This window comes from Peromyscus eremicus, chromosome 17, assembly GCF_949786415.1.
Source record: "Peromyscus eremicus chromosome 17, PerEre_H2_v1, whole genome shotgun sequence".
NCBI lineage: Eukaryota > Metazoa > Chordata > Mammalia > Rodentia > Cricetidae > Peromyscus > Peromyscus eremicus.
In genome coordinates this window covers 30,624,291-30,696,379 of record NC_081433.1, presented here as the reverse complement: position 1 = coordinate 30,696,379, position 72,089 = coordinate 30,624,291, and the positions used below count along the sequence as shown (strand labels likewise).

General features: G+C 37.0%; 1 protein-coding gene across 1 annotated transcript; it reads left to right on the top strand.

The window, feature by feature from the left end:
- The first annotated feature begins 11,816 nt into the window (after positions 1-11,816).
- On the top strand, positions 11,817-69,007 carry Msr1 (macrophage scavenger receptor 1). The gene is made up of 10 exons (XM_059245014.1): positions 11,817-11,920; positions 21,191-21,296; positions 23,313-23,426; positions 30,096-30,505; positions 32,464-32,650; positions 36,175-36,246; positions 40,136-40,225; positions 44,355-44,408; positions 64,484-64,672; positions 68,973-69,007. Exons 1-10 carry the CDS (start codon positions 11,822-11,824, stop codon positions 69,005-69,007), a joined length of 1,356 nt encoding a protein of 451 aa, XP_059100997.1. The 5' UTR covers positions 11,817-11,821.
- Positions 69,008-72,089: the final 3,082 nt, after the last annotated feature.

The window sequence follows — 72,089 nt, the reverse complement described above, 5'->3', positions numbered from 1 at the left end:
GCCTCCGAATCCCACATGCCCTCCTCCAAAAGGGTAAGGCCTCCCACGGGGAGTCAGCAAAGCCTGGTATACATTCGGTTGAGGCAGGACCAAGCCCCTCCTGCATCAAGGGTGAACAAGGTGTCCCACCATATTTAATGGGCTCCAGAAAGCCAGCTCATGTACCAGGGATAGATCTGGATCCCACTGCCAAGGGCCCCTCAAACAGACCAAGCTACACAACTGTCTACCACATGCAGAGGGCCTAGTTAGGTCCTATGCAGGTTCCACAGCTGTTAATCTAAAGTCTGCTGCGAGCTTGGTTCAGTTGTCTCTGTAGATTTTTCCCATCTTAATTTTGCTCCATCCCCCGCCCCACACACACTCTCATATAATCCCTCTCTTCGACTGGACTCCCAGAGCTTGGTCTGGCACTTGGCTGTGGATCTCTGCATTTTCTTCCATCAGTTACTGGATGAAGGCTCCATAATGACAGTTAGGGTATTCATCTATTACTGGATTACTGGGGTAAACCAGTTCAGGCACCCTCTCCACTATTGCTAGTAATCTAATCTGGGGTCATCCTTGTGGATTTCTGAGAATTTCCCTAGAACCAGGTTTCTCCCTTACCCCATTATGTCTCTTTCTATCAAGATATCTCTTTCATTGCTCTCCTGCAACCTAGATGCCCCTCAATCGAAGAATGGACAAAGAAAATGTGGTACATATACACAATGGAGTACTACTCAGCTGTAAAAAAAACAATGACATCATGAAATTTTCAGGCAAATGGATGGAACTAGAAAACATCATCCTGAGTGAGGTAACCCAGACTCAGAAGGACAAACATGGTATGTACTCACTTGTAAGTGGATACTAGATGTAAAGCAAAGGATAATCAGACTACAATTCACAGCTCCAGAGAAGCTAGGTAACAAGGAGGACCCTAAGAGGGATGCATGGATCACCTTGGGAAGGGGAAACAGAGGAGTTCTCCATGAGTAAACTGGGAAGCCTCAGTGTGTGTTCTATTGTTGACATATTGGAAACTCATTTTGGACCTGGACCGGATCAGTTCTGTTTAGAAAAAAAAATGTGCAAATTTCTCTATCAGCCCAAAATCAATTTTCTCTCTGCTGAATGGCTACTTCGTGTGTATGATGACTGAAGTTCAACCCCAGGAGGAAAGCGCCATAAGGTACACTATCAAGTATTTCTTGTCCTCACATGGTGAGTTTGATAGAATGTCTTGTTTATGAAACTCTAAATGGACAATAGCACAAATTATTTATTTTCTTTATACATGTCCACTAGAGGGCACTCTCCCACACCCCAAGGATTCAGTTGACAGCCTCAGAACAAGAAATACTTCATTGCCTACCCTGTTACTTACCTTTCTGTAGAAGCAGCACAGAATGATAATTGTCTTTTATCCTGTGCTCTGCCTAGAGAAAGCATTTCTTCAGTGACTTCCACTTGGCTCCACAACCAGAAGGATTGTCACCTCCGCAGACCAATGTGGGTTCTGCCAACTGAGAATAGCTCTTCTTTCACTCATGTTGATTTTGTGCTTAAGGAAAACAATCCCAGGGTAGGTCCACAGTTTCCTCAGACATAGATATGGGTGAAAACTTGGCACACACAATTATGTGAGTTCTGAGATCTCAATGTCATTGCTAACTTTTAAAATATATTTAAAGTTTATTTATGTATTACTTGAAAAGCTCATACAACATATTTTGTTCACACTCTCCCCCCCCCAACTCTCCCAGATCTACTCTACCTCCCTTCCCTTTCACCTTCCTGTCTTTATCTCTCTTAAAAATAAAACAACCAAAATAAAACAAAACAAAACGGCACAATGAAAACATGGGGTCCAGTTTGTGTTGTGCAACTACTTCTGAGCATGGGGCTTGCCTTGGAGTGCAGTTGATATACCCAGGGACACTCAGTCAAAGAGACTAGTTTTTCATCTTCCAGCAGCAATTATTTGCAAATAGCTTCTTGGTTAATATGGGATTTATGACCCCTTTCCCTTCTCTGGCTTGAACATGCTCAGGTCTTATGTACGCTGCCACATTCTCTGTAGGTTCATATGTGCACTAGCCATGATGTGTTTGGAAAATTGATTTTTTTTCTAGATCACACAAGTATTCTGCATCTTCTTCCACATAGATATCTGAACCCTGAGGTGAAGGGTATGGTAAACACACCCAGTTTATGGCTGAGTATCCCAATGTCTTTTAACTTATTTTTATTTTATGTGTTTGAGTGTTTTACCTGCATGTACATAGATGTACATGTGTGTCTGGATCCTGCACAGGGTATCAGACTTCCCTCTTCTGTGAGTCACCACCCACGTTGGTGCTGGGAACCAAGCCAAGCTTCTCTGCAAGAACAAGTGCTCTTAAACACTGAGCCAACCTTCCAGCCTCTTGCATGTGTTCTTACTGGACAAATGGTCACAGTTACCTTATTAGCATGTACCTCATGTATGAGACAAGACCCACCTTTAAAGTAGGAACTAAACCAAATAGATCTTAATCCTATCTGACCAATGTCCTTAAAAACAGAGGAAATTTGGTTAACACACACATGTACTACACATAAATATTCACTAAGCTCATACATACATAGAATAATAATATATGAAAACACAGAAAAAAATTGGTGGAAAACCAAAGCAGAGACTTTGAGTGAAACCAAACCTCTTGAGGCATTGACCTGCCTTTACCTCTAGACTAGTGAAGTACACACCTCTGTTTTTAAGCCCCCCTGGCTTGTGTTTTGTTATTACACTCAAGCAAACCAGTAAAACTCTTATTTGTCTTCTACTGCTGCTGGGACGTGTCTACACAATCAGTGGCTTAAACAAGTAAGAATTTCCTCTTCTATCAATTTATAGATTAGATGTTCAAATCTAGGCTCCCTGAGATAAAATCACGCTGCTGATGTGATTGCATTTCTTTCTGAATGCTTGAGAGAAAAATAAAATCTGTGTACACTCTTACTCTTTCCCAGTTTAGGTACCACTTATAATTTTTAGCAAGTGGCCTTCATTCTCCAGCATCAAAGCCAATGATTTTGCATCTCTCAGGCTATTCGTTCAGATTGTATTTCCTTCAACTCGCCTACATTTTATTTGTTTTCAGTTTTTACTTACAACTGTGATTCCACTGGATTCACTCAGGAAATACAGGACAATCTCTCTTTTTTTTCTTTTTTGTTTTTTTTTTTTCTTTTTTGTTTTTGTTTTTGTTTTCTTTTCTTTCTTTTTTTTTTTTTTTTTGGTTTTTCGAGACAGGGTTTCTCTGTGTAGCTTTGCGCCTCTCCTGGAACTCACTTGGTAGCCCAGGCTGGCCTCGAACTCACAGAGATTCGCCTGGCTCTGCCTCCCGAGTGCTGGGATTAAAGGCGTGCGCCACCACCGCCCGGCTTTGTTTTTGTTTTTTTGAGACAGGGTTTCTCTGTGTAGCTTTGGTGCCTGTCCTGGATCTTGCTCTGTAGACCAGGCTGGCCTGGAACTCACAGAGATCTGCCTGATTCTGCCTCCCAAGTGCTGGGATTAAAGGCATGCACCACCACCACCAAGCTAAATTTACTTATTTTTTAAAATTTTTATATATATATTGGTGTTTTGCCTGCATGTATGTCTGTAAGGGTGTCAGAGCGCCTGGAACAGGAGTTACAGACAATTATGAGCTGCCATGTAGGTGCTGGGAATTGAACCTGGTCCTCTGGAAGAGCAGCCAGTGCTCTTAACCAATGAGCCATCTCTGCAGCCTAATACAGAATAATCTTGTTGTCATGTCAACTGAGTGAGTTCAATATCAAGGTAATTCCACATATGAATATGGTTTCTCCTTAACTCTGAAATGGGGCACTTCCTTTTTGAGAATTAGGATGTGGACATCTTCAAAGTGAGGGAGTTAACAGACATTTTTTTCTGCCTCCCATAGCCCCTCTTGCTTTTTTTTTTTCTGGACCTTTCCTCAAATTCTCCACCCCTTGAATTATAGTGGAGGTTGAACTTGGGTAACTCTAGAACTAAAATATTTTGGATCCTCAAAAACAATAGCAGGTGACAAATACTGTGTAAATATAAGAGATATTATTGTCAAAAAATTCACTCAACAGATCTAAACATTTTTTGTTTGCTTGTAGTGTCAATTAATTCCTTAAAACACATTCTAAGCGTTCTAAGACTATACTCATTTAATTTCATTTTTGAGTGCTTAATGTGGAGGTTCAGACGGAGATGAACTCTTCTTCCTTCTGGGAATCTGCTGCTAAACTTCCCCTTGACACAATGTAGTCAGCAGCTGGAGGTCAAGCAACCACTTGACTCTGACTAATGTGTCGGCCTTCTGGGGAAAAGCAGAAGGCTGGGGCAAGGTGAGAAGTGCATCGGAAGTAACCAAGGAGAGAAGTTCTGTTTTCACTGACAACATGAAGCAACATCCTTCCCGAATGAACAAAATGGCTTTCAAGCCCTTCAGAAAGCACTTCAAAGAAAAAAAAAACTTATCTGATCTTTAATGTGTATTTTCTCAAATCCACATTAACTGTAACTGTGAGAATAAACTATGATTCCACTACTTATCCTATAAGCTGTAAACATAATATTTGTATAATATTTATTCTTTCTTCAATTGATTTTATCCACATTCGGTCATTTAACAATTAGATACTTGCCAGTGTTTGCTAGCCTGTTTTATAAATACATAAAAGGCACAAGTAAGAGATTCAAGATTTTAAGTCCCGTGTAGTGAATACTGTAGGAAAAGAAAAAAAGGAAAGACGAAAGAAGTATCAAGGCCTGTTGTCAAGTGTGAGCTAGAAAAAAACTGAATCTGGATGACATACCTTAGCTTTCTATGAAGAGAGTCAGGAGAGCACGACATTTTCCCAGGAGCAAGGTTTTAGTCAGCTGGGAGCCAGGCAAAGGTTGGCTATTCTTAGTTTAGGAGCTTGAGTGTCAAGCAAGCGTTTCTGTGATTCTCATCACCCTCCCCACATGGTTTCTCTTTAAAATTTGCCAGTAAATCATGCTAAGAGATGTGGGGAACACGAAGAGTCAACTTCTATTGTCCAATTGTAGGCAGATCAAGGCACAAAAGAAGGTCTGTAGCTTTAGAGAAACTACTGAAAATAACGAGCAATAAATTCTAGAGGAATTAAGGTGGGAAAAGATGCATAGAAGATGCCGCTGTGTATGATGATGACCCCGTGACTCAGTGGGAAAAAAAAACTTCAAAGAATATATATACATATATGTATATATATTCTGATAGCATGCTCTTTAATTGACCAGGTAACCCTAGAGAATATATGAACGTGCTGTTAAATTTTCTGATTTCAAAATAGAGACAAATAAAATGGAAGGCATGAAGTGTTTATAGAATAAATAGGATCTAATCTACTACAATCCACTTGCCCAAGGTCTAGTTTGTCTATTCTCTCTCTACATGTTCCTCTGTCTCTCTTTCTCTCTGTTTATGTGTGTATGCATGTGTGTGTCTGTGTCTGTGTGTGTGTATGGCTGGGTATGTGTGCTCACATGTGTGAACATGCATGAGTGTGCATCTGTATGGAAACTAGAGGTCTGCATCAGTATCTTCCTTAATCACTCTCCACTTCTTTGTTTCTGCTGCTCTGTTTAGAGGACAGGTAATCTTACCAGCTTATCCCAATGGGCTAGACTGGCTGGACAAAGAGCCCCAGGGTCTCATGCGTTTCTTCAGCATGTGAATTACAGGCTCTCACTGCTGTGATCAGCTTTGAAGTGGGTGCTGTGTATTAAACTCTGATCCTTAGATCTTTTACAAAGTGAGACATCTCTGCAGATCCTGATTTTCTTTGTGAAATTCCTAGGTTGACATCCCAAGAGTTCAGAGTTTCTGGTAAAGCATTTGCTTGGTGCTGTTTGCTGAGATTTTACTTAATGGACATTTTCACAACTCTTAAACTTACTTAAACTGAACCGTGCCTTCCTTAGGATTCTGAAGCCATACTTGCCTAAATGCAGAACAATGTATATTCATGTGTCTCCAATAGTACCCCAAATGGATTCATATACACTTTCTTTCTTACATTTCTGGTTCTTTTTAGTAAGAACATAAGACATAATCATAAGGAAATGGGAGACTGTGGATTTTGGTTGCTGTAAATAGCTGACCTTGCAAGGAAATCCGTTGCTATCATTTTGTAGATGCTTATTTTATATTTCCCTAATTGTTAAAGAACTGTGTGACTTGTGGTGTTTAGGATACACTTATTGGATGTTACTTTAGTGAGGTGTTGGGTTGTGCTTAATGTTTCCTGTAGATAAAGCCCTCAGAAGCTGAAACTTCCTCTAGTATACCTTTGTTTTGTTTTCTCTTTTGGTTTTGACTTTCTCTATATACTTCCTTTTAGATAATACCTCAAATATGCATAAAAGTAATATTATATGGGCTTGGTATGTTACATTTAGAGATTCATATGTATATAAAACAAATATACATGCAATAAAAATTAATAAAAAATAGATCATGAATTTGAAGGAGGGGATTGGTATGTGGGAGGGCTTGGCAAGAGAAAAGGGGAAGGAAAAAGTACTGTCATTAAACTACAATCTCAAAAATAGACAACAAAAATGACGCAGCAGCTCTTTGTCCTACAATCTTTGGTCGGTCTTCTCCTGCAGCTTTGGTAAGTTATGGGCTAGGAGAGCATTCTATAATTTATGATTGTGTTCTTTACATAACCCTTTGTCTCTGGTCAGTAGCTTCACATGCCTTCCATAGCTTGGATATTTTCCCTCTGTTAAGCTTAGCTAGAGTCATGTGGTGGTCCAGTTGGCCCCATGGGTAATATAAGGCTCTGTTGAGTTTTCCCCAATGAAAGGTAGGTCTTGGTTTTGGAGAACATCCGGCGCATATGATAAATTGTTAATCCTATCCCTGCATTGTCAGATATTTTCCATGTCTCTGCAGTCTGAAAACCTCAACGGAATTATTTATTTATTTATTTATTTATTTATTTATTTATTTATTTATTCATTTGTTTGTTTATAATGTATGGCTATTTTGCCAGGATGTATGTCTGTGAACCACTTGCAATCCCGAATCTGCAGAGGCCAGAGAAGGATGTTGGATCCACTGAAATTGGTGTTCCAGAGGGTTGTATGCTGCCATATAGGTGCTGAAAACTGAACCTGGCTCCTCTGAAAGAGTATCCCATGGTCTTAACCACTGAGCCATCTCTCCTGAGAACCCCTGGTACACACAGTCATAGTTTTGTTTTGCTTGTTTGTTTGTTTTGTAAAAGCAGGATTGTTTAGGGGCTCCAAAGATATTCTAGGAATATCTCATTTTGCTTATCAGCTTTCTGGTGCTTGTGAAAATTAATGTGTACGCATACTTGTTATAAAACAAATGCTGGGTCCACCGGCCTCAATGCTAGGATTCACCAGAGACCCAAAGTGAGCCACTCTGTTGTATTGGTGATGTTTGTTATTTATGTGACAAAATAATTGACCAAGAGCAAGGAAGGTTTCATTTGGGCTATGATTTCAGAAGAGATGAAGTCTACCGTGGGGAGGAAGGTGTGGCAATGGGAGCATGAAACATCTGATCACACTGAGGCCAGAAGCCCCAATCAGCTCAAAGGCTGGCTGTCCATAGTTAGGATGGCTCTTCCTCCCTCAGTGAAATCTCTCTGGAAACACTCTCACAGACATTTGCAGAGGCATTTTGTGAGTTGACAGTGAAGATTAACCATCACGCCGCCCTAATAATCTGCCAACTAAACAACTAAAGAAAGAAGTAATATAGTAGTTTAAATCAGAGTAGAGATGCACTCAGTGGGCCTCAGTAGGGGAAACAAAAGTCTCCAGGGGTTCTAAATTGGTCTTTGGAGAACTAGCATTAGCTTTAGACTTAAACCTCAGAAAACCAAGATTAAGGAGTGAAAACCAGGTACGAAGGAGTCCTGGTCAAGGTGTGGACTAGGTGATCATCACCTCAGCTCTCCTTCAGGAAATTGGCTCTTAGAGGTCAATCATTCCGGAGGATAGCTCTCCGGTTTCCCTAAGATGATTATTACTAGTCCAATAGAGTGCTTTGCCTTTGATGTTAGCCTTTGTAGGTGTTCGCCTGAACTTGAGGGGTGATCTGTCCTGTGACACAATTCATTGGAAACTGTTTTTGTCCTTTGTCATAAATGTAGTTATGGACTGGTATTGCTCCTGGAATTCAACGTGAATTCAGATTTAGGTTCCTCCTGTGGTCTGAAATAGAACGGCGTAAAGGCTGACAATAAAATGTCTAAAAGAGACAAAAACAAAACGTGGGCTTTGGGGCTCAAGTGAGGAGTCCATGGTTTCTTTTTCAAAAGCAGTTTCTATGTGTCTGTTATACTCCTACAAGTTTGAGCCTCCAGTGGATTCTGCCTGAGGTAAACCAATCTCTGCTCAGGTTCTCTGTATTTGCCTACATTTTGCGTTGTTTTGATAATTCTATACAGTTAAAACATTCACTTGGAAATAATATGCTCATTCCACCATTCTCAAACTCTCTATATAAGTCAGAACTCATTTGCTTGATTTCAGAACACACAAATATTAACTGAGAACTATTACATATTTACGTCAAAACATAAAATGTTTTATTTTATTATTTTTTATTATTGGTGTGCATGTGTGTGTGAGTGTGTGTGTGTGTGTGTGTGTGTGTATGTGTGTGTGTGTGTGTGTGTGTGTGTGTGTGTGCATTAGATCCCATGATCTGGAATTACACATGGTTGTGTGTCACTGAAATGGATGCTGAGGATCAAACTTGGATCCTATGGAAAAGCAGTGTATACTCCTGATTGCTGAGCCATCTCTCCAGACCCTGTATGTCATATCTTATCTCTTATGATTAATGACCAGTTGCAATTTTAGACATACAAGTAACTCTTAGAGAATATAAAATATTAGGTTCTCTGTTAAGCTCTGGATGCTATGAACCCTAAAGCATTCAACTCAGCTTTTCCAATCCATTTCCCTAATTGATTACAAACTTTTACTGAATACTAGGCAAATCTTCTGCAGCTTTCACTGTATATACATGTTTAAAGGTAGAAGAGATAAAGGGACTAGACACATTTCATGTATCCCAAGACTGATCATAAGTGACCATCCAAAAGGTCTGAAGTACGCTTAAGTGTGTGATTTATTTCCCACACAATGCTTCTGATGAAGAATGCACACATCTCTCGATGGTACATATGCTGACCCAAGATAAAGAAATAATATATTCCAACACAGTCGGAAATGTGCACCCTTATCCTCTGAGCCATCTCCTTGTCCCACCACACTTTCTTGATCAGGCCTGGCAGAATGGCTGGAATTAAATGAAACAATAAAGCCCCAGCTCCTTAGACATTCCTCATTCCTTCCATGATGTCAATTAGCCTTTGGTCTGAGTTTAGTCTTTTTTCCCTGATTCCCTGGTAAGGAGTTTGCATTCACCATATTATATGATATCTAATAGATAATGTAATATACTATAATGCATTATAGAATGTATATATAAATATAATTATATACAAACAAAATGTGTGGATAGTGCATATTTTTGGAGGTAGAAGAAATACAATTTTTTTACATGACCAGTTAAATTAACCAGAGAATGAGGAAATAATAAAGAAGGGAAGTGGTTAGAATTGTGAAGTACAACTATATATAACGATGTTGCAGAGAGACTAGAAATGTAGCTGACCCCTGTCTAGCGAGTCCTCATAAAAATAGAGAGTTGGAAAGTCGGTGTCATAATTTGTGGCTTCTTAAGTGTGACTTTTAAGATCTTGTAGTATTAGTGGGTTATCTACATTTAACACTACAGAAAGATTTTTTTTCCTGAGACAGGATCTCAATAGATGCCTAGTGGACCTCGAATTCCACATCCCCCTTTCTCAGTCTCCTGAATGCTAGGGTCAAAGGGCTGCATCTCCGTTCCTGGGTAGGATGTGATTCCTGTACTCCAGATATCATAGGCCCCATGCCCTGTAGTCAGATTTATTAACAAATAATAGTAAAGGAAAATGAGTGAGATCTTGTGTCAGTTTGCAGCTCTTCTTTCTTTAAAATTTTATGAGAAACTTCTACCATGAGGTTATGAAATAGCATAATAGCCTTGGTGCTAGTTCAATATGGATGGATTTATGATTATATTTTTATTTAAAGCTTCATGGCTAGATTATATGCCCCTTTTAAATACTTATTATTTTCCTTTTAATTAAAAGAGATGTGATGCTAGGGATTGAACCAGGGCACTTTGGCTAATACTACACAAGTACACTACCACTGAGCTATATCCCTGACCACACTCAGCCTTTTATTAATTACCTTAGGAATGGGTTTACCATACTGTTATTATAAACAGTATTACTAGTACATTGTCACTTGTGTTTCCCAAATGCTTTGCTCTTATGATCTTTCTATCACATATTGTCATCTGATAGTTGGGTACCTTTTAGACTTACTGATTTGATCCTTCCTTTGTTAAGAAACATGATTCCTACAATTCTTCCTCCTCCTTTTCCGCAGGGTTCCATGCTCCAAGGGGAGGGACTCAATGGAGATCTCTTATTTGGGGTCTCTCTCGGCCTTGTGATTTGACTGTGGGTTTCTGCATCTGCTCCAATCAGCTTCCAGAAGAAGCCGGTAAGGATGATGGTGCACTGAAGCAGCTAAGCAGGGCTCGTAGGGGCTCACAGAGATTGAAGTGGCAATCAGGGAGCCTGCATGGATCTGGGCTACATCCTTAGGATCTATATTATAGTTGTTGACTCGGTGTTTTGGGTGACTCGTCGTAGTGGGAGTGGGGTGTCTCTGACTCTTTCACCTGCTCCTGGGACTCTTTTCCTTCTACTGGGTTGTCTCACCTAGCCCTGATATGAAGTTTTGTACTTAGTCTTACTGTAACTTGTTATGTTGTGTTCAGTTGACATCCCTAGGAGGCCTGCTCTTTTCTGAAGGGGAGGAGAGGAGCAGTAGATCTGGGGGAGACAGGCGCCAGTAGGGGGCTGGGAGCAGTAGAGGGAGGGGAGACTGCCACAGGGATGTAATGTATGAGAGAAGAATATTTTTTTTTTTAAAAAAAGAAGTATGATTCCTTCTGTTTGGAGCACCAAGTATTGCTTGTGGAAAATTATCTATCTCTGTTCAGAAGTATTAGTTATAAAAGCTTAACCATGCAATATTGAATGTTTAAGTGTGTCATCCTTGAATTTGTGGAATGTGAGTGAATGAAGAAAACAAAACGTACAAACCTCTGACCACATGTCAGAAGGTAAAGGGTTTTCTTTCCATTGAGCTGGTGCTTAAGCTTCGCTTAGTCCAATGTGCTCCGTGATAATAAAGAAATCGGCGCTGCTGAACCATTGAACAGCAGCATTGCTGATTTCCACTGTTAAGTGGCTAGCCTTTCCCTATGTCTTGTTTTATGTTTTGGCTTTACTCTTTCCTATAAAAAACAGGAGAAAAGCATGACAGAGAGAAAACAAAACGTGGTTTCTTCTCTTAGCACTGTATGACTGCAAGAAGATGCGATGGGAAGTAACGGATTCGGGAGAAGTCATACATAACTTGTACACCAGGAATGACTGGTGTGGGGTTAACTTTGCACCCTGCTCTGAAATTCTTGCTTTTTTTTTTTAACTTCTCTTTTTTTCTTTTTACAATGTCCTGCGAGGAAAGGGGAATGAGTTATCTGACAAATTTAGAATGTGCAAACTTGCGCATTGGTGAAACAGCTATTGAAATACATTTCAAAGTAAGATTTTTCAACACACAACTGTGTCATTTCCTTTCCAGATGCTGAAATACTATGTGATAAAGATTTTAGGTTTCAATTGTAAAGAGAGGGAAGTGGATAAATCAGTGCCGCCTCCTTTACCAGCAATGACAAAAGAGGTAAATTTTAATCTATTTTTTCTAAAATTACTTGTATTGAGTGTGTGAGTCTACTCTGTGTACATGTGAGTGTGTGAGGGAAGAGAGAGAGAGAGAGAGAGAGAGAGAGAGAGAGAGAGAGAGAGAGAGAGAGAGAGATCTGATTAGTAATTTCTAGTAGAACCCTTATTCTACCATTAATAGTTTTTTTTTGTTGTTGTTGTTTAACAGGTAAACTAATAGTAAAGATTCCAGCCAAGGTGTTCATTAATGAAAACATAATAAATATGCACAAAATGAACTAGTTTATATTCGGTTTAACAAGGAACTATGTGTTTTTTGTTAAAACTTTTTGGCTTCATTCAAAGTATGTTAAATAAATTAGTTTGTTCCTTTCTCTTCATATGACATTTTTGGCTTTAACCTGGTTAAATATTAATTGTATTAATTAATTAATACAATTTTGGTTGTATTAATCTTCCTTGCTCATAGAGTAAATATTGGCTGAGTCTCTTCTGCAGATAATTTTTGAATTACATATGGGGAAGGGATACAAAGAAAAAAAATACGTTTAATTTTATGAGAAATTTTTAATATAAAGCTTATGGGCAAGCAGAACTAGTATAACTTGGGCATCCTACACAGAATAAAATTCCTCTAGGTAACTACTGTATGCAGGGAAAGGACTATTACTTTAAAGGGAGAAAGAACTATAAAAACATCTTCATGGAGATGTTACAATTTAGGGTGATATTGATGGATGAATAAGACTTACACAGCATAAAATCGGGCTGGTGTTGTCGCTGGCCATGTGGAACTGTAGCAGAACAGTCACAGAGCTGAAATGATGAATGTTTTGTGTAGTAGCTGAGAGCTCACCATGTATAAGCACACTGCCTGCTTGCTTTCAAACCCCAGCATATTCCCTTCCACCTATACAACATTGAGTAAATACCTAAGCCATTTATGTCTCAGTGTCCTAAGATGCAAAATAGAGAAAATCTGACTATATACCTCACAGAGCTGCCTCGAAGCTAAAATAAGTAAAGCTCATATGGTAATACAGAACTATAAAGTAGTGCTGATTCATTTTTTGGTAGCTTTCTACATATGAGGCAAGTTTAAAATTATCTTAGTCTTCATAGTATTCCTTTACATTGATAGTATATTAATGCTTTACATATACGAAATTATAGTTCAAAACTGTTAAAATATTTGCTTGCTTGCTTTAAAATTATATACCTGAAAGAATTGCACATGCATTTTCCTATTTAGCATGCTTGTTAATACTTTATTATTTATTTATATTTTTTATTTTTTGAGAATTTTATAGACTATATCTTCATCACATTTTTCTCAGTCACTTTTTGGTCTTAGATTCAAACATTGATACTCTTTCTGTTTCCAAGGATGATTGTCACTACCATAAGGCACAATATGGTTCAGTCTCTAACAGGAATCCTTATACACTCATTTCTTCAGCATGGAAACAATGATTGCACAAATGTACTAATTTTAAAAATGATACAAATTGTCAGCTGCTTATATAAAGAAACAAGGCTTTTATTTTAAAAGAATAAGGAAGATTACACCGGAGCATTTTACCTCAATGTTCAAAATAATTTGACTGTAAGAAAACCAGAGCAAATATCTGTAGAGATTTATCTCAGAAGAAATGACACATAGGAAATATGAAAAAAAACAAGTGGTGGGATGCACGACCACCGGCCCGTGATCCAGCTGTTTGGAATGCCAAGGCAGTCAGACAACAAGTTCCAGATATGCACGGGCTACAGAGTGTATTCAAGGCCAATGTGGGCAATTTAGTGGGATCTTGTCTCAAAATGGAATGTACGAGAGTGCTGGGGATATAGTCCATCTGTAACACCTTTGCCGAGCAGGCAATTGTTCACAAGTCTAATGCTAGTACAAAGACAACAACAACAACAAATAGTTAATAGATGATAGACACAAACCCCTTACTTAGTTACATACAGATATAAGAAAGTACTCCTGTATTGTACAAGCAATGGATATGAACAGACAATATCCAGGGTGTACAATAAATAAAAAATAATGGCGTGGAAATATTTCTACAATAATTATAAACATGAAAACAAAGGTGTCTTAAAATAACACAACTCGTGTTAATAGCTAAGCAATTCTATGGTGATGAATTTGGTTTAAAATCTTGACACTTACATGTTACTCAAATATTTATGTGTTTTATACCATCTTTCTAAAGAATGGTAGATACCATAAGTTCACAATAATTTTCACTTAGTCTAGTAGTTCAACAGAAAAGTATCAAAAGAATAAGACTAGCCGGGTGGTGGTGGCACACGCCTTTAATCCCAGCACTTGGAGGCAGAGGCCAGCGGATCTTTGTGAGTTCGAGGCCAGCCTGGTCTACAGAGCGAGATCCAGAAAAGGCGTAAAGCTACACAGAGAAACCTTGTCTCAAAAAAAACCAAAAAAAAAAAAAAAAAAAAAGAATAAGACTAATTGACCACTATGACATCATCATTATTTATATTAGTAGAATCATGAGCTCCAGAAATGGGGGAGGGGTTATAAGAAATAGAAATAGATACTCATGTTTGATCAAATCATATAGTTCATTATTTTAAATTTGAAAAAAAATCAAAGAAGGAGAAAAACATGATTTTTAAGGGAAATGTGTTATACAAATCAATATGCACATTGCAATGTCCACTGTATAAATCTAGACATATGCACAAAGACTAAAATGTCCTGTGATGCATGATGGCACTTTATTGTATTAAAATGATAGGTTGGTAAAAGCTGAATTCTACCTTAGCTTTCATGTCCCTCCATTGTTTTAATGATCAAATGGGAAAAAATGAAGGCTGTGGTTCGTGCTAACCTCAGAGTTCTTTCAGATGGCTTTCCTGTTGCTACGTCCAGGAACTTTTGACCCTGTATAAAAAGCTGATATGGCAGAGATGTGTTTCGCTTCTCATGAGAACACTCTGCTGATAGATTATCCACGCTCCAAGAATTTCCCAATCCTTTATCAGTGCACTGGCCTGTGGTGGGAAAAAGTCACTTTATGTGAAGTTGTTTGTCCCTTAACTTGGAAATTACGTCTAAGGTCACAGGAAAATGCTGTAGAACTGTTCACAGATTGCTAATAATGTCTTACCTGTGCATGTATTCTAACATTTGCAAAATTGTTGTAGTAATTATCAGATGAAAATTGAAATTATTTGATAAATTTAATAATACATCCTTTGGGTAAAATGAGATGTACTAGTGATATCTTTCATATCAATTAACAAACTTCATGCAAGTCAGAAAGAAATATTTTTCCAGGGCAAAACAGAAATTTCTTTTTTTTTTAAATTAAGAACACTTTTATTCATTTTACATGCCAACCACAGATCCCTCTCTTCCCTCCTCCTGCCCCCCAGCCTTCCCTCCCAACCCACCCCACATTCCCTCCTTAGAGAAGGTAAGGCCTCCCATGGAAAGTCAGCAAAGCCTGGTACATTGAATTGAGGCAGGTCCAAGCCCCTTGCCCTACATCAAGGCAGAAATTTCAAATTCTACATTTGTGAAATAGGAACTTTCCTTGAGGTACAAGCAGATCCATGTAGCACAATCATCCTGAAAAAAACATTTTGTCTTTTTCGTACATGTCATTTTTCACTTTCACTTTGTTTTATCTTCATTTTATGGCTCTGGGGATCAAGCCGGGATCCTTGCATGTGACAGGCAAGCACTGAGATCAGCAGGGGAGGAAGTAGGGAGAGACACAAGGACAAGAGCTAGGCCCTGGCACACTCGCTGTCAAGGTATAGGGGAAGACACACAGTACACCTGTTATCTCAGGAGTCTGAGGGAGGAAGGTTACATTGCAAACTGTTCACCGAGTGACACACTGTCTCAACACAAAATCAAAATCAAACAGAAAATAGCCAAAGGTTTGTCTGTGTCTGGAAGTGCGGGATCCTTCTCCTTTACTCAGCCACTAATCAAGCTTGTTTTCAAGTTTATGTTTCTCCATTTTTTTTCTGATGAAGTATTCTCTGTATGCCTGTTTCCTACCCCCTACCAACACCCTTTAAAGAGCTTAAAACTATAGGGAGTAAATTGAGAGAAATCTCCTAATACGTGACGAATCTTTATTGATGCTGGAGCTCATAAAGATGTTTTTTTTTTGTCATGAATGTGAGTGTTTATTAAAGGCATCCCAGCAGTAGATTGCTAAAAGCAGACGTTGCCCACAGTGATAAAATCCCTACATCTACATTCAGAGTCAGTGTTCATAATGCACATAGAACTGTGGGTGTTGACGAGAATACTGTGTTTGGAAAAACACAAGGATGAGGATTGGGAGTGTTAGAAGCTGCTGTCCTCCTGGCCGTGCTGCTACCATTTTCATGAGATCAACTGTGCCTCCTTGTGAGAATCTGTCACCATTGAGCCTGTGGACTGTTGACATTCTCTCTCCAAAGTGTGAATGAGGGAGCAGGGAGGACCACTGGACATTTACCAGAGTATCTGGCCACTCTTCCAACCATTCGTATATAGTTACATCCTAATGGCAAGTGGTCTTATAAACCCAGGGAGAGGCTAAGGCATATGGGCTGGGAACTAGTATGGGAAGGAGGCTTCATCTATGAAAACATGGGGAAGCCATCATCCATAGACTTTTCAGAGGGGCTGCACTGAAGTCAGCCATGCTTCTGTCAATAACCCACAGCCATGCTCTTTAAGGAAGTCAAGCACATTCATTGTTCCTAGAGTGAACTGTGCTGTGCTGGAATCATACTTTAGTTTATCACTGGGATCTAAAAAGAGGGGATAGATATTGTTTCTATATCCCCTACAAGAAATTTTAGCAGTTGGGAATATTGCTGCAAGAGAATCAGAGATTCAGTGATTCAAGAGATGTTATCGAAGTTTAGAGGGTGAAAACTAGGTTAGATAAACATCCTATCACACTAACTGTCCTACACCCACATCGTCCTGCCCAAACTCTAGTAATGTGTCCCTGAAAATGCCAATAGGATGTGGTTAAGTAGCCAGTTGAGACTCATGAAATCAAAGGGATCCATACAAGGACCAGGGCAGAGGCAGTCTGTGTTCCTAAGCCCTAAGGGACAAGCCTGGTTCTGGCTCCCAAAGCAAGCAACAGAAAATATACAAAAAGAGGAAAATGAACTCACAATTTTACCCAAAGTGTTTCAGTCTGGCTCCATCTTCCTCAATTGTTCCAACTTGTGGGAAAGCTGAGGCAAAATCTGGGAAATACGCAGCTTGATTTTGATGGAAGCTCAGGCTGTCAAAGCCAGAAGAAAATAAGCCTTTCTCAGAGTGCCAAGAGCAATATGAATTTTCAAGTCATGGCAAGGTATTTCCTATAAGGAGATGGATATTAAAAAAAAAAAATAAAAACACAATGAAATACTAAGTTCTGTGGAGCCTGTTACATTAATACAGGGTCAGGGATGCTACCAAAAGACTCTGGATGCCAAGTAAACCACCGCCCCCCCCAGAATCTGAGTCACAAAAATTGTGAAGAATTTCTGTCTCCAAAAGAACTCACCTCTGCAGTTCCCTGGTTTTCTAAATATCCATTTCATTTGGTAAACAAATACATGTGATTAAAGTCTTACAAAGTCTAGCACAATTATGCACTCAACAATTATAAAGTATATTCAAAGTTCTAGGTTGCCTTAAGTTCTGGAAATACAACATTGGACAAAAACAGACATGGATCTCCCAGCCTATAGCTTACACTCCAAACATACTTTTTTCAGGTACAAATGTCTTCATCTTTGTTCATAAACTTTCCTCCATAGAGAATAGAGCAGATGAATTGTAAGGTTTTCTTTGCATTTCAGTGAAAATGAACTCAGAATATCTCAACAGGCACACTAAATCCTTCTTTACTCTTTTGGAGAAGAACCAGGAACATCCAGTAACAACATGGTTTCATTAACAGTGTGTAAACAAGGGCTTTTCCACCCCGTTCTTTACCATCTGAGCTCATAGTCCAACATTTTTCTACTTGGCCACAAATGCAGTGAATGTGACTTTAACGTGATTATAGAGCCGTTTCATTATTAACTCTGTTTGTTTGTTTGTTTGTTTACTTGTTCATTTGTTCTGCTTGATGAGTGAAATCATTGTCCACATAGATTAAAAGTCAGGAAACAGAAGGAAAGCCTTGATCAGAGGGTCCAAACCAGCTTCCTCCAAAGTCGGTTTCCCAGGTTATATGTTATTCACTGACTTAATTACTTAAGAGCTTCTATTTGCCTCTCTTGTGAGACAGTTCTAAAGTGTGGCCCAGGCTGGCCTTAATTCTGCACACCCCTCCTCCCCCTTGCCACTGCCTCCCGAGTGCCAGGATTGTAGGCAAATGGTGAGACTGTAGCCATGTTCCACTGTGCCTTGAAGTTGGCATTTTTACCTCTTTGTGATGGAGCTCTTGCTATCTTTTTCAGCTTCAGCCTCTATAACAGATGAGAACAAAAGTACTTCCAATACAGGTCTGCTTGGTTTATTGGGCTTTTTCTTCCTTTTTCAATTTTGCCTTATGGAGCGGGGAGGGGAAGCAGATTCAGGTCCTAATTCAGGTCCTACGCCAACATTCTTTTATTCCCTTGTCCCAGTGGCCAAATTCTGTAAAGATCACAATCCTCAGACCAAACAACACAAGACTTGTGGAAAACGATTCTCAGAAATGATCAACATGCAAAGATTGTCACTGTGAGTGGCCAGAGAAATAATTTCCTTGACCATATTTTAGAAGTATATTGACAGGAGTTTAGTCACATCCTTGCTCTATCTCCAAAGCAGTACGAGCTTTTAGAAATGAGTGATGGTCCTCCATTCCCATCCCAGGCTAGAGTTTTGTTTCCTGACATTGCCATGAGTTCAGTTAAAATTTCAGTACTAAACACATCCCTCAGCATTGGAGAATGGAGGGGGGGCATAAAGAAGGATTCGAAGATGCCGGATTCTTGGTACACTAGCCATCGCACCTGAACCGTGACCAACACAACAGTTAATCTGTTTATCTTCTCAGACAATGTTCTTAAATTGCAGACCATTCTACCCTACGCAGCACCATTTCTTGAACGTTTGTTAGAATCTCAAGTTATTTTGTTAGTTTATTTTGTTCTATTACATATTACATTTATTTATTTTCAAGTATAATTTTAAAAGCCTGGGATGTAGTTTAATGTTAAAAAGCCTATAGCATGAAAGCTTGACTGAGATCTTGGTTTTAATGACTAACACCACAGTGGAAAGAAAAAAGGAGAGAGGAAGATAGAAAGCCTTGTATTTTAATTAAATACATTTATTTTAATGTAAAAAAAATTAAATTTGGATAGATTTACTCATTTTTGTGTGCTAGCTAGTCTTATGTCAACTTGACACACAAGCTAGAGTTATCTGAAAGGAGGGAACCTCATCTGAGAAAATGCTTCCATAAGATCCGGCTGTAAGGCATTTTCTTAATTAGTAACTGATGAGGGAGGACCCAGCCCATTGTGGGTGGAGCCATCCCTGGGCTGGTGGTCCTGGGTTCTATAAGAAAGCAGGCTGAGCAAGCCACTGGGAGCAAGCTAGTAAGCAGCACCCCTCCATAGCCTCTGTATCAACTCCTACCTCCAAGTTCCTGCCCTGTTTGGGTTCCTGTCCCTGACTTCCTTTGGTGATGAACAGCAATGCTGAAGTGTAAGCCAAATAAACCCTCCCCTCCAACTTGATTACTGGTCATGATGTTTCATTGCAGCAATAAAAATGCTAACTAAGACATTTTGTATAATCAGAGGTAAGAATGGGACCTGGTATATGCTCGGTAAGTATTTCACCACTCAGCTAATCTTGGTCATATTTAAATTTATAAATATAAAAGTATACATATTGGTGAGTAATATGTAATATATTGATGTATTATATGTAGTGTGTCATATTAAAATAATGTTAAGTATTTTCTTTTGATGAAAACTTTCAAGATTCTTTTTGCTGTCTTTTGAATGTGCAGTGCAATGCTGCCATGTGCAGTCACCCAACTGTGCAATACCAGACCAGACTCTGCTGCTCTCAGCTATGACTCAGTGTCTTCTGATCTAGAATTGCACATCATTGACCCTCTCCACCCAAGTATCGGGACGTCTGGCACGGTGGCCCATTTAGCTCCATATTAAGACATTCAAGGGCATTGATACCTGTCATTAGAGATAAAGATATTTTTGCTCAGGAGAATATTGGTAGAATTTAAAGGACACAAGAACAGATTTATGTTGTATGATGCAAAAGTATAAAGAAATAGAGAAGAGTTGGGGAGAGAGAGAAGAGGAAAAGAAAAGAAGAAGAGGAGGAGGAAATGAGGGAGAGAGGGCCAGTTGGAAGGGAAGTAAGGAAAAGTTAGCTTTTCCTGTGCAGTTAAATCTAATGACTTGACTTTATCTTTCTAAACAGATAAACAGATGCCTTGGCAAGGAAGTCTGGCTCACTAAGCTATGTTTAATACATTCAGTCCAGAAAGTCACAGGAAATATTTGTCTCAAACATGTATAACTATTTGTTCTAAGGGAAATCATTTTTTTCTCTCCAGCTACTTATTTTCTGCCACTTGGATTATTATTATTACTTTTTGTAGTTAGAAAAGTCAAGGTACTCCTCCTCACATACAAAGACCACATGCCTGTAAACACAGATGCCTTTCTCCAGAGAACAACACAGCAATGAGTCCTCAAGATTACATCTATTTTTCATGTGCTTGCAGTGTATGGCTGACTGCATGTTTGTGTGCATGTGACTGTGTGTCTGGAGGAAGTGTGTATACCTGTGGGTACAGACCAAAGATCAGCTCTGGATATTTTGTCTTCTATTTCTTTTCACCATAGATTTTGAAACAGGATCTTCACTCTGAGATTCACCAGTGGGTTGTACTTACTGGCCATCACAATACTGGAGATCCCCCTGTCTCCACTTCAGAGCACTAGGGCTATCCCACCTCTAGCATTTTGGGTGATGATAGGCATTCAAATTCAGGTATTCATGCTTGACTACCAGGCACTTTATTGGCAACTATCCTCCCAGCCTTATAAATATGACTTTTTTTACATTTCCATGAAAAGTCATGAAAAAGATTAATATAGTGCTTTATATGACCTTTGTATTTAATTATACATTTTGCTTGCTAAAATTGAATATTAATTATAAATAATTAACTTACTACACCATGAAAAGTGACCTCAGCCATTTCATATGGGATTAATGTATTCTGTGTGTGTTTGATAGACCACAGAGCAACAGAGGCTCTGCCCTGATGAACCCGAGGATGCTGACAGCTACTCAGAGTCTGTGAAATTCGATGCTCGCTCGATGACAGCATTGCTTCCTCCTAGTGAGTAGAAAGTGACAGAGTGACACAGGTGGTGAGTTGGGTGGCTTACATCAGTAGATTTGTTTATTTTTTCCCTCATAGTTCTCTATCTTAGAAATCTTAAATCAAGGTGTCCAAATGGCACAGGTCATTTCCAGCTTCTAGTGGTTTTTGGCAATTCTTGGTGGCCCTGGCTTTTAGACCAGTCACTGGCACCTCTGCTTTCTGCTTCAGAGGGTTTGTTTTGCTGTGTAATTGTGTGTTCTCTTCTCTTCTTAGAAAGATCCAACCACCAGAATAAATATCACACCACAAGACATCATTTACACTTGACTACATCTTCTGTGACCCTAGTTCCAATTAAAATCACCTCCATCGTTACCTAGAGCTGGGACTTCTGCATATCTTTCGGGGAGATAAAAAAAATCACACTTGCAACAGATGAATCATATGGTGACAGGAGCACAAGGGAAACAATGTTCTGCAGCTTCTGATTAGGCTGGAGGTGACAGAACAGAATTGTTTATCAGTCTACTAACTCTTGACGCCATATCTGAGAGGATGGGTGGAAGGAGAAGAGTTGGAGAGAGATTCCATGTAGGGGAAAGAGCATGCAAAGCATACGAGTTTACATGAACAAATTCAAATCCCGGCTCATAGTTAAAACTCAGTGTATGCTAGTTCACACCTGTAATTCCGGTGTTGGAGAGGCAGAGACAGAGAAATCCCCGTGGCTTGTTGAGCAACCAGTCTAACTAAATTTGCAAATTCCAGGTTCAGGGAGAGACCTTGTCCCAAAACTAAAGTGGAAGGGACAGAGTGATTGCTCAGTGGCCAAGAGTCCTTGCTCCTTCAGAGGACTTGGCTGTGATTCCTAGCGTGCACATGTCAGTTCATAACCAGCTATGACTCCAGTTCCACGTGATCTGACCCCTGGCCTCCACATGCACCAGACACACACAGGGTGCACAAACAGGATTCATATTCAGTCAGCCTGAAACACAGACAGTTCCAACCTGTTTTTATAATGGGTTGTTCTTTTTAATTTTCATTCTTTACTTTTCTTGACTCTACTTTTTTTTTTAAATGTTCATTTCTTTCCCTTTCTTTGTGTTACAAAATGTAATTGAACAGAGCTGAATAAAGTGGTCCACATCTATACTTCTAGAACTTAGGAGTTAGAGGTAGGAAAATCATGAGTTGGAGGCCATTTTTAGCTGCAGAGTGAATTCAATACTAGCCTGGGATATATGAAACTATCTCAGGAAAGAAGCTTGGGAGGTGACTTTTTCAGTCACCTTCCTGCTGTGCAAGCAGGGGGACTTGAATTTGGATCTTCGGAAGCTGTATTAAAACTGAGGGTGGTAGAGGCAGAGCACTCTTCTAAACACAGCACTGGGAAGACAAATACAGGCAGATCCCTGGAGCTCCTTGGTCAGCCAGTCTACTCAAATCAACAAAATGCAGGTTCCATGAGAGACCCTGTCTCAGAAGTAAAGAGTGAGGATAAATAGAGGAAGGCATCCAAGCCCTGACCATGATCCTCCACAGAAACCCAGATGTACACATGCAGTCACACACACATATTCACACACACACACACACACACACACACACACACACACACACACTCCCCACACAATAAATATGTAAATAATCTACCATTTTCCCTTTGTATCAGCATGGTCCCATTGTAGTCTACATCCCTTTATAGGAGTTCCTGTTCTATGCAAATGCATGTCAAGGAGATAAGTATAGTTATTAGGTCCTGATATATCTAGAGGATGGGTTTCATTGATGCGTTCCAAAGTTTTGTCAAAATGTAAATAATTTTTTATCCCATTTAGAATAATTGTATGTCACGGTCCAATCATGTGAGATTTACAAATCGGAAATCATATGCAGCCATGTTCTCTCACTTGTGCGACAAATACTTTACCTGCTGGACCTCATACCCAACACCAGTTATCAAGACTTAAATTTAGGTTTTTAATGATAGGCTGGGATTTCGTTATGTTTTCTTTTGCTTTGTTTTAGATCCTAAAAATGGCCCTTCCCCTCAGGAGAAGCTGAAGTCCCTCAAAACTGCCCTAGTCGCCCTTTACCTTCTTGTGTTTGCCGTTCTCATACCGCTCATTGGGATAGTGGCAGGTACAGTATCCTAGAATTTTCAAACTGCTCATCCACTTATTGTAAGAACAGAGCTATGGCAGTTTTTGTATGGTAGATTCATAAAGAAACTTCATATACTAAGCATTCCTCGATTTCAACAAATGCAATTAAAATAGATTCTGTAATGTAAGTATTAACAGGCTTTTTTAATTTTACAAATAAAACACAAAAAATTAAAAATATTGACAAAAAAGTGGGCTAGATTTACATCTGTTCTGCTCTCTCCTTCTCCTCCCTCTCCAACTCCTCACTTGTCCCCTGATTCCTCCTCAAAACCATTATCTATTATTCTTTGCTCTCATTTTATTATTGTTTTATATATGAATTCGTTTGCTGATGATGCTCAAATGTATAGGTATTTAGGTCTGACCTCATGTGATTGGATAATATATCAGGGTACTCATTCCTACAGATGATTGAGTCTTCACCAAAAGCCATTAATTGCCAATAGCTAGCTCTTCATCCAGGATTAGGGCCTTGAGATATTTCCTCTATCTATATTGAAATGTCAGTTGGTGGTGTCGTTTTTCAGGTCTTATTTAAGTGATCACGTTGTTAACATTTCATGGGTGCAGATCCATGCCATGTGTAGAAGACACAATCTCTCAATAGTCAACATGATCCTCCTTCTCTCGGTCTTCCTGTCCTCTCTTCCGTGATGTTCCCTGAACCTTAGATGTACAAGGTGTATCGATTTGGGATAGGTATACCAGGATCAGTGGTTCTCTGCATTTTGGCTAATTGTGGATTTCTGTAATAATTTCAGTCCACTGTGGGTGGGGGGGCTTCTCTGTTGAGCAGTGATGAGCCATGAGAGTTATACTTATCTGTGGGCATACATAAGTATTTAGAATATAGTTCGAATTTTTATTGGAGTAGGGAAATGGCAGTAATAAGTCGTCTGGGCTAGGTTTACAGTACGAGGCATCATGAGCAGGAGGGAGTATTATCACTCCAAGAGGCAAAAATTTAATTTAAATTGTATGGGACTGTGTGTGCATGCATGCATGTCTGTAGTTTTAAGCAATTATAAAATAGTGCATGGAATATATCTTCATTTATTTACATTGTAAATAATGTAAACTTCTTTCAAAGATTTGCATAAATCTTGTATATGTACTGTTAGACATGACTGAGATTAGATTCTCTTCTTGCTTTTGCAAATGCTAATGAATTTGAATTTTACATTGCCTTGGCTCATTGCTGTTACATGTAAATGTAATTGAATTTTTATATTAAACTTTCAGTAATATTTTTTTTTAAGAAAGTAGACTGGTAAGGTTTAGAGTATTTCAGAAGTGTGTTAAACTTCATAGTTCTGAATACTTCTAGTGTTGAACAACAGCACTCCTGAAATTCCAGTTATTACATAATAAAAATGCTCCCTAAAAGAGAATGAAGTTAACCATGTTCTTTAGTGTGTCTCTAGTGTCTTCTAAAGTATGTTAAGAAAATCTAATATTCTGAAGTACTTGTCAATGTGAAAACAAATATGGTCATTTACACTAACAATATCTATCTCAGAAAAAACATGCCTGTTTTTCAGAATTTTTTATAAATCAAATGCAGAAAGTAGATAGTAATATCACATTTTTAAAATGTGACTTTCTAATTAATATATTTGATGTGCTTTTATTTAAACATATCTTAACAATAACACAGCAACATATATTGGGATTTTAAATAAAATAGAATTTGTTACTTAAGTTTCATGTGATATTCTCCAGGCATGTATTTCTACTTGAACTGGGATAATATGTTCAAATGATGTTTTCCCTAGATACATGGTATCCTTTATCCCAGGGTAACTCTTCTAACTTGCTATGTACCTCAGAATGACCTTAAACACGGATCTTCCTGCCTATACCTCTGAGTACTGAGATTAGGGGCATCGACACGTTTTGTTTATGTGATGCAGGAATTGAATTCAGGGCAACCTACATGCTAGGGAAGCAGTCTATTGACTGAACTACCTCCTCAGATTAGATGTGTTGGATTTTAACTAATATTCAAATTAATTGGTCTAGTCATTATCCTTTTCTCTATGATTTTTTCCAATGTATTTGCTATATACATTATCAAGAGAAAGGCTTAGGAAAAGTTCATTTGAATGTACATACTAATCTACCTAAGAAAATAGCCTTAAATGCAAAATCAAATGTTCTTTGTTAAGAGGTAATCTGAGAGAGTATCTCAAAACAGATTCAAAATTGTACTCAGAAAGAAAAGCTAAGGAAATCAACAACAATTGTAAAAGGAGCTATCATTTTATCATTTTACATCATTTACTATGCCCAAGCACTGGGCTCTAAAGTTTCAGCATATTATCTTAATACATCTTTACAATTACTCTTTCAGCAGACACTATAATTATCTTCATTATCCACACCAGAAAACTGAAACTCCTCAATAATGGAGCATGTGTTCCCATCTATGACTTTTGTGTCCTAACCTCTCTTGTCCGCTGGCTCCCATTGTAATGTGGTTATTATAATAAAGCATGATTGTCCAGAAAAAAAAAACATGAAAATAGAATTGTCATAATGTTATCCAAGAGATTATCTCTATAAAAAACCCACAAACAAACAAGCAAAACACAAAAACAGCTCCTGTTTTAGCCATTAAAAACAGAGAAAACAAAATCCAAACATAATCAAAGTAAACAGCAAACAAATGGCAGCTATTGAATAAAGAGAACTGAGGTTTCTAGTAATGTAGATTCCTCATGAACAAAATTATCTATATGTTGTCCATGTATACACACTTATCTGCAATGTGAAATACAGACTTGAATGGTGTGTCCTTGCTTGGTGTCACCAAATATACACCAGGGAGAATTTGAATAAATTCCATCTCTTTACGTAAACCACAGTCTACAGAGCCTACAGGGCTCTGATAGGCCCTGATCAAGGGAGACAGAAGCCTGAAAAGTATCCATGGCTGTAATCAAGTTCAAAATTCTTGGGCCATTAGGAAATATTACAAAGTAAAACATTTGCTCTGGAGTAGATAGTAATTGATCTGTGATTTTTCCGTTTCTTAAAATTACAGTCGGAACCTATTAAGACAGACAGGAAATAGAATGTTCCAATCTTATAAATTAATACCAATACCAAATTCACTAGAATTTTAAGGAGAAGTCATTGTCATTATCATGTACCAATAATAGGTTACTTAATGCATTTATAACTCTTAGTACCAAATCACAATGTCTTTCAAAGAAGAGTTAAAATGTATTGCATACACAGACACGATATGAAAAGATTATAGTTGTAGAATTCTGAAAGTAATGGTACAATACATGAATTGATAACTGAAGGAAAATGGTGAACATGGAGCTATTCAAATTTAAAGTGGCTCGTACATGAAAAGTTGCTTTATTATTTTCACGGCCTACTTTGTATGATACCTTTCTTAAAGAATGTGAAGTATTCCTGACAGAAAAATAACATCATAAGGCTAGAGCAAGACAAAAAGATATATTCTAGAATGGAGGTATATGAATTGCTACTGAAACATAAATTATTTTTTAAAAATATAAATTTTGGATAGGAAAAGATATTACTAATATGAAAGTAAAAACCTGATATATAGAATCAAATATCACTAGTTACCTGGGTATTTGTATATAAGAATTTTGACTTGTTTCTGTGTAAAATGGAGATGATGCAGAATGACATCTCTCCAGAAACAAGTGAAAAGAAGTATACCTGTGAGAATATAAACTCTGACATTCTCTTTTAATTTTGTTTTTGACATTATAACATAATCTTACATCTAACAACATTTAAAAAAATCTTCCTTTTTCTTCTTCCAAACCCTGTCATAAACCTCTCCCCACTCTCCTTAAAAATAGTTGCCTCTTTTCACTCTTGTTTTACATGCATATATGTATACGCTCACACACATATATTCCTAAAATATAACCTGTGTAGTCTGCATGATATTACTTGTATGTATGTTTTCAGGATTGGCTGTTTGGCACTGGTCAACCAGTTGGTCCTCCTTGGGATGCACCACCCCTCCTGTTCTCAGCTTTACTCAGTTGCCTATAGTTCTTTGTGTAAGGTTGAGGCCTAGTGGGCTTTTCCATTTTCCATGTTGGAATGTCCATTGGTGGTGTCTTTGTAGCATTCTTTATATATCTGTATTATAAGGAGGTAATCTCTACTTTAAATTTTTTTCCTCATCTATTTAATTTGCTTAGATAGTTAGTGATTAACTCTCTACAGCTGTGATAAGACACCATGACCAAGGCAACTTATAAAATAAAGCATTAGTTTTGGACTTACAGTTGCTCTAACTAGAGGATTAGAGTCCATGACCACCATGTCAAAGAGAATGGGAGGAAGAAGGTAGGAATGTTTCTCAGAGCTCACATCTTGAGACAAAACCATGAGGAAGAAAGAACTAGAATGGCCCAAGTCTTTAGAAACTTCAAGTCCTGCCTTTATTGATATACCTCTCCTACAAGATCACACTTCCTAATGCTTCCTAAACAGTTATACCAACTGTGGAACCATAAATTTTAATATGTGAGTGTTTGGAGCCAATTCTCATTAAGACTGCCACAGTTAGTTAGTTATTGCTGTAGTCTGGATTCTAAGGTTTGTACATGCATGCCCAGCAAGCACCATCTAGCTAAGCACTCCAGTACTCGAGTGAACCATTTTTAAACAAAGTAAAGCTCATGCTAGTTTCATTTATTATTAAGGAGACAAGAAGTATTCTGTTTTTAAAATAAATAAGTGAAGTAAAGCCTTTACTTCCAACTCATGTGTACATTGTCAAATTAAAATCATAGTTCACTAAACCTTTTGCAAAATCAGATCTCTTCTTCCTATGCTAAGATAAATACTTATTAATTTACTATGTGAAGTAAAGCTTGTTTTCAAAGCAAAAATCTATGATGAAGCAAGGAGGGCATAGATCTTGTTAAATAAAGTACAAACTGCTAAGTTTACAGAGACAACTCACTTCAGGAATGTTTTTATGTTACACAACATATTAATATATTTAGTATATTTTATTAATTAATTTACTTGAGTAATATATTCATAGTATATATAGCTAATATATAATTATAATGAATTAATTAATATTAGGAATGTAGATGATAGGTTTGGTTCAGTGTAAACACAAAATTGATGATAATACTATGTAGCTTTTCTTTGTGTTATTTAATTCTCAAAAACTCTCTAACACTGGTTGCACTAAAAATTCAACAGATTCAGGTGCAGCCACACATTTAAGTATTTTTAGCTATATGGAGATACATTTTTCCTTCTCTATGAAATCATATGTGGAAAATGTCATACATCAAACATAACAATGTAAAAAAAGCATGCAAATAAAAATATTTACATAGTTACTTATACTTTATTCATTTTCCTTAAATATCTTATATCATTATAGACTAGTGGTAAAATATTTTAATATTTACTTCTTATATAATTGCAATGTATGGAATTTTTATCTTTAAAGCCAATGTTTTATTTACCTTCAGTTTTCTTTATTTTGTAATTATACAGAGTATCATTCTATACCATTCTGAAAGGATAAGTAGCTCATTTAGAGAACACGTGCCCATTTAGAAATATGTGTCAGCACCTCATTATGATCCCCAAATTCCACTGAATAGATACTCTTGAAGATGTGACTCATCACAAGAGTGATTCTTCAAATAATGAATGTGTTACTGAGAACAGAAGCAAACTTAATTTGGGGAATTTCTAAGCAAATCTGGCAGATCCACCATAAGGTATAAGATACTTATCAAATTGTTTTGTAGAAAATTATTAACAAAAAATAAAAGGGCAGTTTTTAGATTCTATAATTCCAGGACTGGGCTACAGCAGGAGAATCATGAGTTTGAGGTTTGCTTGGCTGTGTAACAGCTTCAAGGCCAAGCTGAGCTATATAATGAAGACTTGTATCGCAAACCAATTAATATAACAATTATGTTAATTGAAACAAACATGATTTGATAAATATACGAGATATTAGCCTTTAGTTCAGATTGATAATACATATGGTAAATTTGTTTTCACATTTTCTGCCATGACTAATATTTTACTGTGAGTTAAAATATTCTAATAAGCACAATGCATTTTTAAAGAGAACAAACATATTTTCATAATTTCTTGCTTGACTAAGGTGGCCATTTTTGATAGTGTCAGTAATGAATCAACAGTTTACCAATACTGTGGATGGCATTAGTCTTCTGCTCATCCTGTGCACTGCTGTTTTGTAATTGTCATCCCTATATAGCTATGTTCCACAGGCTTATTCCAGAAGAGTGGCTTCACGTGCTCTCATTTTCAATTAACAATAGTCCATGGAGTAGCATGCAATACATATCAGTATGTAGAATTTTCTCTAATTGGCAAAGAAAACACAATGACCAAGAAGACTAATGAGCAACAAATCAGAAAGAATGATCTATACTGGAATAAATTCTAACATAAAAAGCATAAAGGTGACTGTAATTCATATTAACATACTGAGTGTGATCATTGCAAAATATATTCTTGATTTAGGCTAGTATTCAACATATTGCAATGGAATGGAATGCAGAGACATAGAAAGGAATGGTGAGTACAAAATTATATAGGCTGTGATTTGATTTATTTTTGTTTAAATTTGCAGCCCATCTTATGAATTGGGAAATGAAGAACTGCTTAGTTGGTTCAAGTAACACAAGTGATACATCTCAAAGTCTGATTGGAAAAGAAAACACCAGTAAAGCTGAAATGAGATTTACAGTTGCCTTGGAACACATGAAGGACATGGAAGAGAGAATCGAAAGCATTTCAGACTCAAAAGCCAACCTCATAGATGCAGAACGCTTCCAGAACTTTAGTATGACAATCGACCAAAGACTTAATGATGCTCTTTTGCAGTTAAGTTCCTTGATTTCATCAGTCCAGGAACATGGGAACTCACTAGATGAAATCTCCAAATCCTTGCTGAGTCTGAATACCACACTGCTTGATGTCCAGCTCAATACAGCAACCCTGAATCACAAAGTCAACGAGTCTACAGTGAAGCAGCAGGAGGTAAGCATTTCAGAATGCAATGGCATGGTTACATTCTGGAGCTAAATTCCTCCAGATTCTGTTTCTTTCAGCAATTCAGAAAGCAGAAGGCACAAAATTTTTTTCTACTTCACCTACTGATGTTTACTTCTCTGACAATCTAATAAAAGGTCTCTATAGATTTAACTGGTGCCTTTTCCAGACTCCCAGCAAAAAGGGAGTATTTTTCCGTTGGATCTAGACTACGAAGGTGTTTTCATATTATAAATACCATTTATTGCCTTGTTAGACTACACCAATTATAAGATTTAGATTACCTGAGCATATCTGGAAAGGTAAATACCTGTATGTGTCAATTTTTGAATAATTTAATATTCCTTAGAATAATAATGATCTCTTCTAATAATAATAATTCCTTCTAATAATCTAATAATCTAATCTAATAAAGTAATATAAGTATTTACGTGATACCTTATGAAGCAGAATTTTAAGTTAATTTATTTAGCCATTTCTAGAAGATATACACAGGTTTTATTGCACTGGTAACTAAAATTAAAATTTGAAAATTATAAACATTTTTAACATGAGTTCTTAATAAGATAACAGTGTACACTTATAATCATCATAAGATTCAATGTGCATTAAATTTTCTACTTCTGTTCATGCTATGGCATGTATTAATCATCAAAAAAAAATAGTCACACAGAAAGCAGTACTGTAGAATGATGAAATATCCATCTCTTTTTATGCCTGCCAAGAGAAATATATGTTAGGACAGTTGTTAATAATGATTCCTTCTAGGTGAGATGGAAAAAATTTAGACTGAAAGACCTACATGGTCTGAGAAAAGACTCAGTACAGAAGTCAACAACTGTAACATGCAGACATATGAGCAAAGGTTGGGAAACAATAAATGTTTATTTACAAAACTAGTTTGTGGATTCAACCCAGCCCATGTACTGTAATTTATGACCTTGGTTCCAGATCATTTTATAGCTAATTCTGGCTAAGATCTGGATTGATTTGTCCTTCTGAAAGGGAAGTTAAGAACAAAAGGAAAACAAAACCTTAAAAAATACAAACATTTGCTTTATGATTCTATTTTTAAGTGATTCCAGTTGTTTCTTTTCATTTAAAAACTAAATATTTGGCTAAAACTTCACCACCCATATAAAAAAATCTATGTATCATAAAATATCTAAGATGTGGGATCCTTATGTGAAAACATTACAATTAAATTACAATATCAAGCCTGGGGGTGGTGGCGCATGCCTTTAATCTCAGAACTGAGGAGGCAGAGCCAGGTGGACCTCTATGAGCTCTAGGCCAGCCTGGTCTACAGAGCGAGATCCAGGACAGGCACCAAAACTACACAGAGAAACCCTGTCTCAAAAAAACAAGCAAAAAATTACAATATCAAAAATAAAAGATCACCAAAAAAAATCACTCCCGATGAAGTTATTTCCAGATGAGTTATTATTGCTCTGAAGATCAGCTCAGTGGTGGAGTGATAGTATAGCAGACAAAAGACCCTGGGTCCAACCCAGCACCACAAAACAAGCAAGCAAACAGAACATTACTGCAGCAGCAAATACTCTTGTAATTTAATTTTTGAGATCATAATTTAATTATAATTCTCCTTTACTTTCCTCCCTTGATGCATCTATACCCCTATGACAAGATGTTATTTTTAATTTTCAGTATTTGACATTTGTATTTGGGAGTAGACCCATTCGTAGATGTCTAGCTCATGATTTTGTTTGTTTTTAGTTGAGATCTTAATGAATCATTTAGCCAAAAGAAAAAAATGCTTTGTAGCCGGAGAACTACAATTCTGAATACTCGTGTTCTTATTCTTATCCTGTAACACTCCCCCAATGCTATGTTCTTTTAAAACATTCAAATTTCAAAAACTCTGTGCACTTCCATATTTCCTAATTGTGTGCAACAAAGGTTGCGATGCTTACTGTGTTTTACAGGATATCAGTAAGTTAGGGGAACGTGTGCGCAAAGTGTCAGCAGAAATGCAGTCTGTGAAAGAAGAACAAGAGAGCGTGGAACAGGAAGTAAAACAGGAAATGAAAGTACTGAATAACATCACTAATGACCTCAGACTGAAGGACTGGGAACATTCACAGGCATTGAAGAACATCACCTTAATTCAAGGTAAGATATCTTGTCCCAAAAATGAGACGTTAAAAATGTATCATTACATGCCGACGTTTGATATTTGAAATTCTGCCATTTAAAGTAAATGGTTTTTGAGGATGCAGTTACCATAAATGCACAGGAGAACATTCAGTATGAGGCCAGGTGTGGTAAGGTCACTCACACCCTAGAATTACTAAAAGAGAAATGCAAATCCAGATGTGGTGACTCAGCACTGGGAAGGATGAGACAAGAGACCACCACAAGTTTGAGGCAAGGCTAGGCTCTGCAGTGAGAGCCCACCTCAAAAAATAAAAGAGAAAGGACCATATAAGCATGAAAAAAATCTCTTTACTTCTTATCTGACTATACTTTTAGTTAGAGACACCTCTTGAAATCTTCAAAATAATCATAGATATACCAGTATCTTCTTCAGTTTCAATGACTCTTACTCATCTTTTTGCAAGCATAAGTCATTTATATCTATATATTAAATTTTAGTTATTTTCATTTTATGGATATTTTTCTATAATTTTAACTTTTTGGTCTGTGTTTTTAAAGTTTATTTCCTATAAATATGGTTGTTTTAAAAAATATAATCTGACAATTTATTTTCCTTATATCTATTTCTACTACTTTATTTTGTGCTTTTTTTTTCTTTTTCGAGCTTGATTTACATCTCTCTCGCTTTCTTGTTCTGTCTTTTGTATTATTTTTATTGAATTTATCTCTTCTTCAAAGTTACCAAAGAGGGTTTGGAAACGTTATGATTTACTCCACTTGTCTTGATTGCTGTTAAAATGTGTTGTAATATATGTTAACGCTGGTCAGCATCTTAAAAGATAACTGAGTTGAATAGGGAACTGAAAGTGCTTTTCTTCATGACACACTCCCTTTTCCCCTCTGTTTGAGATTACAGTTCATGTTATAAACTTTTACAAACCAGAGCTTAGTCTATATTATTCAACTTACTTTTTATTAAAAGAATTTATTCTGATAGCCAATTACTCCTATAAAAATCTATGTCATCCATCTCTTCTGGGTCATCTTCCTTCTGCATAAAATAAATGATTTGGAAGTTCATTTAGCCAAAGTCAGTGGTATGATGTTGACGTCATTTTCTTCCTTTTTTTTTTTTTGCTCTTGATTTTTCCCTATGTCTTACTCTATACACATTTTTATGTCCACAATTATTTTGGTTATGTCATGAGGATAATAATTGATAGGGATTTGGCTTCTGAATACCAAACATTTGTAGATGCCCATCTGTCTTATGTAAGTGGCCCAGTATTTACTCCCTATTATGTGTACTTTGGATGACTGCTGAGTTAGTTACTATAAGTAATGAAAGGAACATGCTGTGTGATAGTTGCTCTACAGTGTCTCTAAGGGAATGAAGAAAAGAAAATAACAGACATGTTTACACAGATACCGTTTTCTCCCATTCAGCACTAGAGAGCAAGCCTGACCTTCGACAGACTGGGTTGACACTCTACCACTGAACTCCACCTAGTCCTCTGCTTTTGTTTGTAATTTTAAATTTTTTGGTAGGAAAATTACTTAAAACTGTAAGTGTAGAACAAAATGTCCCAGTGTATTTTGGACAAATTATTCCTGTGGATTTTGGTTTTCTTTACCTTCATTATTCATCTCTCTGTAATGTCTGTGATCTCACCAATCTGAATTTTGATGGAGAATTTTTGGATTAGACAATTGTTGTAATTCAAAGAAATTTGATTTAAGATTATGATCAGTTTGTAAACATTTTCCATTTTCATATTCCCTCCCACTCTCCATCCTGCCCTCACTCCCTCCTTTCCTCTATTCCTTCCTCCTTCCCTTTCTTCTTTTTGAAGTTTCAACCCAAGTGCTTGCTAAGTTTCACCCTAATTTCTAATTTAATTCCCTTTTAATATGACTTCTTCACAGTTCTCTCTCCTTCCTCTGTAACAAAAGTCAATTTGGAATATCTCATTCTGTCTCCCATGTTCATTAAGTTTAATTTTATGATTTCAATATTTTCTTCATTAAGAACTAGATTAGAAATTAATAACCACATGAGATTTTCTCTACCTTATACTAGTTTAAGACAATTAAGAATTAGGGTCATCCAAATTTTAGCACCAATGGAACTTATAATCAGCACATATAAACTATATGATATAATTTGTCTTATTCATTGCCAGTTTATTTATTATTAAGTTTCTCTTAATCACTTATTTATTTGTGCAGGGATTGAATCTGGATGCTTATACATGCTATATTCAATGTTCTACCCCAATTTATATCTTTGGTCCTTTTTTAATATTCACAATTTATCAAATATAAATGTATATTTACAGCCATACTGTTATATAATAAAAATTGATGCTATCAAATTGAAAGAAAATAAGAAATGCTAGATTCCAGTCAATGTTTATCTCTGGGAATGAAATAGGTGCATGAATGAGGGATCTTATGGCTGATATCTGTGCTGGTGAAAGCTTGTTGTTGGGGTATTTTCCTTGCTACTGTACTGTGTAGCTCACATACAATGCATGTCACACCCATTCTTTCTTTCATTAGCACATTAAAACACATGGCAAAGAAAAATCTGGATTAACCAACCTTTGAATTATTGGACGCTTCCATTGTGCATTTCAATCTATATCCCACACTTTAAAAATCCAAAATCAAAACTTTGACTCTTAACCAACATGTCCATCTCCATTCTCAAATCTGTTGTTTTTCTAGTCTTTTTATAAATTGTATCATTCTTCAAATAGTTTCTTGCTCCAAGCTATTTGCCATTTATCTCTTATTCTCTTTCTCAAGAAAGACCATGCACATGTCCTCTTCATTTTTCTTATATACAAAAGTTCAAATAAGATTTATTAATATCTCTCTTAAAACTCGTAATATAAGCCACCATTTTTCAGTTTTGTGTGTTGTATCAGCCTTGCAATTGGTCTATATGATCTATATTTTACTTATTCTATCTAGAAAAAGAATGGCTTTATTAGCACATAGTTTACAGTCTTTAAGATTTTTTAAATTAAAATATAACTACATTAATTTCTCCCATTTCATTTCCTTCCTCCAACAGTTACTATGCACCCTACTTTCTGCAATTCAAATTCATAGCTTCTATTCCTTCAGTTGTTGTGACATGCACATACATTCACACACACACATATACACACATATGTATGTATATTTATCTCCACCAAGAGAATTACAAGCATAAGTTCTTAATGTGTGCACAATATTGATGTCATTTTGTGCTATTACAGTGTCCCTTTCTCTATTACCAGGTTCTCAGAACCTAGTAAAGTGTTAACCTCATAAGAATATTTATATGATTTAATTTGAGAATATGACATCTTTCTCAGATGAGACCATTACAATTTTCAACAACAGAGTACTTTGCCATTTAGGAAGATCAGAGTTCTTCATTTTATGTTAATGCAAGCAAATAGAAATATTTGGATTTTTATATAACTGTTTGATAAAAAACTTACCTATGCTTTATAATTATTGTCAGTACTTGTGGTTTTTTAAAGGGCCTCCTGGACCCCCAGGTGAAAAGGGAGACAGAGGACTCACTGGACAAAGTGGTCCACCTGGCATTCCAGGTAAAATAGATAAGGATATAGTAATCACTTAATACCACAAGGTTGAATGATGTGTATCCATGTTTGTGTTAAGGAGAGAATATCTATTCCATCTTTTCTGTGGTGTATGTGTGTGTGAGTGTTTATAAATCCTCTCACATGCTGGCAAATATAATGTATTCTAGCATCCTAATCACATGACAAATTGAATGGTAAGTATTAATTCATTTAAAATATTTTATTATTTTGTGTGTATGTATGTTTTGGTTGCACATATGTCTATGCACAGTGTACATGCCTGGTATTTTCTTAGATGTGAAAAGGGTATCTTATCCCAGAGAATTTGAGTGACAGATAATTGTTAGTTGCCATTTGGGTTCCAGGAATCAAACATGGGTCCTCTGGAAAAGCAGTAAGTCCTCTTAACTACTGGGTCATATCTCTAGTCCAAGCACTAATTATTGATTTTTGTAGAACACTTAACGTTTTAGTCAGAGTTACTACATAAGGTTGTTTATGAGTCTGAGGGGCTTTCCAGGGAGACCATATACAGGATATAGTGCACATAAAGCTATTAGGTAAAGGAGAACAAGAAAATCGCATTCCTGTTGGATTAATTTGCAAGATATGATTTTTCAAGATATAGATACATTCATGAGAATATAGATCTTGTGTATTCCTTGACTGCACTATACCAGTTAAACTTCCAGAACTAAGAAGTAAATAAAGGAGACAAGATGAGTGACTTTTGTCTTGGCTGGCAGCCACTTTCTGTATTGTATTTTATGTCGAGAAAAATTGTTCTGAATTATTTTCCTCTGAGGATGTTGTAGGCATGAAAGCAGTGTTTTGAAAGAAGATAATGGAAGACACAAAAAAGGAGAGAGGACATGAACTTTCTTTGCTCAAAAAAAAAAAAGCAAAAACAAAACCCCTGAAACCAACAATAACAATAATGTGGTTGCCATGCCATTCAAATGCCATCCTTTGCAAACAAATTCCCTGCACACTGTTTGAAAGTAAAATAGACTGAATGGTCTAAACACAATTAGAAAGGCCGACTGGCCAGAAATTTACCTAAATACCTTGGATCCCATCTTAGTTTTCCCCTTTAGATGAAATAAATGTTGTTCTTTTCATAAATATTTTGACTAGCCACATTTACATGAGAAAAATACCCAAAGCTGAAAAGTATGAATAACATGTATCATACAAGTACATCATTTTGTATTTTATACTTAAAAGAAAATGGCTTTAAAAATCTTTATCTATCTGTCTATCATCTATCATATATATATATATATATATATATATATATATATATATATATATATAGTGTGTGTGTGTTCATCTTTCTGTAAGTAGTGTGTGCTTTTGACAATAATGACAAATAAGTATTTTTATCCAATAAAGTCCTTCTTCTTGTTGAAGGCTCTATACATCTTAAGAAATATGCATTCATATCTTATTAGGAGAAGCAACCAACATTATTGTATCTGCCCAAGCCACTGTCACCAAGATCTGGAAGAAGCTGACCCCTACTATGAAGCATAATTGCTAAAGCCCTATAGCGCAAACACAGAAAGTCAGTGTGGCCCATGATTTGCTGTACAAGTATTGCCTTGAAAGCATTATTCTCAGTTTCTGATCTATGGGTGTGTGAGATAAAATAGGGTTTGAACTTTTCAGCTTTTATTACTAGTATAAACAGACACCACGTCAAACTAATATACCGTGTCTGAGTCTGACATCAAGAAAGAACGCTGGCCGCAGCAACAACAGCAGCAGCAGCAGCAGCAGCAGCAGCAGCAGCAGCAGCGGTAGTCATAACAGCAGGGTAAACACAGCGAGGAGCAAAGTCACTCAGCAAGCAGTCCTAACTAATCCTCACTGCTATTTTATCACTGCTGTGTTGTTGCTGGAAGGTGAAATGCACTCCAGGAGAGGATCTTCCTCCTTAGTTAATTCTTCTTAGACATGCCCTCACAGGACCCTCTGACCCCAACACAGACAGGGCCTTCTCTTTTAGTCAAATTCCAGATCCGATCAAGTTGGCAGTCAAGATAAATAGTAACAACAAGGGTTTAGTTTATTTCTGATGACACTGCTCATTTACACAAATAGACACTATGCTGTTTCCTCATATAACAGTTAATTATAGGTCTTGGTACGTAATACCTTTTTCAGGTAGAGAGTTGATATTTGGTTTGATGCATAACAACTACATCAAACTATCCAAACTGCAAAACAGATAGAATTCTTCCCCACTTAATTGCTATATTATGCTCAGTGTTCTGTCTGGTTGCTTCAAATTTGATACCAAAATCGGGAACTAAAGATAGATGATGATCAATCATAATTCTGCCTTCATCAAAGCCCCACATATAAAGCCATTTAACAACTCAGCCTAACAAACACCTACTCCCACATTTTATAGTACCGTGTCTTGGAAATACGTCGAGTGAATGTTCTATTGCTTTTTCCTCTAAAAATATATACTGGGCATTTGTTGCATGTAATATCATATGGAGAACAAGGAAGCAGCCATAGCATCTGCCTTCATGGAGATTGCAAAATGATAAATTATGTCCTATTAGTAAACAGTTCTGATGGTATTGGTTAGTTAATAATACATTGATAAGATCAGTGCTCCTTGTGATGCCTTCAACTCACAATAACACTACCAGACTTTATTATCTGAGAACTTTAGGGGGGCATCTTACATGCAAACCACATTCCTCAGTAACTGAAAGTACAGATGTCAGGCTGCATAAGGAAGGAATGGCTAAATGTCAGTGTACCCAGGTAGAGTAAGTTAAGCCATTTTAGATTACACGCTAAAAAATCAAGTGAATATACACTATGAGTTATACATGCAACATTTGGTATATATAGTGCAATATATACATTATATATAGTACTCATTGCATAAATATACAGATTTATAATGGCCCACCTTTACTATAACACCATTTATTTAGATTACATGCCTAATTTCTGTTAGAATGAACATTTTATAATGAGTTGAATAACATTTCTTAACTATTTGTCATCATATATTTCTTCAAGTTAACATTTTTAGAAGACAATTTATCAAGTTTTAGGTATATTTATAAATGCACAGAAAGTATTTTTCAATAGACTAGATACATGTAAATTATACTTTCTGGATCTTGTAAACAAAGGCAATATTTGTAAATTTTGACATTGAAGAAAGAAGTATAATCAATTTCTCATAACATGCCTCCATGGAGGATCCAAATGATAACTGGATTAATGGATTCCCAGTGAACTGATAATAACACTGAAAACAGGGTAAAACAGGACACAGACTGTTTTATGTTAGCTTATGTTAAATTTCTTACTCTACAATAAATATTTTATTCCATAACAGTAGGTTTTTCTACATATGGAGTTTTTACAGTCATCTTATAGATAAAAGATAAAATAATGAGAATTTCCAGATTTCAGTGTGTGTGTGTGTGTGTGTGTGTGTGTGTGTGTGTGTTTGTGTATTTCATACCCATAAATAATTCAAGGTTTTAGTGTTTAAATAAACACTCATTGACACTTCTTATTACTTGTATTGTGTTTTTACTAATGTGAATATTAAAAGTTCAAGCTTCAAAAATATCTGTCACTTGAAGTTTTCTGATAGATGGTAGTAGTTTTCTGGATAAAAAGGAAAATTTTGTGTTCTTAGTTTACTGACAATGTGCTTTTCATTGACTATAACATACTCATTGCAACATGTTTATGTCATTTATTATATTATCTTTCAACTGGATGCATGAATGATAGGAAAAATGTCATACTCTCCTCGGAGATTCACTTACTTCATTCATTGGCTGCTCAAATATATTTGAAAATGAACTGCTAGCCATTTTTGTTTTCTTTATTAACCATGCAGGTCCTCCAGGCCTTAAAGGTGACCGGGGGCTCACAGGCCTCCCTGGAATGCGCGGATACCCAGGGGCACCTGGAAAGGCGGGGAGGTCAGGTATTGTAATGCTATGCTTGTTATCACAGAATATGCCAGTCAACATTGGATCATTGATAATGTTTCTAAAATACTCACATAACAAAGAATTTTCCACATAGAATAGTATCACTTACATAGTTCATTTTATACTCTAAAATAAGTTGAAAATAATTTTTGCCCATCAGAGGAAAATTCCTATGCTCCAAAAGAAAATAATTCTGTATACAGGTCATATCAACACACACACACACACACACACACACACACACACACACACACACATACACACAATCTATACATTTTATAAGTTCATAGCTCCTTATGAAGAATGCTCTCCACCATGCAGTAAGTAGAGTGGAAAGACTATCAACAAAAAGAAGCAAACAGTATAAATAGTCTTTTGAACACAGTTGGCAAAACCTTGGTAAGTCCCAGTTGAAAAAGTACTTATAACAAAATAAATGGATTCATTTTACTTACTAGTGCATAATAATCAACACTGCACAGCTAACAATCATTATTACCACTGATTCTATGAAAAGACTGGTATTGGACTGTGTTCTTTATACAACAACATTAGTTGGGAATAAGGTTAGTTTCCCATTTTCAAATCAAAGTAATACAAAAAGAATACAGTCCATATTGTTTTTAGCACTTTTAGGTTTATCAGAAAATGTCAAGGAAGGCATACAGTTCTCATACACCCCTCATCAAATACACATCTGTCTTTACTTATAACACCTTGCCTTGATGGAACATTTGACACAAGTATTAAACCAATAGTGGTTCATCATTATTAGCAAAAGTCCATTGAGGACATTGGGGTTCACTCTTTGTGTTCCATATTGTATAAAGTCTGACAAGCGTATAATATTTTATCTCTACCAGCATTACAGAATAGTCTCTTAATCCCAAGAATACCCTGTGATCCACCTAAATACTATGAACTCTCCACCCAACCTCTACCACCCTTCAGTATGTGAATGGATAAACAAACTGTGAAGAAGGTAGAAAACAGAATCATAATTAGTGAGGAAGAGAAAGGGATTATCGGGTCACAAAGTGATGTGGAGAAATCGTGAATGCATATTGCCAACTGAAAGAAGCTGGTCTGAAAATGCTAAAACTGGTGATTCTAACTGTGTGCACTTCTGGAAAAGGCAAAGTTATGGAGACAGGAAATACATCCATGGTTGGCAGGTGTCTAGAAGAGGGGCCATTTTGGTTAGGCTGATGATGGTGTATTCTTGGCACTGGGGTCCTCTTCTTTGTAACACTGGTGGAGACACCACTGTATGTAGAGAAACACTGTAGTCATATGACTCTTTCTCATTCCTAAGTATGGAATTCAAGAAGAACTTTTTTAAATAAGTAAAAAACAAGCAAATTATAATATGATAAAACAACCAAACAAGAAAAAAGAGCCAAAGAAAAAGAACAAGAAAAACATATATACACAGAGACGCATATATCTGCATACACAGAGTCCCATAAAAACCTCAAACTGGAAGCCATACTATAAATACAAAGGACCTGTAAGTTTAAGGAAAAAAAATCCCTGACATTATGAGACAAAGAACTCCCAAAGATGTCATTGAGTTCATTTTGTGTTGACTGTCTCTATTTGTTTAAAAAATATTTATTTATGCATTTTTATGTACATTGGTGTTTTCCTGGCATGTATGTGTGTGAAAAAACTGATAGACAGATAAATAAATAAATAAATAAATAAATAAATAAATAAATAAATAGGAGGAGGAGGAGAAGAGGAAGAGGAAGGGGAGGAAGAAGAAGAAAAACTTTAGAAATTGAGTTTTATATTGTGGCTCTTTCTCTGTGAAGAACAGAACTGATGAACCATTGATGTCTTTAACCCTCCCCTCCATTTACATTTTTTAGATCTTTAAACCTATCTTCTTGAACAATCTGAAAATTTGGTAATACTCTTCATTAAGGAGGCATACTCTTTAAACTATAAACGTTGGGGTCTTTTGTGTTACTTAATTATTTTGGCAATTTAATGGAACCTGAAATAATTCACTCAGAACTAAGAAGAACATTTACTGATATAAAAGACAATTGCATCAGTAACTTGAGAATTAGTAGTTATCTTCATAGACACTGGTAAGAAATATGTAACATTTCATTAATGCTAAATAGTAAATGCTAATAATAAAACATCCAAACCATTTCAATTGACATAATATATGCATTTTAAGTGCTTCAAGTCTCATTCTATTTTATAGAATGTATTGCAATTTTTTTTTTTGGTCAACTAGGGGCCAAAAATCTTCTCTAAGAGGTACATAAAAATATTCCAATCAGAAATGAAGACGAAATATAGAAGTTCAAAATGAATAAAGTAATTCATATTAAAACCCTAAAATTAACTTTAAAATTATTCTGCCATGAAATTAGGTTAACAGTACAAGCTCAAGCCACACAAAATCTCAGCATGGAATAGGGTAGATGGATACAAAGTCTCATCATCACTGGATAAATAGCTCTTGTAATTGATATCTCCTAGGACAGGGTAGTAGAATCTCTTCAAGGGTATGACCCTGGGTATATCACCTAGGTTCCACAGAAGGCCCCACATCCAAGAATATCTGGGCAACACAAATAGACTTGATGTGTTAGAAAGAAAAAGAGGACATGAAGTTGGGAAGGTGGGGAGGTGGGGGCGTGGATCTAAGAGGAGTTGGGAGAGGGAGGTGAGTATGGTCCAAATATGTTGCATGAAATTCTCAAAGAAATAGTGTTATAAAAGAGAATGAGATGAGTTGTCAAAGTCCTTTTCTGTCATTTATTGAGTATAAAATCATAGACATCAGAGTCTAGCTAAGGTGTGAGAAACGAAAAACTAAAAGCATAATAGAAACTGCAGAAGCTGTTGTCTCGTAAGAAAAACACATTTTGAATATTGTGTCTATCTTTCAAAGCAAACGTGCAATGTAAAGAATTATCTTTCACCTCATGGAAGAAGTAACCTTGGCTTTAAAAAGTTTAAAGGCCATTCTCAGTCTCAAACTTAGCATGTGACTGAAAACAAATTTTTAAAGTCATTGATAATTTTCCATAGTCTGTGCTTCTTAAGCTGCATCTTCTGATACAGTTCAAATGGAAAGTTAAAGGGAAATCTAAAACATTAACCAGGATTTTGTCTTTCAACCAAATGGCACTGGAGTCTTTCCTGCGTTGATGTTAAAAGACACTCCTTGCAAGATAGGTATCTGATACCTGCTGGAAGAAGAATTAATGGTCAAACAGGACCTCTCTCATGAGATGAAATTGTCACCATAGAAATCTCCTCTTAGTGCCAAATAATTATCCCTCAGACACCACTATTTACAGTGGAACCAAGAACAAGGTAGCAAACTATTTACAAAGACCAATGGTCAACATTTCCACACTTACTGATAAGTTTGAGTCACTGATCCTCATGTAACACTTGGCCTACATCCTTGTATAAATGGGTGGGGAGTCTCATATCCAAATGTGATTAGACTAGAGGATTGAGGGACCATGGAACACTTAGGAATGGAGTCATCAGAATTCCATCAGCCCCTGAACTTATAAAGTCCTAAACTATGTTCTGTCACAAGGAAATAAATAATGAGACATAAAAATAAATTTTTAATGGGAAAAAAATAAAGATTCAGGAAGAGTTAGAAGACCCTGGCTATCGAAGGTGGTAAAAGGTAGAGTCAGATAGAAGAAAATGAAAAATAATATGTAAAAATTATACTACATTTCAGTATTACGTGTTTTGTGAAAAGGGGACATATCACAACCTTGTAAATAATTTTGGATGCTGTAATACAAAAAGTATAATGGGGTTTCAAAGGTGACCATTATTATCAGCATGGCATGATTATTATATTTAACTAACTATAAGTTGCTATAAATTGATATCTTATTTTGTGTTGTCCCATTTCCATTTAAAGCAAGTTCTGTGGAGATTGAGACCATGGCTCAGTGGTACAGCATGTGTTTAGTACACACAGGCCTTGGGTACAGTCTCCAGAACTCCAAAATGAAAAAGAACAAAGAGAGATTCAAAGAAAGATGAGTCCGAGAAAGAGAGTGAGATACCAGCATTTTGTGTTGACTAATTTTTTTCTTTTGCTGTTTTTTTTTTCCTAAGGATATCCTGGACCAAAAGGCCAAAAAGGAGAAAAGGGGAGTGCAGGCATATCAAGTAAGTTTATGACTTCTTGTTTCCTGTGTCAGTTTTTTTTTTAAATAAAGTTAGATTGTGATATTAGTGGTGTAGGCTTGAAACAAATGTTGAGGGATTTAGCATTGATCTGCAGAGTTTCTGTAGAAGCCAGCCACAGTTTTCTCCAAATAAAACATGCTAATTGGAGTAAAACAAATAGATTAGATTACATGTCTCTTTCAAACTCATTATGCACTTATATTCTGTTTTTCTTCTTTTTTTGATGAGCAGTATTTTCTAAAGAAAAAAATCACACAGAAAATTGTCCAATTTTCAAGTCAATTTCTACCCACTGAAGGGAAATCAAGCCTATGGATAGAAACAATCACAGTCCCCTTACACACTCATGAAAAGCTCACATATAGACATGTGGACAACCTGAAGACCTTGACAGAGTAATTCTCTGGCAGCTAGGACTTTTGTTTTGTTTTGTTTTTACTAGAACCTTGTAAATGTCGTATTCTATATCCAAGACTTTCCAACCTTCAGAGGAATAGATTTCACATCAGGGAGCTTCATTAATAGAATGCAGACCTCTTGGTGAAACACAGAAAACTTGGGTATCAGACATTAAAAGTTACATATTAGCTGAAATGGCGACCATTTGCTAGGCCACAAGTAATTTGTTATGTGTATAAGATGAATACACTTTAATGTAATCATTGTGAAGAGGAAGGAAGACCCCACTTGAGTTTTTAAAATCAAAGAGCACCTCCCTGTCTTCCAAAGAGAGTCTATATGTGAAATGTATGTTGTGAACATGGCCAGTGTGAGCCACAGCCACACCCTCCTTGTTCAGGGCTCTGTTTTAGACAGATCATGGTAAAGTCTTTATTAACAAAACCCTGATGGTTTTAGCTGTGATAATTTTTTTTTTTAAAAAATATAGAATTGGTATTTCTTTGTTGTCACAAAAAAAGTTACTTTAACCTAATACCATGTACAGGTGGCATAATTAGACAGTATAAGGTGATGACTGGGATGAGCCACTGGAGTCTAATTCAACTATGATGCTTTCAGAGTTGAACAACACGTAGGAGTGGTGAACTCCTCAGTACTTTTGTGCTCCCTCCACTGCTCCTATCGTATTAAGGCAACATAAACACATTCCCTTGTCCATGTTTTCTTTCAGGTGGCCACTTCTCTGCTGAATGCTTGTTAATAGCCATTTATCTTCTTTTTCTTTCATTCCATATAATTTCAGTTGATCTCTTACCAGCCCCCAGCCCTTAAGTCTCTGTGTATCTTTGTCTTCGTCTTTATCTTCTCACACTTTTATATAAAGTATCTTGATTTCATCTCATTTCCCTTGAGGCTCTCTCAGAGCTTCAAAGTGTTGACTGTAGTTGAGTGTGGCACATAAGGAACTTTGCTACTTTTAACCTGTATATTGAAAATCCACACTGCTTTCTGTTTCCTGCAGCTTCTAAGTGCTTCTAGTAATTTTTCGGCTAGGTCTAGAAATTTACATTACAAACTTAGATGGGTATTTTGGAGTTTGAGTACTTTCTTTGAGAAAGCCATAAGAGCTATTTCTGTGGATGAGTGTATACAGCCTCTTGATTCTTCTACATGTCTCCCTAGAGAGAATGTAAAGCAATTCTACAATACTCCAAAAGAAGAAATAATAATATGCCTACAATCTAACATAAAGGGTCCTGGTTTTCTGTGTTTAATATGCAAACACATGTGGTTTGGCCTCTTTTCTCTCAGTGATAGACATTTTTCTAAATTACAGAGATACCACAATTACCACAAATTAGTAATTTATTTCCCTACTCTTCAATGGTCAATACATTTTGCTTGCTTTGGTTTGGCTTTAGTAATCAATGTTACATTCACATTTTTATTTTGTGAGGATACTGTTAAATATAGGATTTGCTAGAAGTAGAATCAATAGTTCAAATGTTATATGCATTTTACAATGAGGTCTTGCAAATGCCTCCAAAATGGGTCTACAGATTGTTCTGTATGTAATTACTCAATTGTCCACATTTTAAAGATGATCTTTAAATTTTGTATTGAATTAATTCAACGTACATTTTAATAATTCAGGTATTATTTAAACATAATAAAGTAATCCTGATTTCCTCTTTTACATATGTGTCAGGATCAGTGTAACTCCCTGATCATATTGGGACAAGACCCTTTTAAGATCAGGTGGGTTGGGCAGAGCACTCCACTATCATCTCCTTAAAAGGCCTTTGACCTCTGGACAAGCCATCAGCACAACTGACTTCCGGGATCTTTTTGCACGTCCTTCAAAATGAACTTGGTTCCTGTGTCATATCATGCCTGACTTCTAAACATGGCTTCCTCTCCTGACTCTGGGTGCTGCTCGGGCACCCAAAGCCATATGTACACCATCATGCACTCTGCTCCAGTGACCCTCATCCCCTGTCACCCTTCACCTAGATGCACCCATGAGCTTACTAGTGGGATGTTCCTGCCTCCTTCAGACCTTCTACTGTTCACTCAACTAATCTTGTGGAATACAATTTAACCCATTTGGTTCTAAAAGAAACTATATGGATATTGATTAACTATGGGTTCTTTAAGCTCAAGAAGAAAGTCTATCCATTGTGTATGTTTCAGAGCCAGACATAACAATAAATATATTTTCTCTAACCTTATAGATATAAATATACCAGTTATAAACAAACCAGAGAAAACTATCCTAGGAAAATAATAGGGCTATACAGACATTGAGAGGAGATAAATAATCTTAGTGCCTTTGTATATTAAAAATAACTTTATTTTATTGCTTGTTTCACTATCCTACCTTATTATTCTCCAAATCAAATCACACACACACACACACACACACACACACACACACACACACATATATATGAGAGAGAGATTAAAGCAGAATTTGAATAATTTCTTCAATATATTTGAATGAGAAACAAACCTAATACTTCAGTAATTGCCTATTCATTTCAAACAAAACATTTTGATCTTGAAAAATCAATGTTTATTTTAATTCTATAAAGCTCTTTACATTTACTTGCATTTTATGTTTTAAGTGCATATACTGGAAAATAAATATTGAAATTTAAGTGGAGATATTTTGAATAAGTCATAAAAAGAGAAAATGCAAAACAAGAGAAGGAAAGAAAAGAAAATACAGGAATAATAAAGATATAAGATCCCATATTGTTTTCATGTTATTGCCTCTCCATGAGCTAACAGAGCGTATTTCCCAGGATTTTCCTTTCTTTCATGTTTTAACACTAAACCCTAAGATCCACAGCATGAAGATAGCAGCAGACTTCTAATTGTATGCCTGTGTATATCTCACTTTTTCCATTTTCTGCTCTGCCAAATGATGTCACTTCCTACCTCACAGGGTTGTTGTGGGGACAAAATTGTGTGTGTAAAGATGTTCTGTAAAATCATAAAGACCTATAAAGTCATAGGAATGGTTCACAGCAGTCTTACTGAACATAACAGCTGTTCTTTCCTGTTTTTATGCAGACATGTTAAATCTCTAATCATATTAGGGCAGAAAGAAAAATGTAAATGCCAGGAGCCAAATATATGTCTCCAGCAAAAAGAGAGATGTTAGAGAATAAGACAAGATTTTTTTATGTTAGATGGAAGAGCAGTACAACTGTGCCCAGATCACAAATCAGTGAATTTGTCCTAGCAAAGCAGAAGAGCATTAGTTATAAGTAAGTGAAGCAGTTAAACTGGAGGCCATGTCTGTTGACAGAGATCAGAACAAAATGTCAAATTAATAAAACAAAAATCTGGACTTCAAAACACTTGTCTGAGCCCACAACATTTGTTGAGAAAGTTCTGAAAAGGGTGGCAATGAATTGGTATTGTCACTGGGTAGTAGGGTGCATCTGTGTTTGCATGCCACCAAGATATAATCAAACCTGGTCCTGAAGGAAAAGAAAGGGGAATTAGCGAGTGTTCCTGATCCTCTACAGTATTAACAGACCAGTTATTCTGTGAAAACATCTAGAGAAAATTGGATTTGTGCCTGTGGCTTAATTGGTCTGTGCTGTGGAGTTTGTGTGACTCTTTTCTTGTGCCAGAAGGCAATGCTGTTGGACAATTTTGGCTCCATACAGAACGGCCCTGGTCCCAGATGTGCTGGCAGACAAATTGTAGGAATTCAGATCTCAAGTCATCTATCTTCCAAAGCTAAGCATGGATGGTAAAGTGTGGAATACTAACCTGAACTTCTCACATTAATAAAGAAGACTCTGTGTTTCCCTTTAGATAAAAATAGATTCTGAATGCCCCGTTCAAAGGCATCAATCATCCCAACTTTTATAATGTAAAATGAACAGTGGCAAATAGTATGTTCTGTTCCCATACTAACTAGAAAGGGTGTTTTTGTCAAGCAAGGGAGCCATGTGAGCAAACACTGCGAGGCACCATCTGAGAGAGTCCTAATGCTTATCTGTGGTGTGTCAGCATGCTCTGGTCATGATTAAGAAGAGAGATAGGATGTGAATTCACAGTGTCTTAGTCTGAAACTTGTACAATCATATGACAAAAAAATGTATTTGCTTTGATTTATACCGAGAACTCAACTCAATCATAAATAAACTTCTGATCTTTCTCAAAACATTCAGTCGATTAAAGTTAAAGCCTTCTTTTCCCATCACTAACTAATTATAATAATGACCATTCAGAGAATACTGGCTGTGTACCGGGTACTTGTGATGCGTCTTCATATCTAATATGCAGACAGCCATTGGGGTAAGTGCTGTTAGCATCACTGTTTAATGAACTGGAATCCAAGGTTAACTGCTAATAAAGGAAAATAGCACAAATTCAAACCCATGCCTGCCAGTTTCCAAATCCTCATGCCTCTGTGAAACGCTTCCACACTAGTCAAATATTCTACACATGTAAATACTACAAATATTTAATATGGAAGATTTAGAGGCGGAAAAGAGAGAGAGAATACTTGTAACTAGCAGTTCTATTTTCCAGAATGAGCCTTATAATTTGAAGATTTCCCCCCCCCCGAAGATAAAAATCTATAGAGTCAAATTCCCAAAGTGTACTATTGAGTCATCTTTGTTTATGTTTCCACCATCGTAACTACTGCACATGGTGCCTGCATTCTCTCCCTCAAGTCTATTACTCAGACACATTGTCTTCCTGGAAGTGCTCTCAAGACTTCCATTATCACTAATGAGAGTTACTTACATGCGCCTTGGGAAAAGCTACCTGCTAATAGTCTACCTTTATTTCAGTAACTGACTCAGTTTTCACATTTTCGAGTATCACTGGCTGCTTTGATGCCTCTTTGCACTTACTGTGTTTTCTTTCTTTCTTTTTTTTTCAAGTTCCAGAGTGTACTTTTCACAGTAGCACTATTTATGAGCCAGCAAAACGAGATACATTATACCAGAGCAGGAATGGCTCTCGGTAAATTAGACAAATGCTAACTACTTTTACGACAATTGCATTTTATCTATAGCTCCCTATGATTCTCCCAATTGTAAAAAAAAAAAAAAAAAAAAAAAAAAAAGCCATACAGCATTCCCCTAAATCAATACATGTGGTCCTTAATAACACTACTTATATGTCTTGTAAATAGAAACAGATTTAAATCAGCAATGGATAAGTAGTTAGCTTGTCCTGATCAGTCCATCTCACCAAGGACTCTCACAGCCTGAATTTCACCAGATACAATTAAAAAGAAAAAGTCAATATAATTCTATGCCGTCCTTTTACCAACATATTTGAAGTTCATCCCGTGTGTACAGGGGTTCAGAAAGAGAAAAGAGATGAAGGATGTGGTTCATCTTTCCATAACCTCTGAGGAACAAAGAATCTCCCCACATCCCATCTCTAGTTAGGAGCCACTGTCTTCTGTATTTTGGTGGGAAATTCTGCTTTATAGGAACACAAGATCATCTATTTTGCTCACATTAAACACCTTATAAGAATAGGTTTGCAGAGTATCACTTGGTCTCCTCAACCTGTCCTGTCTAAAAGTGTGCTACTGTTAGAAACTTAATCTCAGGTTCAAATCCCTAGAACAACAGCTAGCTTGACTGCACAGGGCATGTCCAAGGGCATCTGCGCCACACTCAGATGAGGGCTCGGTCTGTACATTTTTCACCGTTCCTTAAGGTACTGAAGTTACTCTCACTTTATTCTTCCTGTAAATCCATACACCCTGATGAGTACACTTCAGACTAAAATATGTGAATTCTAGGAGTTTCACAAAGCAATTTAAAGGCTGCTAATGTGAATTGTGTAGTAAAGTGACTGTGTTTCCTAATGATACTTTGTGGAAGTCTTAATTTTCACTTCTTTGGGATGCTGACAAGTATAACAGAACACAAACATTCAGTTTTCTATGCACAATATTTTCATAAAACTCCATATGGTTTATAGAATGAGTCATTAGTCTCTAGTAAAATCATTAAATGTTCTCTTATAAACTACCATCTAAATGAAACTCTCTCCTGTCACAGCCACATTTTTTAATTTTAATTTTTAAAGTATTTTATTAGTTCTCTGAGAATTTCATGCAATGTATTTGGATCATTTTTACCCTTCTTTCTCCAAACTCTCTCCAGATCTACCCCTGCTTCTGTACCAACCTCAATTTTGTGTCTTTTAAAAATATATCAAGACCAATTAGTATCACCCATATATTCTTGGATGTGAGCACTGGAGCATGGTCAACTTACCAGAAGAAATTGACTCTCTCTCTCTCTCCCAGCAGCTATCAATTACCAGTAGCTCCTTAATAGGGGTGGGACTTCTCGCCCAGTTCCTCCTCTCATGCCAAGACTTGGTCTGGCTTAAGCACGAACCAGTCTTGTGCAATCCGTCACAACCACTGTGACTTATGTACAGCTGTCCTGCTATATCCAGAAGACACTGCTTCCTGGTAGTCATCGACCACTGCTAACTCTTACACTCTTCACATCTCCTCTTCCCCAACGATCTCTGAGCCCTCGCTCCGTTTCTGATAACCACACTAACACCCATAGGAATACAACTTGTGCATCAAAAGAACAGGGGTGTTCCAATCACAGAAAGCAACCGTTTGAATAAATTTTATTAAAATTTACTAAGAAACCTAGTAGACTCTTAATGAATATTTTGAAAATTTAAAATCAGACATTATTTTAGCTGGCAGCAAATCTGGCTGGGGCTTTGGACAGTAAAGTAAATGCTCTGCCACTGAGTTGCATTATCTGTTACCTAATTTTCTCATGACTTGGACAAAACCACCTTATACAAAGAAGGGTTTGCTTTGGCTCACAGTTCAAGGGTGTCATAAGACATCATGGCAGGCAATTCCGGAGTTAGGAGCATGAGAAAACTGGCCAGGTCTTATCCACCATTAGGAAGCGGAGAGACACATGTTGGTGCTGAGTTTACTTTTCTCCTTTCTGTTCACTTTGGGAACCCCAAAACATGTGTAGGTGTCTCCCACAGTTAGGGTTGGTCTTCCTATCTCATTTAACACAATCCAAAAACTCTTACAGACATTCCCAAAGGTTTGTTTCCCATGTGATTCCAGTTTCTGTCAAGCTGGCAATGCTAACCATCATCTCAAACCCTTAAATAAAAATAAATCCATTTATGTATGTCTTTTTGTAATAAGACTCACTAGATAGCCCAGTTTAGCCTCGATATTGTAATTCTCCCATCTTGGCTTCCTGCATGCTGGAATTAAAGGTACTCCACCACACTATGCCTAGCTAAAAAGCAATCTTTTTTAGGAAGTTTTTGAGGCATTCAAATCACAACCTAGCAGATGTGGCGCCCTTATTTCCTATTTAAAAATGAAAGAAAATCTTGTTCTTTCAAGTTTCCCTTTCATTTGTTCTCTTATATATGAATACTCAAACACAAAATATAAGTGAAAACGGGGAAAGTATAACATGTTATTGTTCTTGCACTGTCAGAATAATCTGATTGGTCTTATTCATGGTTCTAGAGATTAGAAGTCAAAAACTGAAGTGCAGACAGGGTGGGTTTCTGAGGAGACCTCTCTCTGCTTGGCTTGCCAATGGCCATCATCTCACTGCAACCTCAAAGGCAGTATGGCCTCTGAGGATCTTGTGATTTTTCCACTCCTAAAGCACCAGCCTTATTGAACTAGGGCTCTGCATTTATCAAGTCTTTAAGCCTGAATTCCTCTGTAAAGGTCATAGCTCTAAACACAGTCACACTGGAGGTTAGTAGTTCACTACATAAAATTAGAAGGAACTTACTATAGTCCTAACAGAAGACATGCAAACGTGACCCTCATCCTCTGCAACGATGGAAGAGTGAATTAGTATTGACACTGTGTCTATGAGTCATCTCATGTCTGCCTTTCTACAAAGCTAGGAAGAGAGTCTTTCGGGTCACTTTCAACCAGTTTAACCTTGGAGGAAGCCTAAATTACACCTTATAATTTTAAGTCAAGTTGATGCTAAAACTTACAAGAACATTTTCACTTGTATTTATGTTTTTACTAATTTGGAAACTTTACATTTCAGTGATGTTCTTTAATATCATGCCATTTCACAAAACAAAAATTATTACCCAGAAAGTGTCACTTGAATATACAATAACCAATTTTTAAAAGGTTCCTGTCAAACAGAATAACCTTGGCAATCACTTATGTTCTTCCTCAAATAATTACGACCAATATGTTTGTGCTAGCAGTCAAGTGGGAAGAGAATGGTGGTACAAACATGTAGTTCCAGCATTTGGGAGCCTGGAGCAGGAGGATTGCAAATTTGAGGTGAGCTTAGGTAATATAGTTTGAGTCTTGTTTAAAAACAACAACGAAACAAACAAAAAACTGAGGTGAAGGAGGCTGGGGCAGGAGGATCTCTGAGTTCGAAGCCATCCTGGTCTATAGAGACAGTTCCAGGACAGTGAGGGCTATATAAAGAAACCCTGTTTAGAAAATCAAACAAACAAAAACAAAGACAAAACAAAGAAGCAAGAAACAAAACAAACAAAATCAACCCCCCCATACCTGAAATGAAAAGTAACAAAATGTAACAAAACTTTCTCATTAAAGAAACTAATGTATTAGTTCACATAAGAATTCTACAAGATGGATTTTACTTCATGAATGGAAGGATACAGGATGTATTAGGGTTCTCTAAAGGAAGAAAATTAATGGGATGCAGATATAGATCCTTCTTACACACACACACACACACACACACACACACAGGTGGGCTTTAAAATAGTAATATCTCAAAGAATTGCATCAGTGATCTGAGAATCTGATAGTCATTCTGACCTTAGGGCTGGGTGTCTCAGCTTTTGGAACAGTCTCACAATGGCTGTCTCTCTCTGGGGAAAAGGCAGATAAGCCAGTAGTTGCCCATTCTACAAGGCTGGGTGCCTCCGTTGTCTCAATCTGGCACTGAAAGCCTGAAGAATTCCATAGCCCTAGTCCAGGACAAAAGCTTGGAAACACTGGTTATGCTATCAGTGAAAGAAACAGCAGCAGCAACAGGGCAGATTAACTGCAGCAAGCAAGATGGAAACCAAGAGAGCAAATGGCAAGATGAACTTCCTTCTGCCACATCCATTTTATCCATGCTGGTACCAGGAGGTATTGCCCATGGTGTGAGTCTTCTCATGTCAGTCAAAGCAATCAAGATACTTCTTCAGGTAGGCTCCTCCTCAGGCAATTCTAATTTGTGACAAATTTGACATTAAAATCAAGTGTATACAGGAGTTCAAGCTAAATCATCTGGACTCAGTCTCTCTGCATGTCTCTTAGATTTCATATTTGTCACCTCTGTTGTGAACAGCTTCATGCTGAGCCATATTATTTTTACAACCTGCTAGCTTTTTCCTTAAAAAAAAAAAATACTCTAATTCATCTCTGCTTGGGAGCTGAGGTTACTCTTGGCTACTGTGTTTAGGGATGGGTGTACTCATTCCCTCACAATGCTCTAAATGCCTAGTAATTAGGAAGACATGATTTCCTTTTCAGAATCTCAAGGGTACAAGGACACAGAACGCTGAACAACCCTCACTGTGTGGTTCAGTAACATTTAGGAACAATCTTGCTGATTGCTCATTGGACAGCTATTTTAGCAGCCCCGTTCTTTCACAGTGGGAATGAGTTATAATCAAGTAACCACATTGCATCCTAGGAGCCATTGGTCTAGAAGTTACTCGTAGCCTGTAGGATGTATGGGAATAATCTCTTGAGATTCTGTGACATGCATGTGGCAGACTTGACACAGAGATTGCCCATTCATGGGGTTTGTGCCATGAGCTGGGACAGATGCTTCATAAAATCTGTTTGGGGAATTTGGAAAGGCAGAGTGGCTAAATACCTTTTTCTTATGTAAGGCGTTGCTGCTGCCATCACCTTTTTTAAAGCATTAAGCCGGGTATCAGAATTTTTAAGAAGCAATGTTAGAATAATCTTCCACTGTGCTTGGCATTCTACACTCCACTTTAAAGGCTTCCTCTCCTTCACTTGGTCCTCACAAATAGTCTTTCACTGAGGTTTCCCCATGAGTATTCAAGAATCTCTCAAAACCTCTGTAAAACCTGTTATAGGTGTGGTTGGTCTATGCACTTTGAAACCTGGCTTAGCCGACATACAGGTCAAAGTCTTCACTCAAAGACAACATTATATTGAACTTTAAACCAACTTTTCCTCTCAAACATTCTTACATATTTCATTGTGGTTTACGTTAGGCCTCATCACAGTGCCATAGGAGATAGTTGTAATAATAAATGCAAATGCAAACATCAGAACTGCTTTGTCCATGGTTATAAGGCCAGTGTATAAAACAGTTGGGACTAGAAGCTATTCTCTTTGGCTTCCAGTTTGGAGAAGCATCTTCTCTTAAGACACTTATCTCTGAACCTACACTTGAAATATTCTTAAAGTGTTTGGTACTTTCATCTAACTCAGAGCCTGTCTTTTTGAGATCCACCATTCACTAGGTATATTTTTCTGTTCTTATTCCTATCTAAACAAAACAAGACAATCCACATTCATTCATATTTTTAGTGAGTTTCTACTTTGACTGCACAACACTGGTCAAACAAATGGAAATAACTATATTCCAGATAAGGAGAGTGGGTTCTCTGTTGACTTTTTGAGGTTTCAAATAGTCTGTCTCTAAATACTGCTAGGTACATCAGTGGTCCATGGATTATGGCTACTCCTGTTTGTAGATGAATTTCTAAATGGTTTTATTAAATAAAAAACATGGAGCCTAATATAGGGGTGAAAACCTTAGAGATCAGGGAAATAGTGAGAGCCACCAACCAACCTTACCTCACTAGCTCTGTAGCTCCCAAAAAGTGAGCTACTTCCTGTCTACCCGTGCTTTTATTGCTTTGCTGTTCTGCCCTCTCATTGCCTCTTAGCCCAGCTACCTCACTTCCTTGTCACTACCTGTCTGTACAGACCTCCAGGTCTCTCTGGTTGGTAATGGAATTAAAGGCATGTGTCACCACACTTGACTCTGTCCCTTAGTATGGTCTTGAACACACAGAGATCCTGCCTGATAAGTGATCAGATTAAGGGCATGTGCTATCACTGCCTGACTTTTGCGTTAATGGCTTGCTATTTCCTCTGATCCCTAGGCAAACTTTATTAACATACAAATAAAATATTACCACATCTGTTAGAATCCGATATAACAAGGACCACACACACATACAAAATTGACATCTACCAGTTCCATTAAGTCAATCAGAATACAGCTTGTGGAGATATAAACATTTGTGAATACAAACAAAACATAGCACACAATTCCATAGGAGTGTATATTGTCTTTCAATTGTCTTTACATCCAATTCAAGTTATGAATTAAACACTCAGTAATTGTGGGAAGTCACTTTCCTCTCATATAAATTGTCAGAACAGCCAGTAACTAGGCAGGTTAAACTTTAGTCGACCAAATTTGGAGCAATTTTTCTCCCTAAACCTCACATATTTAAGTCCCCTTATAACCTATGACTTTACAAAATAATTCTCAAAATAAATTAAGATTAACTTTAATTCTACTGTTTATGTTATACTTCACACATCAGGATAACTTGTTTTACATGTAATATTTGCAAGCCCAATCCTAAGAGACAAATTTTGGCATATTTATTCTGTATGAAGAAGACCATGAGAATTTCATCAAAATCTGTCTGAAATGTACAAATTTGAAAATGAACATGCAGGGTGCCCTACATGATACTTTTAAAGATGCTATTATTCTAAATGAGCCTTGTTCAAAATCTTAATGTGGGGCCTGATGATTTGGGAACAATGGGGCTTCAAACGATAAACAAATAGTTAAACAACTAAACAGCCCCCAAATAGATAAATTCTACAGTGCAGAATTTTGAAACCCCTCTCTTAAGTACCTTTGCAAATTAAGACTCACTTATAAATGGTACCAGATTGTTTTAATATGACAAATATCCTAATAAATGAGCTCTCACATTTCTACAGAGATATATTTCACTGAAGTTTTAAGACCCCAATACTGTTTTCATCTTAAGTATGGTCCACTCTCTTGGCAAGAGTATCTTAAAACCTCAATGATTTAAATATTTTGTATTGGCAATTTAAATATAGAAATAATAGCCTTTTAAAATCTTTCTACATTGAAGTAAGCTATTCAAAATTGTACTTACAATAATATCTAAGTTTACTATAATTTGTTTTGAAGACATACATTCTCAATATTTATTGTAATATTTGTTAAAGTGTGTAGTTGAGACCCATGATTGATTTGGGGAACTGATTCATTCCCAGCATAAACAAAACTATTACTGTACAGCTGACTCTGCAGACTTCAAATGTTGAACAAGTTGATTTTTAATACTGAAACAGAACTGAGCACCAACATCATGTTTCAAGGTTAAAAGTGCCTCTAATCTACAATACTTTGATGAAAATATTGAAAGTAATGTTTTGCTTTCTTATTCAAATTTCTGCCATCTCTGTGTTCCATGGTATTTCAAAAACACAATCATATCCACTGGAAATCTCAGAAAATGACCTGAATTAGAATGTATTTGTACATATTTTTAAACCAAAATTAGTTCATGCTGGGTTAAGGTGAGCTCTAATTCAGTGATTATATGAAAATAGGAGCATAACCAGAGAAGATCTGAAATACTTTAGCTACAACCCAAACCACTCAGAATTAGTAGGAGACAACAGAAGCTGAGAAAAAGCATGCAGAGATCCCACAGAGCCTTGAAAAAGAGGTGAATCTGTCAGCACCTTTATTTTGGTCTTATGACCTCCTAAACCTAAACCTCCTATGAGAGAGCTTTGTCCCGACTGTGGGCCAGGCAGGAAAGCTCTAGCTACAAATGGCGTCTAACGTGGTGGCAAGAGTTTCCACCTAAAAACTGAGAAAAAAGATTCTAAAATGGAGCTAAAAACAGTTCCGAATTGTCTCTCTCAAATGAGCGGCAGCTGCCGGTTTGAACTACTTGTTGGTTCCTAGCGTGCGCGCTCGACCTGCAGTATGGTGAAAATGGGAATGAGGCCTCTGCAAGTGGCACATTAAGCTGCATGGTGGATTTAGCCTTTGCTAGTACAAAACAAGAGGTTTCTGGGCTACACGCTGCTTGGATAAAAGCATAGACCCACGATAGCTCCCAGAGCTGGTGGTAAACTACCACTGCCATGTTGGGAAGCTGAGGTGGGCAGAGCCAGCAGCCACAGCTGCTGCAGTTTAAAGCAATAGATTCACAATAAGACAGATTCAGATGTAATAGTTTACAATGTGTGTAAAATATACGTAGGCTTGAAAGAGACAAAGAGGTGATATATACAGTTATATAAAAAATACATAGTTTAAAAAAATAAAGTCTTTAAAGAGACAGTAAAGTTAATGTAAAATAAGCCACGTAAAGATGAATATTACACAGAGAATCTGGACTGTGTTGTCTTTGGGATTCTTAACTGCAGAGAGATATTTGATTGTAAAGGAAGCTGAGTTAAACCAATATGTATATTTTAAAGATACCTTGACTTCAAAATTTGGATGTAAGGATGTGTTGCCTTGGAAAGGAGACTCTGCTTTTGTTCCCACAGAAAGCCAGAGACTATGGATTTGTTCAAGATTAAGATATATCAGGTTTGACCAGCCAAGACCCCCTGAAAGGTCTCCGATGACACCATGGCCCAGATGATCCAACATCCAGAATGGTTTAAAGGCAACTGACTCAGACAATACAGCCTCATGGACTATTCCATAATCCTAAAATTTTCTTTGTGTCCCCATAAGATACAGTGCCCCCCTCCAGCAGGAAGTAGTAAGAGAAGCTACGCCCAAATTCCCAAATTATATGTAATTTTACTTTGTTAAGGTTAAAACCTTCCTTTTTGAAAAAAAAAAAGGGGAAGTGCTGTGGGATGGTCTATATGTCAAGTGTTTTGCTGATTGGTCAATAAATAAATCACTGATTGGCCAGGGGCCAGGCAGGAAGTATAGGCGGGACAAGGAGGAGAATAGAGAGAAGAGGAAGGCAGAAGGAGACACTGCCAGCCGCCACAATGACCAACAGCGTGTGAAGGTGCCAGTAAGCCACGAGCCATGTGGCAAGGTATAGATTTGTAGAAATGGATTAATTTAAGCTGTAAGAACAGTTAGCAAGAAGCCTGCCATGACCATACAGTTTGTAAGCAATATAAGTCTCTCTGTTTACTTGGTCGGGTCTGAGAGGCTGTAGGACTGGCAGGTGAGAGAGATTTGTCCCAACTGTGGGCCAGGCAGGAAAACTTTAGCAACACTCCTAAAGTTTCTATTTTCACCTACACAGCCACAGTCATTTGTTATGACAACCCTTGGAAAGACATTTTCAGTTCTACCTTCTCTCCAACCTTCATTCCAATAATCAGCACACAGCTCCTTCTTCATTTGAGGACGTGCAACAGCTCGGCTTAGGCATCTAAGATAATTATATTGCCATCCACATATAATGGGGAAGTATAAGACCAGACCTAATATAACTTTAACTTGAACATCCATTACATTGTCTTGAAGTTTCCTGCTAGACTGGACACCATAAGCTAATCTCTCTGTAGGTATTTGAAATCACAACACATACTCTTAAAGTTCTCCAGCACATTCTGATCTTATTCCTGTCCCTTCTGACTTCTGAAGTAAGATCCAAAATCGGTGTGATGATTGTTCAATAACCAAAAAATCTTGGCTATGCATTTCATATACTAAAAATTTCACTAAGTTATAAAGCATCAGGTCTTTTTTCAGAAGTTTATCATGTTGTGAAGTCTTTCTGGTCAAAGTGCAACTAATTAAACACACACTTAAATATCCACATTCAGGATATAAATATGACAACTATCATTATAATAAATTTAACCCTTTAAGAAAATGACAACAGAGAAGAGAGATAGGGAAGGAGAGAGAGAGAGAGAGAGAGAGAGAGAGAGAGAGAGAGAGAGAGAGAGAAAGAGAGAAGAAGAAGGAGGAGGAGGAGGAGGAGGAGGAGGAGGAGGAGGAGGAGGGGGGGGGGAGGAAGGGATGAAGAGAGAGAGGGAAAGAGAGAAGCCCAGAGACAGAAAGTGATTACAAGCTTGAAGAAGGATTATAGCAATAGAGATGTTTCTCTGGGTATACTTATTATAAACTGAAAATATCAAAATCAATAAAGCAATGAATATACCTAACCTCCGAATCCCCCACATGCAGCAACACAGCACACTGTGCCTTAGCACCTCCTCTCCTCTGGACTCAAGGCTGGCTGGGTGCAGTCTCCTGCTTCTGCTTTTCTGCGTTTCGAGAGGGTACAAGTTTGCATGTCACTGCCACGAGAGAGAAAAACAAACTCAAAGGTCAAACATCCCGGTTCAGTCTCTATTGAGTATGTTTTGCTTCTGTAGCATTGTATGGTTAAAGACCGTTAAGTCAAAGCACTGTAGGCTGAGAACTGTCTGTATCTGTAATTGTTAATTGGTCATTTGTAACTTTAAAGAAAGAGTTGTGCATGAAGAACTTTCATTATTTATTTAGGGATCTGCTGTGGCTTTACTGGCATTTCTGTGAATGTGTTGCTTTCTTCTTTAAGTGAAATATATTTCAAATTTAAAGAAAGACTATTTACAGAAAATTATTGCTAAGTGGCCACAGATGCTCCACCACCTGGACTTGTAAGATGTCAATATTTACCATATTGACTACAGATTTGATCTGAGTGCTACAAAGGCCTCACTGTAACCACTTTCCAGGCTGCTTAGGGTATAAGCCTTTAACATAGAATACGTTTTTACTTTCTTTTATGATTTTATGCATTTATTGTATACTTGTACACATAAACAATAGATTGTATTTTTTTGTGTGTAATACACCATAAATTATATTATAATCTCTCATTTTCAGTTCGGTCTTTATCTTGAACTCTGTAAGTTTATTTTGGTTTAAGTTAATTTGATTCCTATTTCTTGTGTGTGTAGTGTTTTTGACAATTATAAAGATATAATTAATATAATAAATCATTCAGTAGGTGATAGTCCTGACCTGGGTTTATCTCACCTGACTCTGGGAAAAGTCTGTATTAATGGAACTTTATAGGAGAATTAAAGAAATCTAGCCAGAATCTGTATAAAATATATAAAATATATATAAAATATAGGTAATATATATGACAAAAATTCCCAGTAGAAAGAATCTGTCTCGCTAAACATGTTAGTGTGCTAAAAGGATATTCATGTTATTTTTGTTCATATATCATATATTCACATATCTATAAGCTATCTAAATTCAGAAGAAATTATGATCTTCAGTCTTTCAGACAAATATTACAGTTGAGGGGGTATAAAATGCCCTGGCTGGGGCTTATGAGCTTCTGTCTGTCATGAAAACAGCCCCTACTGGTACTAGGCCTTACACTCAGGCATTCCTATCTGAGAGAAAAGTACCCTCCCACTGAGTTACATCCTTAGCCTTGTTTTGTGCTTCTCATTTCAAGACAGGATCTCACTAAGCTCCCCAGCCTGACCTTGAACTCACTCTTGTAGCAAAGACAGACCTTGAATTTTTTAATCCTCCTACTTCAGTCTCACAAGCAGCTGACTCAGAGAAGGAGATGCCAGTTCTCCATCGAGCCTGTCTCCTAACTCCAAAATGGCCAAGGGTTAGCAGAGAGCTCATCTGCCAAGAATTAGGATATAATTGAAAAAAAAATATTCAGATGATAAGCACGCATTGGCATATTGCAGTCACCCTCTTTATAATTGATGAATTATATAACTATTGAGGGCTTTTTCTTTTCTTTTGAAATTAGTTTTTAAATCTTTGACAGTCTCTTACTTGCATACAATGAATTGATATCATACTCTTTCTACCTCCATTACCTTCTCCTCTGTCCTTTCCGTTTCTGGTAACTTCCTTATGCTTCCCAAGTAGACCTTTCTATTTCCATTTGTGTGTCCGTGTGCCAGTGTGTGCGTGTGTGTGTGCCTGTGTGTGCATGTCTGTGTGCATATGTCTGTGTGCTTGTATGTGTCTGTGTATGTGTGCATTTACACCAGTCTAGTGCAGTTAGTCACAGATTCTGTGTTCATAATTGCCTTGGCCATACCATATCCAGCAGACAGCATTTTATAACACTCATTCCCATCCTCCACCTCTTACATCCCTGACACCTGATCTTCTGGGATGTCCCCTGGACCTTGGAGGGGGTAAAATAGATGGCTCACTAAGGGCTGTTTCTGATATAACATGCCCCTTTCTTAGGTATGCAATGTCATCTTCTAGTTCATATATCTCATAATGTGGTTTGCTGGGCCAGCAACATCAACACCACCTGGGGACTTGTTGCACATGGGAATTATAAGGTTTTACTCAGGCCCTACTTAATATGAGGCCAGAAATTTGGAATTTTGCTGCATATTGAGAATTAAGAACCACTGCTCCAGGGCCAGCAAGGCTCACCAATGGCATCTGTTGAGGAGGAAGACACTAAGAGTGCTTACATACACAAGTTTGGGGACAACCAAGCCTACATAATCAAATGTTTGAATATGTCAGTTTGTCCCTAGATTGCACATTAAGTATATTATGTCTGGATATACTCAACTTTGTAAAGATGAACGCTCAAGCATAACACTACTGAGCACAATGTGATTCTATTAAGATAGAGAACTTTATACAATCATTCTTAGAATATTCTCTTATTTTCTTAGGCGCTTGCTATAAGTGATTAGGTCACTCATGGATTTTTCTCAGTAGTTGAGAGTTTAGATCCTGTCATAACAGGTTATTTATATTTCAAAAATGTTCAATCTTTGCCTGAGTGAGAAATAGATTTGTGCTTTGGCATGATTTCATTAATTCTGTAGAAGCAAGAACATAGTTATAATAATGTCCATCTACATGCCACACCACCTGTTATGCTTCTGTGTGGCTCATGAGGTCAGTCAGGTTATGGGAAAGTTTCATTGAGTTGTTAAATTACTGTTTCAACAAAGTTTGGTTGAATTAGGAGACAATGCCACTGAATATTTCTTAAATAAAATGAACTCTGAAAACTAAAACCATACATCCCATTTGGACACTAGAGAACTATTTGTTATTTTTATTTTATGAGTCTTACATGTGTGTATGTCTGTGCAACATGTAGGTGCCTTGTTCCCACAGAGGCTAGAAAGGAGCCATCAAATTCCCTGGAAATACAGGGATAGATGTGTAGATGTTACAAATGGGTTATGGGTCATTCACTGGTCCTCTGGAAGAGAAGCAAGTGCCCTAACCATTGAGCAATCCCTCCAGCACTCTCTGGATTGTTTTATAATTTAGTATTACTCAGACCTTCAATTGAAAGACTGCCTTTAAATATTACTTTATATCATATATATCAAGTATCTTAAATGTATATATATATATATATTATAGATTAATTATTAAATTATACATTGAAATAGACCTACTAATTGGGTATTATGATTATGAGAGATGATGATATTGTTTAGCATAAGTTTTTTAACTGTTTTATTCTTTGATATTTTATACATATAAGGAATTGTGGTCATGTTTCACACCCCAAATTACCTCCTTTCACCAACCACTCTCCCAGTCAAACCCTTTCCTACTTTCCTGTCTATTTTTGTGTATATACAGTTCACTGGGTTTATTTAGCATTACTTGCCTGGGCACATGTGGAATATTATTTACTGGTACATGGGCAACTTATCAGAGCCTACACCACTGAAGAAAGTGGCATCTGCTCCCCAGAGAGGTGAGAAATTGTAAACATTTGGAGGAAAAAAATCTATGAGTCATACAGTAAGGAATGTTCTTGATAGTTATAAATTTAACTACTTGCTTTTCTCTGAATAAGATACACAGTTTGACAATCTACTTTCTTGTTTATGGTGTAAGATATCTGCTCTTGATCCTTTAAGTTGTCGAGAGTCATTGGATTACACATTAGTAAATTAGGAAAATAATGACAAACTCTGTATCACAATTTCACATAACATGAAAATTTATAAAACTACAATAACTGGTACGTCTCAAGCATCGAAGTCATTGGAACAATTTTTGAAGTATTCTAACATATTTAAAGGTAACTTCAAATCAGCTTTACAGTGAAGCAATGCTTGCAATTAAACTCTTTTGCCAATAGGTGGCATAAAAAGTTTAATATTTATTCCAATAGTTTCACTTACTGAAGAAATGAATCAAAACACTTTCTTAAAAAGAAATAAAGGTTTCAAACAGCCAACTCATGCAATGAGCACATACAGGGTCGCTTGGCTCGGCCTGGGAGGAGGGGACTGGACCTGCCTGGACTGAGTCTACCAGGTTGATCTCAGTCCTCGGGGGAGGCTTTGCCCTGGAGGAGGTGGGAATAGGGGGTAGGCTGGGGGGAAGGGGATTGGGGCAGGAGGGGGGAGAACAAAGGAATCCGTGCCTGATATGTAGAACTGAACTGTATTGCAAAATAAAATAAAATAAAATTTAAAAAAGCAAACAAAAAAAAAGAAAAAGAAATAAAGGTAACAGGGTTCAACCCCAGCCATCTCAAAAAAATGAAAAGAATTAGTGAAATAATGTGTGCATAATCAGTCTTTGCTACCTGTTTTACAGCTACTCTTAAGAGAGTTCGACTGGTTGATGGCAGTGGACCTCATGAGGGCAGAGTGGAGGTCTTCCATGAAGGCCGGTGGGGCACAGTCTGTGATGATCGTTGGGATATCCGTGCCGGACAAGTAGTCTGCAGGAGTCTAGGATACCAAGATGTTCAAGCCGTGCACAATAGAGCTCACTTTGGACAAGGTAATCTAAAATCTGCTTGTTTCTTTAAAACTTGAGGTAGGCTTTTTAAAAACATTTTTTTGGGGGAATTTCAAACATGAGGACTGAATGTACATCACTATCTCTCCTCCATTCCTCCTCCATTCCTATATATATTGCTTCCTGACAACCTAATATTTAAATTGCATTTATGCTTGGTTGGTTATTTGGCAAAGCAAGCAATGTCATTGGCCAGAAAGATCAAGAGGGATAAGGATGAGGGAGTCATTGATGGATCATAGTACATCGTCAGTGGCTGAGTTTTCACAACTGATTCTAGAGACATCTGTTCAACGTTTTTGTAGACACACAATCTGTCCTCGGTGGGCTTCGAGGAGGGTCCCAGACTCTGTTTGAGTCCCACAGGAGTGAGGTATTTATTCCCCTCATTTAGGTTGAAAAACTTCTTAGGCCACATACATGTTAATGTATCTCACTGAGATGGCAGCAACCAGTTCTGGGACTGCATAAAATAACTTGGAAGATAATTTACATTGGAAAATATACTTAAATGTATGTCCTTGAAATTTTCACTGTAAATTGGTCTTTCTAAATTAGCATCTTATAATAAGTCTTATGTGTAATTAAGCATCTACAAATGCTTTGATTCTGGATGACAAAGAGATTAGGGAAACATGTACACACTTGCATTTTCATCTATATTTTCTAGTTATTCCAGCCTTCAAACCAGTTTCCCTGAAGTTATGATTTTTTTGTTGTTGTTGACTTTTTCTTTTTTTTAATAAAAATTTTTTTTAGAGCCAGGTGGTGGTGGCACACGCCCTTAATCCCAGCACTCAGGAGGCAGAGCCAGACCGATCTCTGTGAGTTTGAAGCCAGCCCAGGCTACAGATTGAGTTCCAGGAAAAGTGCAAAGCTACACAAAGAAACCCTGTCTCAAAAAAAAAAAAAAAAAGATTTTTTTTATTCATTTTACATACCAATCAAAGATCTCCCTCTTCCCTCCTTCCACCCCTCCTCCAGCCTCCCTGTCCCAATCTGCCCCCCATTCCCTCCTATAAGAAGATAAGGCCTCCCATGGAGAGGTACACTTAGCAGAGGCAGGTCCAAGCCCCTCCTCCTGCCTCAAGGCTGAGCAAGGTGTCCCATCATAGGTAGTGGGCTCCGAACAGCCTGCTAATGCACCAGGGATGGATTCTGATCTTACTGCCAGGGGGCCCCTTAAGCAGATCAAGCTACACACTGTCTCTCTATGCAGAGGGCCTAGTCCAGTCCGATGCAGGCTCCACAGCTGTTGATCTAAATGTCATGAGTTCCCACTAGTTTGGTTTGGTTGTCTCTGTAGGTTTCTCCATCATGATCTTGATGCCCTTGCTCACAGAATCCCTCTTCTCTCTCCAACTGGATTCCTAGAGCTCTGCCTGGTGTTTGGCTGTGGATCTCTGCATCTGCTTCCATCAGTTACTGGAGAAAGACTCTATGAAGACAGTTAGGGTTTTCACCAATCTGACTAATAGCTTTATTATTCCTGATGCATGTGGTCAATCAGAAAAAAAGAAATAGAGAAGAAATTTATGTAAAATTATAAAGATAAAATAATATTTCCTCTCGTTTATATTTCTAAAATTGAACATATATCAAATTATCATATTACAATACTAGGATAAGATTAAATGCTTAATATTACCATAAGAGGTATGACTTGGTGATATGATACTACAATTTAGTGATAACTGTGAGCCCGATGTAATGCTGAGCACATTAATAGAATTGACAATGTGTCACAATTACATCTTTCCTTAGATAAATTCTCATAATAGGTAATAAGAGACGGATTTGATCAGGGATCTCAGGTTATAAGTCTTCTGGTGAAGAAACCAAATATAAGAAAACAGATTCCTGGTATGCAGAGTTTGTGTACCCAAATTAAATTCCTGATTATCTATTTTTATTTAATTTGTGCTATAAAAGGTGAATTGGAGAAACAAAGGAAATAGAAAATATCTATATTTACCATAATACAATGGATTGGTGTGGCTACAAACTTCCCATCCCTTCCACACACACCTTCAGGACTTCTATTCTACCTCATAAGTTGTGAGTTTATCTAGTATGGGGTTCCACACCCACACTCAGAGCACTGGAAATGCTAGGGCAAGAAGATATGAAGTCAAAGACAGCCTAGGCTACCTATTAAGACCTCTCTCAAACAAATGAAAATAGAAATAATGATATGTGAAGATGTTAAGCATTCTTCTGTGCTTAAATTTGCTTTTCAGAGTGAAATACTTCCAGTCAATAGGTTAATTTTTATAAGACAAGAGTTAAAAGAACTGAACTGACAATGTGAGTTTCCATATGTTGTAGAGGAAACTAAACATCTGTTGGATTTTAAAAAATAGACAGAATGGAAATCTGTTTATTTTAAATAAATATGTAGAACATCTTCAAACACTTTGCCACCTATGAAGTCAATATCTCTGGATTAACAGAATATGCGATTTCTGCCTCAGTGTCTTTTTACCTGGCAAATGGCTGACCCTACTTCTGGTTTAGAATAACGACATGTAGATAGCCTTTATTCTCAAGCTTGATCTTCATTGAAAAAACAAAGCCAAATCTTCATTTCGATTTGTTTCATTAAGACACATACAGTTAATTCATGTTTCATATCTTCAGGTGAACCTTACATCTAATACAGAAAGACCACCACATTCAATGTGACATAAGTAGAGAGATTTTAATTTGGGAGATCTAATAAGCTTTGACAAAATACATTGTGATTCTGCGCCTATTTGTCTGAGTATGTAGATTTGCTATAGATTACAAATATGTTTTTTAATTGAGCCTTACAACCTAGGGGGAGACAGCACTGGGAAAGGGCATGATCCTAATGTTGCCCTAACTATGAGGACTAGCTTCCCAAGTCAAATATTGCAGAGAGGCCATCCCTAGGCATATTGAGGGGCATACCTCACCATGTAGGGGATTCTAAATCCAGTCAAGTTGACAATAAAGTTCAATTGTCACATGGTTCTTCTAAGCTTGTACTCATTCCAAGGAAATACACTTCTGAGCACATGGCCTGAAAATGCTTTTTCTTCTGGCAAAGAGTGAAATGACAGGATTTAGCATCAAGTGAAATTATTTATGCAGCTAATTAATGACAAATCTCTTAAATGTTCTCTTTCTAACATAACAGAGTTCTTTTCTAATAGGCCTCACTTAACAAGGCTGTGTATGTATGTTATAAGGTAATTCTGAACACTGCCTCAAAACTTCTTCCATAAATCCATACAGTGGACAAGCACATTACTTTTCTTTACACATTTCTGAGCATTTTTTGAAGCCAAATAGAAAGACAAGAAGCTTTAGAACACAGAAGATGGATGTTGAAAGGCAGCTTTGGTACCTTTATCCTCAGCATTTCAATAAACGGAGAACCATGTTGTCACAGATATGTTTAGAATCTTTAGGGCACAAGCATGTGGAACGCACCCACTAGAAGACCTGCCTAGTACTCAGAGGTCTGTGCTCACAAGCAGTACACACTCAACAATTAGAAGTGCATTTGTCACTCTGCTTGAAAGTAGAGCTGGAATTATGTAGAATGATGCAGAATGATACCACACAGTGACATTAGAGCTACTCCATGAGTCAGAAAGGTAAATGCTATTTTCCGTTGGAGGGTGTGTGAAAAGAGGTCTGACAATACTACTCCATGTCAGTCAGACTCTTCCCTCAGTTCTCACCACTAACCCACTGAAAGATGATTAGGAAAATTTAAAGAATGAAGCAAGATGAGATGGGAAACAAAGATAAACAAACCCAAGATGGGTTGTTCTGAAAAATGAAAGCATTTTGAAATTTAAGTGCTGTGGTCTACATCATGGAATATTATATGAGACAGATTTGCCTAGTAAGCTACTTTGGGCTTAGACCCAGTGAACAACTATTTTTGTATGATTTTAGAACTTTGTTCTAATACCTCTCCACTTTTAACTACAGTTCCACCCAGGAGATGGGGGAAAGTCAGTTCTAATTGCAGAATGGAGACAGAAAACCAAACCTAGGGATGTGAATGAATGGCAGGGAGCAAAAGACAAACATGCATGTGAATTTTAATTATTTATTATTTGCTTGAGAAAATATGAAGAATCCAGATAATTTTATATTGTCTATAACTGCCAAAATTTAAATAAAAGGAGAAAAATTTTAATTCATCCACTTGGTATAATTCCCCCATTTCAGAGAGAATGTAGTTTTCTGGACACCGTTTCCTCAACCTACTTTTCTTTTCTTTTCCTTTCTCTTCTTTCAGGTTTCAAAATAGCAAACCTGGCTTACCAGAGATAATCCTTGTTAGCTTTAAGAACAATTAGTTTTGCAGTGGCCAGCGAAATGATTTATTGGAATAAAGCTTAAAGCATGCTCCTTTAGCTAGGTTCTTTCCTTGGCATATGCTGTTTGCGTGAAGTGAAACGTTCTTCATTTTCCTGGGAAGATGAAGCCAGTGAGTTTCAGGTAGTGCGGAGAGTCAGCTGGTGCTGGGCATTGTGGGAGGGAGAAGGACCCCTCATCTCTATGCAGGCTCTCCAACCTCGTTCCAGTGTCTACTCCGTAGCAAACCAGGATGGACTTTTATCAGACAATGGTGCTATCTCCACGAACCTGCTCAAGAAAGTAAGAGTTGAAACAAAAGCAGCTGTTTTCCTTCTCCTAAACTAACAGTGGCACTAAGCTCTAAACTTTAGAACAGAAACAAAAGAAAATTATCATCATAGTGCTGTCTCTTGCAAACTCGTAGCTATTCTTTGTTTTCATATTAACTGCTACCACTTTCCATATTTGGTTTTCCAGTGAATTTTTTTTTAAATGCTAAAGAAGAGAGGTAGCAATCCAAATTTATCTCTGCATCTTTGACCTGTTTTGCAGTGAATGGTCATAAAAATAATCCCAAAGATAAAGGCAATGTCACTCATAATGTCCCTCAACATTAAAGATTTGGAAATGTAGTGGCTGGCACTGTAGCACTTTTTGTAAAGCACTTGCAAGGTAACCATGAGAACCTGAGTTCATAGTCCAGCATCTACATAAAAACCCAAGTAGTGGCAGCATGCATTTATAACACTCGTACTGGGAGTGATAGAGATGAGCAGATCTCCAGAGCTCAATGGCCATCCAGTTTTGCTGAACCTATGAGCTCCAGGTTCACTGACAGACTCTGTCTCAAAACATAAGATGAAGAGTAATCAAGAATGATATCTGAGTTGACCTGTGGCCTCCACACACATGCACTCAGATGTACACATACCTGCACCCAAATATGCACACACCTGCTTCCTATCCACCCCCAGCATAAATATTTTGTAAAAAGTTTTGAAATGTAAATATTTGAATGTGGATATTATTGAATAGATCATGGAGTCTATCTACCCTGCCTGTTTTATTAGTTATAGTAGCAAAGGCAGAACCAAGTGTACTTTGCTGTCATTTATCTTACTGTATAATCCCCTTTGAGGATTACAGGTAGGTGCTTTTGAGAAACATATACAATACCCCAAACTATTTTCTGTAGTTTAAGTATAGCTAGTATATATTAAGATCAATCTACATGAGTCTATTAAATGGGTAACAGAATTTATTAAGATATAAATTGAGGAAATACACTCACAAATACAGAATGGAGTAGACAGCTGAAATTGTCCTCTGATCTGACTGGTAGCAAATCCTCCTTGCAGGAAGAAGCAGGGAGAAGAGACAAGTGACCCTTCTCCCTTCCCTTATAAGAGGTCAGATACAAAGGCAGGAAGCACCACCTCCTTTGGCCCTATAACCCAAGGTCATGGGTGGAGCAAATACCACTACAAGTTTAGATCACAAAACTAGCCCAAATTTTCAGTCATCAAGCAGGCAAGGATTTTTTGGCGAGTTAATGTTTTAATCCAGCACCCATAGTTTTTTTTTTTTTTTTACTAGACAGAGTCATTCTAAATTCTTTGTCAGTGAAATTTTTTCCCCTAAATAAACTTGCTCATTTACAACCTTAATGTCATAGAATACCAAAACCAAATGGAATCTCATAATCATGTTAGCCCTGCTTTTTGATTCAATATAGGACAAAAATTAAGGGAAGTATGTAGTCTTTCAGAACCACAAAACAAGACTCTGAACTGCAGGGCTAACATCTTCTATTCTATTTTGATACCAATGGTATTTCAGTTTCAATACAAAGCATTGTTTTCTCTCAAAGAAAAGTCTTTACATGATACACTTCAAAGCTACAAGTCAAAAAAGTGATACAAATTCACATCACACATCTACAACTAGATATAATTAAAACACATGCAGGTACTTCAAGAAAACAGGGATCTTTTGGTTAACCAGTCCATCTACTCAGCAGCTGACAGAAAATCTTATCATTCCACCATGTATCAATTAATATGTGAAATCTGATGATCCTCCTCTCTCTAAAAATGGGATTAATATGAAGATTAAAGATACTTGTCACTCAAAAAAAATGCTGATATTGTTCTTTTTCAAGGCTAAGAGGAAATATAACCACCAAGCAATATAAACCAGAATCAGAAAACTCCAAAAACTATAGACAATGCTTTCATTATTGCTTGCTTTCAGAAACACAAAGGTCTGTTATTTGTTTTCTCTAACAGCTAACAAATTTCAAGAGAAATCAATCATAAATATATGGATGCATACATAGATAGGTGTGGTAGAAAGATGATATATAGGTAGATAGGTAGGTAGGAGACAAATATACAGATAGACAAATGATAGATAACTGTAGCTAGGTCAACTGAGTACTAATTTGGATGGAAGCATATCTACTAAATTCTACACAAGTTACGTATGTTCCCAGTGAGTACAAAGAATATATTATAGACAAACACCCAGCAGTGACTGCAACAACAGCAGAATTCCTTAAATAATTGTTATTATCTAAAGAAACAAAAGCAAATTTACTTTTTAATCTCTTAGTTTTGCATAAAGATAAAATTTCATGAATTTTATGCTACCTTTGCATTAATTTTTAAAGGCAGAAAACCATTTGGAATAAGCTGGAAAATGTGTATTAAATAAAATTTTCCCTTAGGCTCAATAGTTCTGAATATATTAATACAAAAATAAAACAAATATTTATAAATTATTTCCTTACCTCTATTTAGCTTCTGTGTGATGAGTAAATAGTACAGGGTTTTGGTGTCTTCAGGGTTTTGCTTAGCTTTACTCTCTGCTATTTTGAGATAGCTTTGTATCCTCTGAGTCCATTTAGCTTTGAAATGGAAGTATTGCGTTTATTTTAAAAGTTAGAGAATAAACAGAATCAGAGGAGAAATACCTAGGATATCATCTTCAAGCACTGCAAATGTTCCCACAGTTACAGAATCCTTTCTGCTCAGCAAAAGAGATCATCATTGAT

Excerpts from the sequence above, each read along its gene's own strand:
- Msr1 (XM_059245014.1), top strand. The coding sequence starts at position 11,822 with ATGCTGAAATACTATGTGATAAAGATTTTAGGTTTCAATTGTAAAGAG. Across the intron at positions 11,921-21,190 it reads TACCAGCAATGACAAAAGAG|ACCACAGAGCAACAGAGGCT; the intron begins GTAAATTTTAAT and ends TGTGTTTGATAG. Across the intron at positions 64,673-68,972 it reads TAGAGCTCACTTTGGACAAG|GTTTCAAAATAGCAAACCTG; the intron begins GTAATCTAAAAT and ends CTCTTCTTTCAG.